Source organism: Chiloscyllium punctatum, chromosome 4 (assembly GCF_047496795.1).
Source record: "Chiloscyllium punctatum isolate Juve2018m chromosome 4, sChiPun1.3, whole genome shotgun sequence".
In the NCBI taxonomy this organism is placed as follows: Eukaryota; Metazoa; Chordata; class Chondrichthyes; order Orectolobiformes; family Hemiscylliidae; genus Chiloscyllium; species Chiloscyllium punctatum.
The window spans coordinates 120,953,399-121,025,487 of NC_092742.1; the positions used below are offsets into that span (position 1 = coordinate 120,953,399).

The following is a 72,089-nucleotide window of genomic DNA, read 5'->3' on the forward strand; positions in this document are numbered from 1 at the left end:
TGCTGGAACATGCAGGGCTGCAGACTAAAGTCTGCAGAATGGGATCATTGTGATTTATTTAACATTCTCCAGAATATTAAACTCAAGTCCAATTTGAGAATTTATGAACATCAACCGACCTGAATTCCAAATGTCAGAATAAATTTATCAGAAAGTTACAGCACAGATCGAGGCCACTTGGCCTATCCTGCAAGTGTTGGCTGTAATAGAATGACCCAGGCTTTACAGCGTTCTGTACTCACCAATGAGTGCAACAATTTCAGACTGCGTACTCTGCCCTCTCTGTTGTTATAATCTGCTTTTTCAATGTATTTCTTTGACAGCTGCTCACCTTGTTTCCTGGTTTCTTTCCCAGCCCTAACTCCATTCCCCATGGCCTTGAGGGACTACCATTTCTGCAATTTAATCACTCCCGTCTTCCCCCGTGTGACAGACTGTCTTTTTGTCCTTGTCTCCCTCCCACCTTGCTCACAACCTGTTACATTTCTGATGGTTCCCAGACCTCTGTGACTTCACTGCGCCCCCGGGTCAGGGGCACGAGTTTTGAATTCTCTTCCTCATGAGATAATCGGAAATCTTTCTGGCTGCAGTCTCGCCCAGATTTTATTTTGTAAATACAAGAGGGTTTGCGTCAGAGCCAAGTATTTCTGAGCCTTCATCCACAATCCTGATCACTTACACATAATATGTGACCCTCCCACAGATGTGCAGGTTTGATGGATTGGCCGTGCTAACATGGCCTGTAGTGTGCAGGTTAGGTAGGTTGGGTTAGCCATGCTAAATGTGGGGTTATGGAGGTAGGGTAGGACAGCAAGTCATTGCAGACTCGATGGACCAAATAGTCTCTTTGTGCGCCTAAGGGATTCTGTGATTCTAACTAGTTGTGATTGTTGTCACATTTTCCTAAGTCCAGGTTCATTCAACTCAGGTACACATGGTGCCTTTTGTGTTTTTGTGGGTGCCCACTCAATCCTTTCCTTCTGTCTTACATCAATTTCACCCTGTATGTGAGGGTGGGAATGAATGCGTAAATATAAATACTCCAACTGAAAGCCGTCACAAGTCAGGAACTGTTTCTTCTACTAGCATCACTCACAACAGGAAAATAAAGGTTCAGTCACAAATCTGACAGAAACACAGTGGTTATAATCACCAGTAAAGGCATAACAGCTTAAAACTCTTGTCTTAAGAAAACAGGAGGCTGAGAGACAACCTGGTACAAGTAGGAAGCTTTGTGTCTGAGTTTTCAGAGATTTGAGGTTGAAATCACTGCGTTTGAAGCATGTTTCATTGCTCCAGGTCATCAAAGGTACTACCTAAATGTGCATCTTTCCTTCTGCTTGTCTGTCTGTGTCAACAATCAGATGGAAGTGTAATTGTCTGAGTGTTTTCCCAAATTCCTGATTGAATCTGCCTCCCCCCACAATCTCAGGTGCCAGCTGCCTCTCGTCCACCCACATGGGCATGTTGAAGAGCATGACAGGAGAATGGATTGAAACCGAGAGTTCAATGCCAGAATGAAATAGGAAGAAGGAAATAAACAGGATGTTTGGATCCCAGCGGACACAGACTCCAGGATTAGTCCTTGTGGGCATTCCTGCAGTAACACAAGACAGCATCCCATGATGAGAGTTAAATCCGGGTGGCAGTAGAAGGAACCACTGAACATGAGCAGGTTTCGTTCAAACACAGGAGGTTTGTTCAGTCAGTAACAGTGTGTTAGACATGGATGTGAAGTGAGCACTGAGGGGAAATGTTACCACAAGCTGCAGATGGATCACTTTCATTGGAACAAGAGGAAGCCATTCAGCCCTTCAACCCTGCTCTGCCATTCTAGTGATCATGGCTGATTTGTGGCCTAAGTTGCAATTTGCAAAACCATCCAAACTCATCAATAAACTCCTCTGCACCAGACAAGATCAATATTCAAAAACAAAACATCTGCAAATGCTGGGAAATCAGGAACCAAAACAGAAATTGCTGGAAAAAATCAGATCTGGTAGCATCTGTGGAGAGTGGACCTTTGGGTCCAGCGACCGGTCAAGTGACCACCTGCAGCTGACCATTCTGCCTTTTCTGTAACACTGTCTGGAACAGGTTCTGGTGCGAGGGGAATGAGACTGTCAATAACAACTTAGAAAACAGGACGATGTGCTCAATCAGAATAAAACACATTTTGGTCTTTCACTTTTAATTCAACTGCAAACATTATTCATTATCATTTCAGAAATAAGATAATAGACCAGAAATCAACTCTTCATGTCACTGGGTCTGAGAAACTATTAATTCTGACCTGATCCAGCCTACATGTGAATCCATACACTGAATAATGGGGTTGACTCTGAACCATCTCTTGGGCAGTTAGAATGGATGACAAATGCTGACCCAGCAACTGATGCCGTGATCCCACGAACAAACAAAACAAATCCAATCGCTGTGGTTACTTGTGAACTCGCCGGTGTTATTGGAAGAGGATGAATGGGAAGGTTTATGGGGTAAAGGGAGAAGCATAGCATTCAGTGAGGTGATCCTTTGGAGAGCTGATGAGCCAATCAGCCTCCTTTTGCACATTAATAATACAGTGAATATTTCATTCTGAGCCCTCTAAGGAAATATCAGGGAAGGGTTTGTAAAGAGGTCAGATTGAATGAGTGTCTCGGTGAGCACAAGGGAGACACAGGTACAGAGAGGTTTTGTGACAGATTAAATTATATTTTATACATTTGCATAGTCATCAACATTACAGCAGTTAAAACCGGGAGTGTAATTAAAGCAGCAAGTAAATCTTAAACATTAATGCAGCTAAAGGGGATGCATGGTAAAGATACCGTAGTTAGTGTTTATTTTATTCCAGGCACACCAGCCTAGGAGCACATCCTTCCTGTTTCTATCCTCTCGAGCTCTTGAAGATTTTTGTTCCTTCGAAGTGTTTCATGTTTAGATACTCCAGAGAAGACAGCTTCAGGCTCCTCAATCTCTCCTGCCAGGGCAATGCTGCTGTTAGAATTCAATTCACTGGTGCATGTTACTGGCTGCTTTATGGACTGGAAATGACAACTGAGACTGAAAGGTTACTGTGTAAAATATCTTCAATGGTATTGCCAGACGTGAGTGGTTTTAGGAAAATGACCTTGGCTTACAGGCATTGAGTGTCAGAGCACTTCCTGTTGTGGGGCATCCTGTTAAGATTCAATTTATTGATAACTATTAGAACTGACTTGCACTGGCTCCGTCAAAGTGGTCAGAGCATTATGGCTGTCATCGAAGCTGGTAACAAACATCCCATGGGTTAAAAATCGTAAATGATAGAGTCAGTACGAGGTCTGATGGCACTGTTGGAGTATTGATGCTGTTGTTAATCACATTAACTCGGCAGGAGTTGACTGAATTTATCTTGTCTCTTTCTGAATTTCAGGATGTCTCTCTGGGCAATAAGTCTCCACAAACAGCAATGTGACAATGAGCAGGGATCATCTATTTTGATTTAAATTGTGACTGTAGCACTGCTGCTTCACAGCACCAGGTACAAGGTTGTAGTCCAGCCTTGGTCAACGGCCTGCGAGGAGTTCCCACATTTCCCTATGATTGTGTGGACCCCCTCCAGGTGCTCTGGTTTCCTCTCACAGTTCAAATATTTGTGTGTTAGGTGGATCAGTTGTGCGAAATTGTCCATAGTGTCCAGGATTATGCAGACTCGGTGGATCAGCCATGGGAAATGCAGTGTTACAAGGATGGAGTGCTCCAGGTGGGATGCTCTTTGGATGGTTGGTGGGGTTTCATGTGTCAATGTTCTCCTGCCACACTATTGGGATTCTATTCTATGATTGAGGATAAAGGCTACACAGCAGAGTGTCCTTGGAGAAGGCGCATGTGGTATGTATCAATGCTCTCGATGCCTTTCGATCGAGGTGGGCACGCAGGGTATATAGTGCTTTACCCCCACTGCTTCCCCCTCACCCCTAACTCTACTTTGATTTGGTCCCTTCCCACTCTGTCATTTGTAATGGTTCACTTTGCCCGTACTGGACTTTGTTTGTAAATATTCAATTGGTTACACGGGTGGTTTACTGCTGGTGATTATATATTTTAAAAACCCAAAATGGCGGAATGATGAACGTGGGAAGGCTGCTCAGCTGTGTGAGATAACACTGGAATCAACCAATGAGAAACAAAGAAGTATGTGACCCATTCACACAGCTGTATGATGGGCTGCATGGTGGCACAGTGGTTGGCACAGTGGTTAGCACTGCTGCCTCACAGTGCTAGAGACCTTGGTTCAATTCCCGCCTCAGGCGACTGATTGTGTGGAGTTTGTACGTTCTCCCAGTGTCTCCGTGGGTTTCCTCCGGGTACTCCGGTTTCCTCCCACAGTCCAAAGATGTGCAGGTCAGGTGAATTGGCCATGCTAAAATTTTCCGTAGTGTAAGGTAAGCGGTAAATGTAGGGGTCTGGGTGGGTATTGATTCGGTGGGTCAGTGTGGACTTGTTGGGCCGAAGGGCCTGTTTCCACACTGTCATATAATCTAATCTGTAATCTAAGATTACACTTCTGGTTAGCAGAAATGGGGGGGAAATAGAACACTTCACAGCTCACTGAAGGAGAACTCAAAAGCAGTTAAATCAAACCAATGGTTCAGAAAGGGAGGGAATATTTCCCTGGAGTTTGAGTAACTGGAAAGTGATGGTGTCCGGGAATAGACAGGATTTTGTTTTACAAGGCGTTTGAAATTTTTAAAAACTGATTATTCAGATTATATTATATTTCTTTTCTTTTAATTTTATTTATTGTGGAATAAACAGCTACAATATTTTAAAACCAAATTCACAAACTTTGTGTTAAAGACAAATGTTAAATAAAATTCATCAAACCGTCCCTCACTGAAAACTGATGTGGAAGTACAATCTCCTGGAGAATCGCTGCCCTGCTTACTTATTCCTACCCCGGCTCCATCGCTATATACATACCTGGGAGATAGCAGCAGGAGGCCATTCGGCCTTTCAATCCTGCTCCACGATTCAAGGGGAAACAGCTAACCATGCAGCTCAATCTCCTGTTCCTGCTGTGTTCTAATCCCCTTTCATGACTTTAGCTCAAAGAACAATATCTAAGTCCTCCTTTGGCTTCACTGCCTTTTGTTCCAGTGGTGTTGCTGTGTTATTGTGTGTGTGTAGGCGGGGGTAATGTGATGGTGCTCTTCCTGGAGGACACACTCAGCGTCCCTCATCATCCTGCAGTAACATCAATTGGGTTTCAGCAATGAGAGATAGAACCCATTTCCAGGATATTGGCATCACTGGCTCAGCCAGTATTTATTCCCCATCTCTCATTACCCTTGAGAAGATGGTAGTGAGCTGCTGTCTTGAACCAATCACAGTCCATTTGGCGCAGAGAGACCGACAATGCCGGGAGGAGAATGTTGCAGGGTTTTGGCCGAGTGATTCTCCATCTTTGGTTCTTCAAATTCTGGGTAACTTTATCATGATTGGCAAATGATGTTGAGATTTCAGTCTGCAAACCTTCACCATCTAGCAACCTGTATAAAGGAATATGTACAGATTAGAAATTCAGAACAGGCAATTCTAGTTTCTCTAGAATATCGTTTACCCTTTTCTTCCCCCAAAGCTGTAACCCTCCAGCCCATTTCCTCTCTCCCACCATTCTGACTCTACTACCCCTAATGTACGCTCTCTACATTCTCATGGTGTTAATGATAAACACGTCAATGACACCACTTCCCATCCCTGGTTATACTCTGCACCCTTTCTGGGTTCACTTCCTTTCCCTTCAGTTGCTGCAAGTCAATAATGTAACAGCAGAATGAAACAAAAGGAAACAGAAAGGGAGGTGGCAGATCCTGGACAGAAGAGGAACCTTCAGTCTGGGAGAATGGGTCACATCCTTCTTTGTTTCTCATTGGTCGATTCCAGTGTTATGACAAATTCGGAATGTAACTTGGTACCATGTCGGTGTGGTGACACTTTGACCCTCCGACAGATCATACTACAAGCAAATACGTTCCTCCTCCAGACAATCACAGTGTAAAATACTTTCCACTAGTTACCCCAAAGCACACGCTCCAAAACCCACCCACATTCTGTACGTGTGTAGTGCCAGGTTTCCCCACAGACGTGCGGTCCCTGCCTCAGAATTTGGGAGTTGCAGTCCTCATGCAGCCATTGGAGCCATGTCTCTGGAACGTGAATGAAAATTGTGGGATGGAGGATGTTGTGTATCGGATCCCCATTCAGACACACGGGACATGTGGGCTGTCACTGGGATTTACTGAGACATTAGCTTAGACAGCCTGATTTCTGACGTAAGGAACATAGATTCAGCGAATTGGGGGATAGGGAGGTTAATAAGGCAAAGGAGGTTTAAAGCAGAGGTGGCTTAGCACTGCTGCCTCACATTATCAGAGACCTTAGGCGACTGTGTGGAGTTTACACATTCTCCCCATGTTTGCATGGTTTCGTGCAGTTCTCCAGTTTCCTCACACAGTCCAAAGATGTGCAGGTTAGGTGGATTGCCCATGCTAAATTGCTGATAGTGTCCATGCATGTGCCAGTTAGATAATTAGCCATGGGAAATGCAAGTGGGTCTGAATGGGATGCTCATCACAGGTTGGTGTGGACTCGATGGATGAATACCCTGTTTCTGCACTGTAGGGACTCTATTCTATTCTCATGAGGAAGAATGTACTTGTCTGAATGTGTTGTGAATCTGTGGAATTCCCTATTCAAAATGCGGTGGATGCCAGGACAATGAGCCAATTTAATGAAGAGATACAGATGTTGAATTTGCAATGAGTTGAAGGGTGAGAAAGAGCAGGCAGGAAAATCCAGCTGAGACCGATATGAGCTCAATCATCACCGTATTATATGGTGGAGCTGGTTCAAAGGGCTGCATTGCCTCTCCTGTGCCCAGTGCTTATCTTCTTACAGTAATAACTGGAAAGCTCAATCCAAAAATCACCATCTTCACCAAAGGAGATTTTCGGAAAATGACAGATAGTCAGGTGGATTAGCGTTCCAAACTTAGATAGTGAGGAAGCGTGTAGGAGATAATGATTTTGCAATTTTAAACTGAAGGGAGACAGTGATTTATGGTTTTAGATTGCGTCGTACATTCACACCGTCCAGAGTACGCTGTTGTGAATATCTATCCTGTAGTTTATTACAAAGCCAATGTCACTGACAATGAAAACCAAAACTCCCAGGAAACATCGCCTCCCCTCGTAATCTGATAAAAGGCTTCTGATAAGTCTGGTTGAACTTAGAACACAGACGGAGAGCTGGAAGATTAGATCCACTCCCAAGATCCAGTGCTTAAACAAAAGGAGACTACAATAGGATGAGGCAGGAGTTGGCTAATGTCGACTGGGAACAAAGACTTTATGGTGGGAAGGTTGATGGACAGTGCAAGAATATCAAAGCAATTTTTTGAAGTGCTCAGCAATATTTATGGCAGGGAAAAGGAAGGACTGTAGGAAAATGAATAATCTGCCGTGGGTGGCTCAGGATATAAGAGAGTCTATCAAACTGAAATAGAATGCATACAGATTGGCAAAGACCAAGGAGAAACTAAGAGCTTAGAAAAACTTTAAAGATCAACAGAAAGCGAGATGGGATTGGGGGAGAAAAGTGATGAGGAGCTATCCCCAGGGACAGAATAGCAGTTTACACTGCGAGAGGGGAACCTATTGTGTGGAGAACTTATGGCCTCTATAATTGTTGAAGCACTTAACTGTTACCATAGAGATAAACCTGATCAAGTTAAAAATCACAGCACACCCCAAAAGCTTGTACTTCCAAATAATCGTGTTGGACGATAACCTGGTGTTGTGTGGTTTTTAACTTTGTCCACCCCACCATCGGCTCCTCCACATCAGAATCCTGATAGATACCCCACTGAAACTGAAACGCCTGTCAGATGCTGAGGGAGCCACAGGGGCGTGGGGGAGGGGTGTGTGGTTTAACCACACAGTGCTGAACTGAACTAGACTTTCTAACTGCCGTTGCCATGGAGATAATACTGAGAGACAGTCTCTATTCAAAGTCACAAACCACAAAGGTATAAGACTGGGAGCTGTACATGGGTCAAGTGGGGAGTTACCTGATGCTGCCTGAGGTTTTTTGCATGTACACTATCCAGGTAACTGCCATGTCTCATCAATAAAGACTCAAAGAAGACCTATCAGAGTTCTGTGCCTTGTTATTCCTATCCAGCAGTGTTCAGGAATATGAGTACACAGCAGTCAGTCTTCACAGTGGAGGATACGAAGAACATGGCAGTAATGGAGAAGGAGACTGAGGAGGGTGAGGACATAGATAATAACCATTATCGTGAAAGAGTTAGAACTGGATATGCTAATGGAGCTAAAGGTAGACAGGTCTCATTGCCCTGATGGAATACATCCCAGGATACCAACAGAGTTAGTGGGAGAAATAGCAAATGCACTTAGCAGTTGAAGAATCCTACAGCAGAGACAGGCCCTTTGGCCCAAACTGGCCCATGCTGATCAGAATGTCCATCCATGCTAACCCCATTTCCCTGCACTTGGCCCATTTGCTTCTGACCCTTTCCTATCCATGTATTTGTCCAAATGTCTTTTACCTGTTGTGAGTGTTCCTGCCTGAACCACTTCCACTGCCAGCTCATTCCTTATACATACCGCCCTCTGTGTAAAACAGTTGTCCCTTAGCTTCCCTTTTATTCTTTCTCCTCTAACCTTAAACTGATCCAATCAAGCCGTCCAATCCTTGAGTTCCTGGGAAAAAGACTGAGTGCATTCACCTTATCCATGGCCTCTCATGGTCTTATACACTTCTAGAAAAGAACCCCCTCAGTTTCATCTGCTCTAAACATAAAATCCTCGCTTGTCCAACCTCTCCCTATAACTCAGACCCCTGAGCCCTGGGAACATCCTTGTAAATTGTTCTGCACTTTTTACAGTTGAATAACTGAAACCTCCATTACATTCCTCATATTCCCAGTGTTTCCCCGCGGGGCTGGAACCGACGGGACAATGCCAATGGATTACAATCCATGATCGAGAATGAACTCCTTTTCAACAATCCCGTTTTCAGTGTTTCCCATGGTGCAGGTATCCTTGTGTCTTTCTGGTTGTAGGGTTAATTAAAGACTTGTCCTTCTACAAAGCAAAGCTGTGGCTTAATTGTTCCTGGGAAATGTGCCATGATTTTCCAGAATTTCAAAAACAAATGAAATCTCTCTCCACACTCACCACACTGACATGGACTTGGCTGTGTCTCAGTACTTTTGCAGTCACACTGAGATTTGAAATATTCGCCCACGGACAGAATGCACACCTTTCCTTCCAGATGAAAAGACCAATGATATTCAGATCGGCACGGATCAAGTAACTATCAGATCTGAACATGAAGTTCAATTTGTATTTCTCATCCGCAAATCCACCCTTTCAGTACCATACAACAGAGCACACAAGTTACCACTGTTAATACCGGATGGAAATTCAAAAGACAATTGTAGTATTAAACTGTAGTTTCCTTGTTCCCCCAAAGCTTTAAACCTCAGTCTCACAATTTCTCTCTTCTGTGAACTGAGATCCAAACCAATCCCCCCACTCCTTTCCTCCACACCCAGTTCTCACACACACTCTCTCTTCGAATTCAGTTTCCCAGCTCCTGATGAGAACCATCCTGCATACACTGCTTCCTGCACACTCTGGCCAAGACCCATCTGACTAAAATGAGCCAAATTAGAATTCTAACTGCAGGCCCATCCTTGTCCCTTTCCATAACAACCCTGAATCTTCACAAAAGAGTTCTGATAAGTTTCTGCAAAACGCTGCACCACTGATAGTCTGATCACATGTCAGGGTAGCAAGAAAGGGGCCATTCCCTTGAGTCCTGCTCCCAGAGGGATGAAGCTGCTAATGATAGATTAATCCCTCACACCCACAGCCTCCTTCCCAGGCACTGACCTATACTGCACATAGTCCCACAATTGGCCAGCACTGCGGCCGTGCACTGGTCTCCCCTATTACTGCACGTGCTCCCGATCATACAGGAGTCCGGGTGATTGACAGCAGCTGCTGCCCAATATATCAGAATCCCTACAGTATGGAAACAGGCCCTTCGGCCAAACAAATCCATACCAACCCTCCAAACAGTAACTTACACAGACCCATTCCCCCGAACTAATGTAACTAATACTATGGGCAATTTAGAATAGCCAATTCACCTGCCCTGCACATCTTTGGATTGTGGGAGGAAATCGGAGCACCCGGAGGAAACCCACTCAGACACGGGGCGAATGGGCAAACCCCACACAGTCGCCCGTGGCCGGAATCGAACCCGGGTACCTGGTGCTGTGAGGCAGCAGTGCCAACCACTGAGCTGTCTCTATCGACAGGAGGGGGCGGGGCTAGTGGACTGGGATAACGAGATTATAATCAATGAATGAATGTGGAGGACACTGGGGGATGGACAGGTCAGTGACAGACAGGATCAGTGCAGCAGCAGGAGGGGATCCTGGACAAACTGAGCAATAGGAGAGTCTGACAGGAGAGAAACTACAGGAAGGTTTTGTTTGGAGGCTCAGGCAGGGACAGCTGGGAGACAGTATGGCCTGGTGGCTTGGGCAGGTTTACTAATCAGCCTCTTCAAAGATGCTGTTTCTAAACTCTGAGCCTGATCCTCCTCGTCCAGAGGTAAGGACATTTACACTATTTCCTGGTGGGTAAGGGATACAGGGACTGCCTTTCAAAAGGAACTCACCTGTGTTGGTGACATTAACAAGACTCAATACAGAGTCCCTGACAAAATGCTGGTGTACTTGAACTTCACCCAGAATATTAACACCAATAACTGGGCAACGCAGGCCCCAATGTACAGAGTTAAATCCTGGATACTAATAACAGCTTTGTGCATGGGAAATCATATCGCATGAAATTGACTCAGTTTTTTTGAAGAAGCAACAAAGAGGATTGCTGAGGTCAGAGCATGGACATGATCTACATGGACTTCAGTAATGTGTTTGACAAGGTTCCTCATGGGAGACTGGTCAGCAAGGTTAGATCGCATGGAGTACAAAACTGGCTCGAAGGGAGAAGGCAGAGGGGGCTTTTCAGGCTGGAGGCCTGGTACCAGTGGAGTGTCACAAGGATCGGTGCAGGATCCACTACTTTTCGTCATTTATATCCATGATTTGGATGTGAACATAAGAGGTATTGTAAGTAAGTTTGCAGATGACAACAAAATTGGAGGTGTAGTAGACAGTGAAAAAGATTACCTCAGAGTACAAGAGGATCTGGATCAGATGGGTGAATGGGCTGAGGAGTTCAGTTTAGAAAAATGCGAGCTGCTGCATTTTGGAAAGGCAAACTTTAGCAGGACTTATACAGTTAATAGAAAGTTCCTGGGGAGTGCTGCTAAACAAAGAGTCCTTGGAGTGCAGGTTCATAGTTCCTTGACAGTAGAGTAGCAAGTCGATAGGATAGTGAAGGGGACAGTTGGTCTGCTTGTCTTTATTGGTCAGAGCATTGAGTATAGGGGTTGGGAGGTCATATTGCGGCTGTACAGGACATTGCAAAAGTTGCCGAATCAATATTCCATATAATTCTGTTCTCCTTCCTATCAGATGGATGTTCTTAAACTTTAAAGAGATCAGAAAATAATTATAGCATGTTGCCAGGGTTGGATAGGCTGTTTTCCCTGGAGCGGCAGAGGCTGAATGGTGATCAGAAAGAGATTTTTAAATCAGGCTGGGCATGGATACGGTAAATAGACAAGATATTTGCCCTGCAGTGGGGGAGTACAGAACTAGGGGATTGGGACGGAGGGTATTGCAGACAAGGGGTGGAACCGAAATGGGTGGGGAGTGAGGGACGGACAGAGAGGGGTGGCAGAGACGGGTGGGGACAGAAAGTGGGATTAGAGAGGAGGGGATCAGACAGGGGGAATGAAGAGGGGGCAGCCGGCTGACAGAAAGGGGGAACAGACAGGCGGGGAGGTGGGGGGGAGCTGACCAACAAAGGGGGGGAATAGACGGTGGGGGGTGGAAGAAGAGGGGTCAGGGGGAACAGGCCGACAGAGTGGGGGGGGGCACAGAGTGGGGGGAGACAGGGGGAACAGAGGGGGAAGATGGAGAGTTATGTTATAGATCTAAAACTCAACCCTGTTCCTGTTTTCTCCTCCTCACCTTAATTCCCTCTGAAGGGCTCAGAATAACTGTATAGTTCTTGGAAAGTAGAGTTTCAGGGAGATCACGTGCTGAACGTGGCATTTGGGACACTAACACTGAATGGAATGTGCTGATTCGATTCGATTCCACTGTCTGTGTGGTGTTTGCACATTCTCCCCGTGTGTCTGCGTGGGCTTCCTCTGGGTGCTCTTAATTTCCTCCCACAAATCCAAAGCCATGCAGGTTAGCTGGATGAGCTTTGGGTAATGGCAGGTTACAGAGTTAGGGTGGAATGCTGTTCCGATGGTTGGGATGGTCTCATGGGCTGAAAGGCCTGCTTCCACACTGTAGGGATTTTGTCACTGAGTATAGGGATTAGGAGGGCACGTTGTGGCTGAGAAGGGCATTGGTGAGGTCAGTTTTAGAATACTGCATTCAATTGTGGTCTCCCTGATTTCAGAAAGATGTTACCAGAATAGGACTCACCCTCTAAATGACAAGTTCCTGGGAAATGTTGACAGACAAACAGACCGTGCAGTGTGGGTTGTGAGTTCCTTGAAAGTGTGGTTGAAGGTAGACAGGTCAGTGAAGATGGTGTGCGGTATGCTAGCTGTTATTGGGTAGTGCATTGAGGATAGGAGTTGGGAGATCATGTTTCGGTTGTACAGTTTATTGGCTCGGCCACTTTTGGAATCCCCAGACTGCTTTCAATTCCAGTCTCCCTGCTATAGGAAAGATGTTGGGAAACTTGCAAGAGTTCAGAAAAGTTTTTCCAGGGTCTTTCCAGTATTGGAACATTTGAACCATAGGGAGAGGCTGAATAGGCTGAGGCTATTTCCCTGCAGCACTGGAGACTTTAGGTGGCTTTATCGAACTTTATAAAATGATGAGGAGCAATGATAGGGTGACTAGTCATGGTTTATTTTTTCCCCACAGTAGGGGAGACCAAACAAATGTGAATCTTTTTTCCAAGGTGGAAATGACACATTCTAGAAGAGAGATGGCAAGTTTAAAGGATATGAAAACCGAAACAACTGAAGATGCTGTAAACCAGGAAGAGAAACAGAAGTTTCTGGAAAAGCTCAGCAGGTCTAGTAGCATCTGTGAAAAGAAATTAGAGGTAACGTATCTGCGGAAGGGTGACCAGACCTGAAACTTGAACTGATTTTTCTTCACAGATGTTGCATGACCTGCTGAGCATTTCCAACATCTGTGCAAGTTTAAAGGGAGTTGTTTGGAGTATATACCTGAGAGTAACTTTATAAAGTGCGAGTCAGACCACATCTGGAGTAATGACAGAAGGTTTGGCCCCTTTATTTAAGGAAATACATCATTTCATCAGAGGCATTTCACAGACAATTGACTGGGATGAACCCTGGTTTGCAGGGATTATCTTTTAAGAAAAGGCTGAAGAAGTTGGGAATCTACTCACTGGATTTGGGAAGAATGAGAATTGATCTCATTGTAACATGTAGGATTCTTAAGGAGTTTGACAGGGTAAATACTGAGAGGATGTTTCCCATCATGAGGGAGTCTGGAACCAGATTCTGGGTCAGTCACAGAATCACGGATTCTGTTTTGGTTTCGTCAAGTTTAAGGCAACATCGACACGGGTAAGGGGTCTCAGTCGCAATGGAGCTGGGGTGAGGAGGAGACAAGCAACATTTAAAAGATTGGAATTCCTGCTGTTTGTGATTGTGTAGTGTCTGATCAGAAGGTCACCTTGGGGTCAGATATGACAGCAATATTGTGAAGAGTGTGGTTCTGCCTCAGACAGTTCCCAGGGAGAGGGAGGGGCTCAGCAGTAAGGGAACGTAATTTGTAATAGCAACTGAAGGCAATGGGTTTAACCATTGCAACGTTCCATTGCAGGAAATTGCAGCCAGTCGCATATTGGGAGTGTGATGAGCAGTTTGATAACTGAGTAATGGAGAGGGATGATGGGGAGGGAGAGCTGGGCATTGTCTGTGTACATGTGAAACCTAACACGGTGCTTTTGGACAATGTCACCTCCTGGCAGTATGTAGGTGAGAAACAGGAGGGACCAAGGAGAGATCCTTAAGGGACACCAAATACAAGGAATTCAGAAAGGAAAGGGAGAGTCGGGATGGAGTAGGTTTTTGCATAAACGACGTGGTGAGATATTAGTTTGTAGCAGAATGGGAGAGAAGGACATAACCAGAAAAGACAGACAGAACAAGGAACAATATCTGTGAATTGGGGAGGGGGGGTGATGAGGAGGAGGAGCAGCCCAACTCCAAAAGCACTATTCCTACATCAGTGACATCACCCAACTCCACCCTAGTCTCAGCTCATTTACTGAAACACTCGTCCATCCCTGTGTTATCTCCAGACTTCATTATCCAAACACACTCCTGGCCAGCCTCCCACATTCAAATTACATGCAATCTCAAGAGTATCTAAAATCCTACTGCCTAAATGCTCACTTGTACCAAAACTTGTTGATCCATCAAAAGGCTCCTATTAACAAGCAACAATTTAAAATTCTCACTCTTGATGTAGTTCCTGGCTGTGAACAGCCCTGTCTCCCTGCACCACACAACCTGTGAGACCCCGACAACTCATTTTCTTTCAGATTCCCAACGATGAGTTTATTCATTGCTTCACCTGCCTGGCTGTTTCTACTGTTGCCAAGGGAACACGGTCTGGAATTCCCACCCTCACCCTCTCAGACCTGCTTTCCTCCTTTAAGGTATTCCTGAAAACCTGCTTATTTGGCTATTATTTTGATCACCTGACCTAATATCCCCATCTGTGGCCTTATGTCAAAAGTTCTCAATAGTATTTCTGTGGAATTATAAACATGATAAAATAAAACAAACTGTTGTTGATTTGCACACATATTGTCATCTCTTCACTGTCGCTGAGTGAATAATCTATAACAGCTCTTACCCAAACACATTGTGGGAACACCTTCACCACACGAACTGCAGCTGTACAAGGAAGTCAAACATCACCTTCTCCACAGGCAATGGGGCTTTGGCACCGATCAATGGTATCTGTGGAGGGAGAAGCACACAGTTGATATTTCAGGGAGTGCAAAATGCATTATAGGGAGGGAAAATGGTGTAGAATTTGGGATTTTCAAATTTGCGTTTTACAATGTGCACTAAGTTCTGTAAAACCTCTCATCCCATACCATGAAAATTTCCTTCTCTTCCTGGTCAATATGTCTTTCCTTTCCCCTGCCCTTCACCTTCACGCATTTCCAATGCCTTGGCCACAACAACACTGTGCTGTCAGTGAAGTTTATCACGTGGTTGAGTATTGTCCCGCCCCTCATTCACTCCGATTTTTTGAAGGACCAACGAGCACCTCTAGCCCCCATTCCCCCACTCTTATTGGTCCTGCGCTGACATCAATAATCCGAGGCCCATTGTGGGCTGGAGCATGCTCAGTGCTTCCTGATTGTGCTGCTGTTCATCAGGTGTAAGAGAGAGAGATGGTCTCATCCCTGTTTCTCCTGATGTCAGACAATAACAACAACTACCTGCATTGTATGGAGTCTTTCACATTGACAAATCTCCTAAAATGCTACACGAATGATGGAAATGTTGATTAAAGGGAACGATTTTTAGATACATCTTTAAGGCGGAGAGAGGGAGTTCGGGAGGACATTTCAAAGGTTTGTGTCCTCGGCAGCTCCAATCGTGGAGTGATATAGGTTGGCAACAGCTAACAATGGAGGCAGTTAGTGGCTAACCATAAGTCAACAACCTCATGTCGTAGCCCCCTACCCCACACACCAGGCCTCGTTCTCACAGCCTGCCATTACACACTACCTATGGTTAGCCACTAACAGTCTCCATTAACAGCTAATCACCCTCCCTCAGCCAGATCGTTATCCACTCCTTTATCCAACCGTTCTTCTCACTCTATCCCCACCTATCCTTTACTCCTTTTATCCTACCCCCACACTAACTTCTGCACATAAACTGACTTTTTTTCTCAGTAACATCTGTCCTGAGGAAAGGACACTGGGTCTGAAACTTTAACTCTGATTTTTCATCACAGATATTGCCAGACCTGCTGAGCTTTTCCAGAACCTCCTGGTTGTTGTTTCTGATTTACATCTCCCGCAGTTCTTTTGGTTCTAATTTACCGGGAGTTTATAATTCAGGTCCAACAGCCTCTGTCCCAGTCTCTGCTGTCTCTCCCAACCTCAAACAGTGACACTGCACCTGTACAGCTCATGGACATGTGCCATCTTGCTGGCCACACCCCTCATTCAATCCCATTGGCTGCAGGAGCACACAGACTCTCCTCCCATTGTGCTGGAGCTGCCGTCAATCAGCCGGGCCCCATTATGATGAGAGTGGAGGGCTTATCCCGTTCTCTGCCCTGGGATGAGCTTCATCATTCACAGTGAATGGGGCAGCATCAAAGAGCAAAGGGCCTGGGGCCTATTCAGCCCATTGGGGCTGTACTCCCTCCCCCTGGAGATGCTGCAAATCTGTCCCAAGTCCCCTCCCATGTGCCCATAGCCCCCCAAATCTTTCCTGAAAAAGTAAAATTCCAAGTCTGTTTCAGAATACCTGCTGAATCTGTGTCGTTCAGACTGTTCCAGATGCTCAGAACTTACTGAGTAAAATAGTGTTCACATTTTCACCTTGTATTATTTGCCAATTACTTGAAAGTAGTTACTAAAAATTGAGACAGTGTTCACAATTCCTATATCTCTCTGCAAATTCAAGACCTTGGAACCCAATCTGCTTCAGATCGAAATCACTGCTTCACCTTCTCAGCTCCAAGGATAATTATCTGTGCTTCAGCTAGCTCTCCACGAAATAGAGGAATGCATCTTAATTTATTGAGATCAAAGAAACAAACTTCAGTCCAATTCGTCCATGCCAACAAGGAATCCTAAACTAATGGATTCCCATTTACCACCTATTGGCCTGTATCCATCAAAACCCTTCCTATTCATGTACCCAATTGGAAGCCTTTTAAATTTTGTGATTTTATCAGCCTCCACTACTTCATCTGGTAGCCCCTCCCATACACACACCACACTCAGCTTGAAAACGTTGCCATTTCGATCCTTTTAAAATGTTTGCCCTCTCAACTTAAACCCAGGTGCTCTAGTTTTGGACCCACCTAACCTGAGGAAATAGGACCCCGGCTGCCCACCTTATTCACACCCCTCGTGATTTTATAAATCTCCATGAAGTCACCTCTCCGTCTTTGACTCTCCAGAGAAAATAGCCCCAGCCTATTCAGCCTCTGTTGTGGTTCTGTTTGCCGAGCTGGGCATTTGTCTTGCAAATGTTTCGTCCCTTGTCTAGGTGACATGCTCAGTGCTTGGGAGCCTCCTGTGAAGCGATTCTGTGCTGTTTCTTCCGGTATTTATCGTGGCCTGTCTCTGCTGTTTCCGGTTGTCAGTTCGAGCTGTCCGCTGTAGTGGCCGGTATATTGGGTCCAGGTCGATGTGTTTGTTGATAGAGTCTTTGGATAAGTGCCATGCCTCTAGGAATTCCCTGGCTGTTCTCTGTTTGGCTTGCCCTATAATGGTAGTGTTGTCCCAGTCGAATTCATGTTGCTTGTCGTTTGTGTGTGTGTCTACTTAGGATAGGCAACTTAGGAAACTTAGGATTTCGTGGCTAAATGGTGTTCCTGTATACGGATCGTTAACTGTCTTCCTGTTTGTCCGATGTAGTGTTTTGTGCAGTTCTTGCATGGGATTTTGTACACTACATTAGTTTTTCTCATGTTGGGTATCGGGTCCTTTGCTCTGGTGAGTTGTTGTCTGAGCGTGGCTGTTGGTGTGTGTGCTGTTATGAGTCCTAGTGGTCGCAGTAGTCTGGCTGTCAGTTCAGAAATGCTCCTGATGTATGGTAGTGTGGCTAGTCCTTTGGGTTGCGGCATGTCCCTTAGGCATCTGTTGATGAAATTGCGAGGGTATCCGTTTTCGGCGAATACATTGTACAGGTGTTCCTCTTCCTCTTTTTGCAATTCTGGTGTGCTGCAGTGTGTTGTGGCCCTTTTGAATAGTGTCCTGATGCAACTTCGTTTGTGTGTTGGTGTGGTTGCTTTCATAGTTTAGGACTTGGTCTGTATGTGTGGCTTTCCTGTAAACCTTTGTGGTGAATTCTCCGTTCGGTGTTCTCTGTACCATCACGTCTAGGAATGGGAATTGGTTGTCCTTTTCTTCCTCTCTAGTGAATCGGATTCCTGTGAGTGTGGCGTTGATGATCTGATGTGTGTTCTCTATTTCTGTGTTTTTAATGATTACAAAGGTGTCATCCACATATCTGACCCAGAGTTTGGGTTGGATTTATGGTAAGACTGTTTGTATTACTGTATTTGTATTTATGGTAAGACATTTGCATTACTGCTTCTGCTATGAGTCCAGAGATGGGTGAGCCCATGGGTGTTCCGTTGATTTGTTCGTATATTTGGTTATTGAATGTGAAGTGTGTTGTGAGGCACAAGTCCAGTCGTTTAAGTATGCCATCTTTGTTGATAGGTTCTACGTCCTGTTGTTTGTTATGTCTGTCCAGCAGGTTGGCTATTGGCTAATGGTGGAAATTAGAAATAAGAATTGGTCATCACTTTGATATGACTGCACAACAGGCCCTCAATAGTCAGTGGGAAATTGAGCAGTAAATATTTCAGGCAATCTCAGATATCTGTAAGAAGGATAGGGTTGTAATGGTCGGGGATTTTAATTTTCCAAACCTAGACTGTGGCTGCCAGAGTGTTTGGAGGTTGGATGGGAGGGATTTGTTAGGCACGTTCAAGAAAATTGTCCCAGTCAGAATGGAAATGGTCAGACTGCAAGAAGGGGTAAAACCGGACCTCCCCTTGGGAAACAAGTAAGGGAAAGGGACAGAGGTGTTAGTGGGGGAACACTTTGCAAAAGCCACAACAATCGTCTTAGTTTGAAAATAGTGATGGAAAAGAACATGGCTGGTCCACAAGTCAATGATCAAAACTGGCCTTGCCTGAATCCAGAAGGTATGAGTCAAGAGCTTTTAACAATCGCTTGTGGAGGCTATTTTCAGGTAAAGGGACGTCAGGCAGGTGGAAAACGTTCAAAAGAGAGATAAAATGAGAGTTCAGTGCCAGCATATTCCTGTTCGTGTGAAGGATAATGCTGATGCAAGTAAGAAACACTGGATGATTGGTGATCAACAGGTTCTGGTCCAGAAAAAGGGGCCAGGTGTCATGTATAGCCAGCTGGATTAAGGGAATCCCTTCAAGAACACTACGGGTGAAGTAATACACTTAAGTGAGAGATCACGTGGGGCCAAAGAGGACCACAGAAAGCTCTGGCAGATCAAACTGAGGAAAATACAAGCATATTAACAACAGAACATTAAACACGGATTGAATATGGTTTAATGGGGCCAAGCAAGTGTGGAACCAGAAGAGATGGCTGAGATCCTAAACGAACATTTCACTTTTCAACTTACTGTGAGGAAAAACTGGGCAACTCAGGGAAATAAACAGCGATGTCTTCAAAAGAGTCCGCATAATAGAACAGGAGGTGCTGGAGGTTTTTAAATGCATACATGGCAGACAAATCCCTGGGAACTAATCAAGTATATCCCTGGATATTGTGGGAAACCCAGGAAGAAATTGTGGGGTCCCATAAAGAGATTTGTCGATCACTGACAGCCACAGGTGATGAGCTGGAAGCCTGGAGGGTGGCTAATGTTTTGCCAGTCCTCAGGAAAGGCTGTGAGGAAAAGCCAGGGACATCAACGCCAATTCGCTTGATGTCAGTGATGCATATGTTGTTGGAAGCGATTCCGCTGGACAGGAATTACATGCATTTGCAAAGGCAAGGATTGTTTAGGGATAGACAGCACAGCTTTGGAACGCTGCGTAGAATTCTGATGCTTGCGACTTAAGAAGCATTTACTGATACTGTAAATGGAGCAAATATTGACGAAGACGTTACTGATACTGGAGGGTTTGACAAAATCCGAGAGGCTGGATAAGCTGGAAAGCAACAGTGGACGGGGTGGTGTCGTTGGGGGGAGGGGGGGGGTAGTGAGGGTGAGATAGATTTGGCACATAAGTTTAAGGAGAATGCAAAAGAATTTTCTACAGCACACAAGGACAAAAAAGCAACTGGACAGACAAAAGGGTACCTGAAAGATCAGTGAGACCATCCAAATGTGGAACCACAGGAGATGGGCGAGACCCTAAATGAATATTTCATATCAAAACATACTGTGAACGAAGACTAGGAAAAAAAGGAAAAGAAATAGTGATGTCTTGTAAAAAGTTCCCATTACAGAAGAGCTCGTGCTGGAGGTCTTAAAACACAAAGGTAGAGAAAGCCCCAGGTCCTGAATAAGTGTATCCCAGAACATTGAGGCAAAGTAGTCTTGGGAACGTTAACAGAAATACATGTATCATCGTTCTTTGTATTTCCACTGGGCGTAGTTGGCTGAGAGGTGACCTCATAAAGGTTTATAAAACAATGATGGTTACAGGTAAGTTGATTAGCCAACACCTTTACCCCAGGGTAGTGGAGTCCATAACTAGAAGGGATCGAACTACAGAAGGAGGAGGTGTTAGCAATTCTGCAAAGTGTAAAGCTAGCTAACACCCCTGGGCTGGATAGGATTTATCCTCGTATTCTCTGGGAAGCCAGGGAGGCGACTGCTGCATCTTTGGGTTTGATCTTTATGTTGTTATTGTCTCCAGAGATAGTGCCAGAAGGCTGTAGGATAGCAAATATTGTCCCCTTGTCCAAGTAGGGAAATAGAGAAAACCCTAGTAATTAAGAGCTGTGAGCATTACTTTGATTCTGGGTAAAGTGTTGGAAAGGCTTATAACAGATAGGAATTATAACCATCTGGAGATGAATAAATTGATGAGGGATAGTCAACATGGTTTTCTGAAGGGTAGGTCGTGCATCGCAAACCTGAGTTCTTTGAGAAGGTGACCAAAGAAGTGGATGAGGGTAAAGCAGTTGATGTGGTGTTTTTGGATTTCTTAAGGTTCCCCATGGTAAGCTATTGCAGACAATACGGAGGACAATACCAACAAAAATTGTTGAAAATCACACAACACCAGGTTATAGTCCAACAGGTTTAACTGGAAGCACACTAGCTTTCGGAGCGACGCTCCTTCATCAGGTGATTGTGATTGGAACAATCAGCTGATGAAGGAGCGGCACTCCGAAAGCTAGTGTGCTTCCAATTAAACCTGTTGGACTATAACCTGGTGTTGTGTGATTTTTTTACTTTGTACACCCCAGTCCAACACCGGCATCTCCAAATCAGAACAAAATTGTTGGTAATTTTGCAGTTTGGATCAGAACGTGGCTCAATGAAAGAAGACAGAGAGTAGTGGTTGATGGGAAATATTCATCCTGGAATTCAGTTACTCGTGGGGTAACGCTACGATCTGTTTTGAATCCACTGTTGCTTGTCATTGGTATAAATGACCTGGATGAGGGCATTGAAGGATGGGTTAGTAAAGTTGCGGATGACACTAAGGTTGGTAGAGTTGCGAATTTGATGCAGGATGTTGTAGGTTAGAGAGAGGCATAGATAAGCTGCACAGCTGGACTGAAAGTTCACAAATGGAGTTTAATACAGAAAAGTGTGAGGTGATTCACTTTGGAAGGAATAACTGGAACACAGAGTACTGGGCTAATGGTGAGTTTCTTGGTAGTGTAGAAAAACAGAGAGATCTCTATGTCCACATACACTGAGCCCTGAAAATTGCCACTCAAGTTGAAAACTTCGTTCAGAAGGCATTTGCTGTGTTAGCTTTTATTAGGAGAGGGAGTGAGTTTCGGAACAACGAGATCATGCCACAGCTGTACAAAACTCGTGGGTGGCCACACCTGGGGTATTGTGTACAGTTCAGGTCACTACATTATAGGAAGGATATGTAAGCTTTGGAAAGGATTCAGAGGAGATTTACTAGGATGTTACCTGTTCTGGAGAGAAGATCTTACAAGGAAAGGCTGAGGGACTTGAAGCTATTTTCGTTCGAGAGAAAATGTTTGAGGCGAATTAATTGAGACATCTAAGATAATCTAAGATGGGTTGAGAGCCTTTTCCCTTGGAAGGCAATGCCTAGCATGAGGGGGGAATAGCTTTAAATGGAAGGGTGATAGATGGAGGACAGATGTCAGAGGTAACTCAGAGAGTAGTCGGGGTGTGGAATGCACAGCCTGCAACAGTAGTAGACTCACCAACTTTAAGAGCATTTAAATGGTCACTGGATAGGCATATGGATGAGACGGGAATAGTGTCGGTTAGTTAGGCTTCAGATTGGTTCCAGAGATTCACACAAAATTGAGGACCGAAGGGCCTGTAGTGCATTGTCATGTTCTATGTTCTAGAGGACATAAATATGAAATGAAAGAGAAAGACTTTAAAGAAATTGGAGGAGAACATGTTTCACACAGAGGATGGTGCAGGTATGGAATGAGCTTCCAGGGGAAGTGGTAGAGAAAAATACAATGAGAACATGTAAAAGACATTTGGGCAATTACATGGAGAGGAGAAGGTTTGAAGGGATATGGGTCAAATGCAAGGAAACACATCTCATTCAGGGACTCTGATCTGCATGGACTGGTTGGATCGAAGGAACCGTTTCTGTTGTGCAAGACTCTACCCAGTTAAAGAGGAGGAGATTACTGAGATAAGGCATGTTGTAGACACCGAGACACGGAGATGGTAGTCTGGAATGCGGTATGTTTCAAATATGTGGAGGGACCATCAGGAAGGGAGGAGGTTACAGGGACAGGAACTGTTATAGGAATTGCAAATTATTGAAGACACTGGACCACAAGACATGCCATAGATACAGTGGTGCAGAGTATTGAGTCTTATTACAATAGAACTTAAAGTAGGGGTGGTGATTGAGCATGTGTTGTGGCTGTACTGTGCCTCCACTCCAACACTATCTATGTCATGTCTTGTTAGCCAATGTTTGGAGCCCTCTCGTTGTTCTTTGTTCTGTGCACTGTAGGTGATATTACCTCACTACTGGATTTATTGAAGGTTCCAGATCTCCCTGCCCTTGGTCTCTCTGGCTGACCAAACATCATCAATGTGGTGATGGACGAGACACCCAGCAGTTGGGAAGTCTATTGTGTCAGGACCTTCCTGAGTACCAAGAGGAGACAGAAGAATAGACACAATTGGAAATTAGACTGATGTAGTGAGGGTTACACATAGAGAATGGTATTGAGCCCCACAGAGATCTTGAAAATGGAGCTAAATCAAGTAAGAGCCCAAGATTGCTGGAAGATGTCCGCATCACACAACTGAGTCGGAAGAATGGGTTTGGTTTCATGATGCCCTGTTATCATTGCTTGGGATGAGCAACCTGTGAGCAGGTGAAGTGATGCCCTAATGGTATTATTGCTAGAGAATGTATCCAAAACCTCAGCTAATGTTCAGGGGAGGCAGATTTGAATCCTAGCATCTGAAAAGGAGACATTTGAAATCAACAGCTTTAAAAATAATAATAATCCATAAATAAGTATAAAACCATTGCTGATGTACAAAATATCCAAACACATCCTCTTATGGTCTGCACGACATACTCACAGCAAAGTATTTGCCTCTCAATTCCCCTCTGAAATGTCTGAGCAAGCTACTCAGCTTAAGGTCAGCTCGGGTTGGGCAAGAAAGGTTGGTCAGCCAGAAACACCCACATCCCATACCTGATTTAATAAATAATCCATTAGGATGGTCCCACTGGAACAGTGCTGGGACCAGTGTCCTGGCCAATAATGTTGGTAGGTTTATGGACAGGGCTTTAAACTGACCCAGAGGATGCAGGGTTCAGGTGAAAGGAACTTTCCAAATCCAAAGAGAAAAGGTGACGCATCGGAACAGCATGGGGATGTGGCTGAAGGCAATCAGAAAGGGACAGGATGTGACAAAGTTTAACTCAAGTCGCACAACAGTGAATCGGTTTTTGACAGGAAGTTGTGGGAAAGAGCAATTTTTTTTTGGAATGGACAAAGTCTCATCAATAAGGGAGATGGATTTGTGACCCAAAGTTAAAAGAGATTTAGACACCAGGGAGACATGGTTTCCAGGCGAACAAAAGATGGAACATAAATATTCAATGATCCACAACCTTGCAGAAACTCAGGCGAAATGGGCAATACTAACAATAATGGATAACAACGGCATTACAGAGAAATCATTTGGCCTCCGATCATGAAGTAGAGTCAGCCAGTAGTCAAATTCTGGCCAGTACTTGCCAAGGACACAAGCAGCAGAACAGTTTTAGCCACAGAACAGCATTTCATTGCTCATCACTGCATTGCGCATGAATTCATTGGAATTTTTTAAACAAATGTATTGTGATAATTTTGGGAAAGTTCAATATTCGCATCATCTGGGACAATCACACAGATAAGTGTGATATTGGAAGGGGAGTAAAGAGATTTTTTCAGTGTTTCTTTGAATAACACACTGTGCAACTGGCTCGGGATGTAACTGTCTCAGATAAATAGTTGTGAGATGAAACTTCGTGAATGAGTCACATCACCTGGAGAGATCCTCTGGGAAATTGCGATAAAGTGGAATTTAAATTAAGTTAAAGCATTTCAGTGAATCACAGAAAGGCCAAGCTACAACTAGAAACAAAAATCGCCAATCTCATAAGTTTGACAGTAGAACTGACCAAGGTTAATAGGCTCAATGGAGTGAAATATGTGTCTGTAAACGAACAGTGGAAAACTTTTGAAAGAACAGTGTAAAACACTCAACAAAAGAACATTTCATTGAAACAGAGAAATCCTCAGCAAGAAATTCCCACTGGTCCGTCACTCAGAACAAAATGGATCATATTAGATTATGAGGTGGAGAAGGTCACCAAAAAGTACTTCAAATCCTAAAGTGAGAGTGTGTTTTAGGAGTAAGTTTTAAAGAGATTGCAAAGGGTCTGCTAGCAGGGGGAGGGCTGTGGGAAGGGGAATCATTGTCAGCGTTTAATGACACGACAGGATCAGGGAGAGACGAATGTGCTGAGAGTGTTTCAGAGAGTCATCAGGGCCTGAACAGTGTTACAAAGCCAGTACGGATTGCTGCAGCTGGAGGGGTTTGCAGCAATGTGGAGGGACATATGAGGGAAAGGATCAACCAGTTGCTAATCAAAAAAACAACACTTCAGTGACTACAGGATTAGTCAGACACGGTATTGACCATCCTCAGGCCACAGGATTATTCACGAACAGCATTGACCGTCCTCAGCCACTATAATATTCACACATAGTACTGACGAACCTCAGTTCCCAGGATTATTCACATACAGTATTGACCATCCTCAAAAGAGAATTATTCAAACACAGTATTGACCATCCTCAGGATATAGGATTATTCACACATATTATTTCCCATTCCCAGATCACTGGACTATTCACACACAGTATTGACTGTCCTCAGGCCACAGGAATATTCATATAGTATTTCCAATCCTCAGGCCACAGGATTATTCACAAACAGTGTTGAATATTCTCAGGCCAAAGAATTATTCACAAACATTTAGATTCGATTACATTACAGTGTGGAAACAGGCCCTTCAGTCCAACAAGTCCACACCAACCCGCCGAAGCGCAACCCACCCATACCCCTACACCTAACACCAATGGACAATTTAGCATGGCCAATTCACCTGACCTGCACATCTTTGGACTGTGAGAGGAAACCGGAGCAAACCCACGCAGACACAGGGAGAAAGTGAAAACTCCATACTGTCAGTCGCCTGAGGCGGGAATTGAACCCGGGTCTCTGGCGCTGTGAGGCAGTAGTGCTAACCACTGTGCCAACGTGCTGCTCACTAATAGTATTGATCATCCTCAGGCCACCGGATTATTAGCACACAGTATTTACCATCCTCAGGACACAGGTTTATTTACACACAGAATAGAATATTCTCAGGCCTCAGGATTATTCACGCACAGTATTGACTATCCTCAGGCCACAGGATTATTCACGAACAGCATTGACCGTCCTCAGCCACTATAATATTCACACATAGTACTGACGAACCTCAGTTCCCAGGATTATTCACATACAGTATTGACCATCCTCAAGAGAGAATTATTCAAAAACAGTATTGACCATCTTCACTCAGTAAGATTAATTCACACACAGTATTAAGTATCCTGAGCCTACAGGATTATTTACACAGAGTATTGAAGTTCTCAGGCCGCAGGATTTTTCACACTCTATATTGACCATTCTCAGACCATAGGATTATTTACAAACAGCATTGACCATCCTCAGGCCACAGTAATATTCACACACAGTTTTGTGCATTCTCAGTTCCCAGGATTATTCGCACACAGTATTGACCATCCTCAGGAAAGAATCATTCAAACACAATATTGGCCATTCTCAGGATACAGGATTATTTACACACAGTACTGAAATTCTCAGGCTGCAGGATTTTTCACAATCTATGTTCACAATCCTCAGGCCAAAGGATAACTAACACTCAGCATTGACTATCCTCAGGCCACAGGGGTATTCACACATTATTGACCATCCTCAGGCCACTAGATTGTTCACACATCATTGGGGCAATCACAGGCGACACAGTATTGATATTCTCAGGCCACGTGAGTATTCACACACTGTACTGACCATTCTCAGGTCCCAGGATTATTCACACACAGTCTTGACTATCCTCAGGTCTCAGGATTATTCACACACTGTATTGACTCTCCTCAGGTCTGCCAGCAACAGGAGTAGATCTGCTAACCTGAAAGGCATTTAAATGGTCATTGGATAGTCATATGGACGAGAATGGAATAGTGTCAGCTACTTGGGCTTCAAATTTGTTCCACAGCTTGGCGCAACATCGAGAGTCAAAGAGCCTGTACTGCACTGCCACATTCTATATTCTAGAGGGAATAAATATGAAAGGAGCGAAGAAAGACGTAAAAGGGATTGGAGGAGAACATTTTCCACACATAGGATGGTGCAGGTATGGAATGAGCTTCCAGAGGAAGTGGTCGAGCAAAGTCCAATAACAACATGCAAAAGACATTTGGGCAGGTACATGGAGATGAGAAGCTTTGAAGGGATTTGGGTCAAATGCAGGGAAACTCGAATCGTTCAGGGTCTCTGGTCATTATGGACTATTTGAATCAAAGGAACGGTTTCCGTGCTGTATGACTCTGTCTCCAGTGATTGGAGGAGGAGATTACTTAGATAAGGCATGTTGTACACACTGAAGCAAGTTACAGCGACAGGGATGGTAGTCTGGAATGCAGTACATTTCAAATATGTGGAGGGACGATTGGGATAGGAGGAGGTTACAGAGATAGGATCTGTTATAGGACTTACAAATTATTGAAGACACTGGTCCACAAGACATGCCGTAGATGCAGCGTTGGAGAGCAGCAAGTCTTAGTACAACAGAACCTAAAGCCAGGGTGGTGATTGTGCAGGAGGTGGGGATATTCTGTACTCCCCCTCCAGAACTGTATCGATGTCATGTCTTGTTAACAGAGGTTTGGAACCTTCTCATTGCTTTCTGCTCGGTTGTCGAGACTGGATGAAGTTAGCAATACTGAGGGTTGTAGAGTTAGCAAGGACTCTTCAGACTGGTCACGGTTACAAGCCTCTCGTGGGAGGCCTGCTTTCCCCTCTGTTGTCCAGATGCTCACCAAGGCAGCACAGGCCTGGATTGAAAACTGGGAACTCTCGATGCTGTCTCAGTGCAACAAAACATACAGTGGGGGTGGTGATTGAGCCTGAGGTGTGTCTGTACTGTGCTCTCCCTCCAGCACTGTATCTGTGTCATGTCTTGTTAGCCGATGTTTGGAGATATCTCATTGCTCTCTGCTCTGTGCACTGTGAGTGATCTTACCTCACTGCAGGATTTATTGAAGTCTCCAGATCGCCCTGCCCTTTGTCTCTCTGGCTGACCAACCATCTTCAATGAGGTGATGGATGAGACACACAGCAGTTGGGAAGACTATTGAGTCGGGAACTTCCGAAATACCTACAGGAGACAGAGAAATGGACAGTCTCTGAAATTAGGGTGATGGAAACACATGCAGAATGGTAATAATTGCCATACTGACCTGAAAAATCCCAATCTCCATCTCTGGTCTGTGCTGCTTCATCTCTCTGGAGAGATGGATTCTGTTGGCTCAGGATCTGGAGTAGCTGGAAGAGTGAGAGACACTGACAGAGGCAGCAATTAAACCCTCACAGTGAGGAATACCAAATGGAGAGATACTGAGTGATATCAGCAGAGCGCAGGAAGATTTCGTAACAAACCATTGTGTAGAAAGAAGGGGTTTTGATTCATTTTGCTTCTGGTGTCAGTGCTCAGGGATGGGAAACCTGTGAGAAGGTGAAGTGATGGCCTGGTGGTATTATCGCTGTGCTATTTATCCAGAAACTCAGCCATGTTCAAATTCCACTATTGTAAATAGGTGAATGCATGAGTGGTGTGAAGACTGGAGAGGGTTACAGTGATATCATGTGCTCTCCAGGCTGGAGGAAGGTGCACAGATGGGGAGGTTGGTAAGGACTCGAGAATGTTAGAGACAGGGTGGGCTGTAGGTGCTGGACAAGATGACAGAGATGAGGAGCTTTTTTGAGCACAGAGACCATAACTGTTAGCTTCAAAGACATTATGGAAAAAGATAAGGGTAATGCAGAAGCTAAGTATCTAAACTTGGGGAGGCCATTTATCATGAGATTATCACTGTCATTCAACGTTATCATTAGACTGGCAAGCCTCGACTGCAAGGAACTACACTTGTTGGAGTCTCTATTTGGAACACGGGAGATGTTCAATGTGATGCAGTGAGAATTCAGAGCAAATGTGTTTTGCGAGGAGTGAATGGCTCAAACAGCACATTTAGCAAATACTGATCAAGCGATATTCTGAGTTTGATAAAGAAAATACAGAACAATTAAAAACAGACGAAGCCATTCAAAAGTCTAGACTGTGTGGGGCAGGGGGGATGGGGTGGATGCTGGGGGTGGTGGTTGTAGTCCTTAAAAATGAACAGGCAAACAACGGTCACAAAATATCCTAAGCTAATAATGTTAAGGATAAGCCACAAGGTACTTAATAAGTACAGTTAGAGTAAGAGAATTCCCAACTAAGCAGTGGGGCCTGTTAGAAACCAAAGGGACAATCAGTGCATGGAGCCAGAGGAAGAAGGTGAGGTCTTCAATGAATCCTTCCCATCTGTATTCACACAGGAGAAAGACATTGAAGCCAGGGATGGTGAGGTTCAGGAACATGTTAGGATCAATGAGGAGGAGGCATTAAATATTTTCACAGGCAAAAAGGTGGAGAAATACCCAGTAACAATCAAATATATCCCAAGCTGCTATGGGAGGTAATGGGGCAGATTGCTGGGGCCCTGGCGGATATATTTAATACTTTGCTGGCCACAGGTGAAGTGCTGAATGACTGGAGGATCGCTAATGTGGTTCCTTTGTTCAAGAGCAGCAGGGATAGGCCAGGTAATTACAGAGCAGATAGTCTGCTAGGAGGGGGAGGGAAATTATTGGAAACAATTGTGAGGGACATGATGAATCATCATTCGAAAGGACAGGAATATATTAGGAATTGTCTGTATGGATTTGCTTGAGGACTGTCCTCTGATTTTGATGAGGGCAATGCAGATGATGTGGGTTACATGGAGTTCATTAAGGTCTTTGACAAGGTCCCACATGGAAGGCTGTTCCAAAAGGGAAGATCCCATGGGATCCAAGGCAAGTTGATAAATTGTATCCACAATTGGTAGAGGATTGTTTTTACGATTGGAAGCCTTTGTCCAGTGGATGTACAACAGGGATCTGTGCAGGAACCATTGCTGGTTATTATGTACATTAATATCTCGGATATGAAAGCAGAAGGAATCATTAGTAGGTTTACCGATGACATGAAAAGTGAGAGTGTTGTCCGCAATGAGGGGGATGGTCTCAGGCTGCAGTCTGATATCGATCAGATGATAAACTGAGCAGAGGAATGGCAGACAGAGTTTACTTCTGATCACTGTGAGGTAATGCACTGTGGGGAGTCTCATAAGCGAACAGTATACATCATGAATGGTAGGTCCTCCTGGAGAACTGAGGAACACAGGGACCTTGGTGGGCAAGTCCCTGGATGTCTGAAGGTGTCAGCACAGGTACACAGTCACTATGTAAATGGCCCAACTGGAGAATGGGGCTAAACCTGACCTCCCCTTGGGAAACAAGGTAGGGAACAGGACTGAGGTGTTAGTGGGGGAGCACTTTGGAAAGTCACCACAATTGCATTAATTTGAAAATAGCGATGGAAAAGGACAGGCCTGGTCCACAAGTTCAAGTTATACCATGGAGCAAGATAGTATTAGACATAAATTTTAAAAGTAGATCTGGGAGGCTATTTGCAGGTAAAGGGAAGTCTGGCAAATAGGAATATTTTAAAACCAAGATAAAAGGAGCGTTCAGCGCCAGCGTGTTCCTGTTAGTGTGCAGCTCAATGCTGACCGAATTAAGAAATACTGGCTGAGTTTCGAGGCTCTGGTCAAGAAAACAGGGGGGCACATAACTGGCTGACTCAAGTGAATCCCTTCAGTAACATCGGGGCTGTAGAAATACTCTTAGGATGGAAATCAGGAACGTAAAGAGGGAGCATAAGATAGCTTTGGCAGAGAAAGTTAAGGAGAATTGAAAGAGATTCTATAAGTGTATTAAGAGCAAAAGAAGAGTGAGGGACAAAACAGGTATCCATAATGATCAATGAAGCCAACAATGTGGTCAACTACAGGATCCGAAACAAATATTTCACTTTGGAACTTACTGTGGATAAAGACTGGGGCGCTCAGGGGACTAAACCATGTTTGTCCTGACTACTATTAGAATACCGTGTGCAATTCTGGTCTCAATGCCATCGGGAGGATGTTGTGGAACATGAAAGGTTCAGAAGAAATGAACAAGGATGCTGCCAGGGTTGAAGGGTTTGTTCTTCAGGGAAAAGCCTGAATAGGCTGGGGCTGTTTTCACTTGAACGTGGGAGGCTGAGTTACCTGATAAAGGTGTTTAAAATCATGATGGTCATCGATAGGGTCAATAGACAAGGTCTTTTTCCCAGGCTGGGGGATTCCAAACTGACAGGGCACAGCTTTAAAGTGGGAGGGAAACTTTTCGAAGGGACCTAAAGGAAAACTGGTTCCGGCAGAGTCTATGGAATAAACTGCCAGAGGAAATAGTGCAGGCTGATAGAAATACATTTTATATGATGGGTATATGAATAAAAAGGGTTTAGAGGGATATTGGCAAAATTCTGGCAAATGTGACTAGATACATCATGCAGGAGTTGGTCTGAAGGATCTGTTTCCGTGCTGTACATCTCTATAACTCAATGTCTTGAAATAAGTCCACATTATCGAAGAGGAGGTGCTGGAGGTTTTAAAGCACAAAGGTAGATAAATCCCCAGGCCCTGATTAAATGTATCTCAGGACATTGTGGGAAGCTGGTGAAGAAATGGTAGGGCCCCTAGCAGAGATATTTGTACCATGTGTGATAGGCAGGTAGACTGGAGGGTGGCATTGTGGACAGTGAAGAAGGTTTTCTGAGATTACAAAGGGATCCTGATGAAATGCGTGAATGGCTGAAAAACTGTAGATGGAGTTCAATCTGTATAATGCGAGGGAATGCATTTGGTACAACAAACACAGGCAGGGCCTATACAATTAATGGTAGGACTTTCAGTAGTGTTGTAGAACAGAGGGACCTCGAGGTATAGGTACATAATTCTTTGAAGTTTGCAACATGGAGACAGGATGGTTAAAAAGGGACTTGCCACACTTGATTTCATTACTTTGGATATAGGAGTTGTGAAGTCGCATTGAGATTATACAGGCCATTTGTGAGTCCTCTTCAGGAATACTGTGTTCAGTTCAGGTCGCCCAGTTATTGGAAGGATATTATTAAGCTCGAAAGGGTTCAGATGAGATTTACTGGAATGTGGCTGGGTATGGAAGTTTTCAGTTCTAAAGAGTGGCTGAATAGGTTGGCATTTTTTTCATTGAAACCTGAATGTTGACTGATGACCTCGTAGAAGTTTATAAAATAATGAGGGGAATAGATAGAGTTAATGGGAGCTGTTTTTTTTCCCAAGGACAGGGGAGTTTCAAGACTAGAAGCTACATTTTTAAGTGTAAGAGGAGAGACATTTTAAAAAAAAAGTCGTAAGGGTCACATTGTTACACAGAGGGTGGATTGTGTGTGGAATGAACTTCCCAAGGAAGGGGTGAACTTGGGGACAATTACAATGTTTAAAAGACATTAGGATTAGTACATGAATAGGAAAGGTTTGAAGGGATAGGATCAAGGTACAGGCAGGTGGGATAAGATCAGTTTTAGAGTATGGTTAGCATTGACCGAACAGTGCGGTCTGACTCTCTGACTATGATTATAATGTTGTGTCATTAATTAACAAAGGTTGCAAGAGGAAGCCAGGGAACAACAGACTGATGAGCCAGACATCAGAGTGCGTCAGTTGTTGGAGGTCATTCTGAAAGGTAGGTGGTATTTGGAACGACAAGGATTGATTACAGCAGCCAGTATGGCTTTGTGCGTGGGAAAACATGCCTCACAAATTTGACTTGAAGATAGATGAAGGCAGAGCAACAGACGTTGTTTCTGGCTTCAGCAACCCTTGGGCAGGTTGTAGCATGATACATTGGATAGTAAGGTTAGGTCACAAGGGATCAGGGAGAGCTAGCCAACTGGATACAAAATGGGATGACAGTGGGAGACAGAGGGTGGTGGGAGAGGGTTGTTGTTCAGACTGGGGCCTCTGACCAGCAGTGTGCTGTAAGGATTGGTGCTGGGACCATTGTTGTGCACCATTTACATAAAAAATCTGAGTGAAAAGGTAGCAGTTCCTGTTAGCATTTTTGCGGATACCAAGATTAGTGGAAGAGTGGGCAGGGAATATAGTTATCGAAGGGGACGTTAATCAACTGGGCCAGTGGGCTAAGGAATGAAAGATGGAATTTAATTCAGGTGTTCAATTTAGTTCAGACAAACCAGGGAGGACTAAAACAGTTAATGGTAGGGACCTGCGCAGTGTTGTCGAACAGAGGGAGATCAAGGGGTGCAGTTACATTGTTCCTTGGAAGTGGCATCACAGGGAGACAGGGAGGGGAAAGCAGCATTTGGCACACTTGTCATCAGTGGCCAGAACATTGAGTACATGAGTTGGAGATATTTGTAACATTGTCGTCAATATTTCTCCTGGGCAGAGGAGGCCACGGGTTGACCTTATAAAGGTGTATGAAACAATGTAGGGCTTAAGTAAGGTGAATTGCGAAGGGTAGGTGAGTCCAAATCTAGAGCCATAAACATGAGGTGAGAGAGCAAGGATTTAAAGAGGGAGCTGAGGGGCAACATTTTCCACAGAGGATGGTGCATAGATGGAACGGACTGCCAGAGGAAATGGTGAAATCAAGTACAATTACAACATGGAAATGACACTTGGTCAGGTACATGGAGAGGAGAAGATTTGAAGGGCTATGGGCCAAACACAGGCAAATGCAACTCATTCCATTTAGGAAACATCAAATAAAGAGTAATGCAGCACAGAAACAGACCCAATGTCTTCAGTTGTTGTTGGAGGAGACTATTGAGACAAGGCATGTTTGGAGAGACTGAAGCAAGTTACAGGTCGTCTGGACTGGAGGTTTCAAATATGTCAAGAAATTGGTGAGAGGGGAGGGGATGACTGAGATAGGAACTGTTATAGGAGTTAGAATGATTGAAGACACTGGTCCACAAGATGGCCCATAGATACAGTATTGGAGAGGGAATAGTTAACAGAAAGATCCCAGGCAGCATTTCCACTCTCTCATTGCAGGCCTGTTTTCCCCTCTGTTGTCCTGGTGCTCAACAAGACAGCACACGCCTGGATTGAAAACTGGGAACTCCCGATGCGATCTCAGTACAATAAAACTTAAAGTAGAAGTGGTGATTGAGCCTGAGGCGAGTCTGCTCCCCCTCCAGCACTATATCTATGTCATGGCCTGTTAGCTGATGTTTGGAGCCCTCTCATTGCTCTTTGCTCTGTGCACTGTGAGTAATCTAACCTGGCGGCAGGATTTATATAAGGCTCCCGACCTCCCTAACCTTTTTCTCTCTGGCTGACCAAACATCTTCCCAACCAGCAGTTGGCAGGTCTATTGAGTCAGTAACTCCTTCAGTACCTGTAGAAGACACAGAAATAGGAAGAATGGGAAATGAGACTGATGCTTGTGAGGGTTACACATGTAAAATGGCACTGAGCCCCACAGAGATCTGGAAAATCCCAGTCTCCATTCCTGGCCTGTACTGCCTCATCTCTCTGGAGTGGAGAATTCTGTTGGCTCAGGATCTGGAGTAGCTGCAAGAGTGAGAGACACTGACAGAGGCAACAATTAGATGCATACAGTGAGGGACCACACAAGGAGAGATACTGAGTGACATCACCAGAGTTCAGCATCAAATAATTGTGCACAAAGAAAGGGTTTTGATTCATGTTGTACTGGGATGCGCAATCTGTGAGCAGACGAAGTTATGGCCTAGGGGCATTATTATGAAGCAATTTATCCAGAAACTCAGCAAAAGTTCTCTGGTCACAGCTTTAAATCCCGCCATTGCAAATGATTGAATGTGAATTAAATGCTTCAAAAAAGATATAATTAAAAACCTGTAAGTGAGTATTAAACAATTGCTGATGTTAAGAAACATCCATCGAGTGCATCCCTGTCTTTAGTGAAGTAATCTAAGATGGGACTGGGATATCACAGATATTACAGAAACACATCTAGGGAGGGACAGGACAGGCAGCTCAATGTTCCAGGGGACAGATGCTGCAGGAAGGACAGAAGGGGAGCTGAGAGAGGAGGAGAGCTGCTGGTTCTGACTGGGTGAAACATCCCAGCAGGACTGAGAGAGGATATTCCTGCAGGATCGCCCAGTGAAGCTGTGTTCGTGGAATTAATCAATAACAATGGGGCTTCCTTTTCCTCTGATTGTTCGACAGACCCCGATAGCCCCGCCCTCCTGCTCCTTGACCTTCTCAAGATGGTGGACCTGACCATCCTCACTCTTCCCTCAAACAAATGGCGGCCGTGACGCTGGACCACTTCCCTGATCAGAGACCGCCACCTCTTTACCCGGGCCTGGAGGGACTTTTTCGATTTTTTTAAACCTTTATCCGGGACTTGTGAATTCTATCCGCTCCTTTCTCCCAGCGAGGCTCCCACACACCGGCTCTGAAGCCGATCGCAGCCGCTGCCGGAGAAAGCAGCTCCATCTCTCTCTGTCCTGGCCAACGTGAGACTGCGCATGCTCTGCATAGAAACCAAACTGCGCATGCGTCTAAGTTTATCAGTGAATTTAGAGAGAATATTCATAACTGCAAAGCCTGATGGGTAAAATATTATTCATTAACAATTGTTTTGTCGAGTTATAGTCATAGAGATGTCTAACAGTCAAATAGATTGTCCGGTCCAAATCAACCATAACGGCCAGGTATGTAAATTACCAGTCGTTCTGGGAGCTTGAAAAGAAGTTTCTTACTCGAGTTGTGTAAATCGATTGGAAATATGTACGTTATCAGATTTACGTTTCAACTACAATATTTCTTAAAGTCTCACATTGATTTATAAGAGAGGTTTAATGCTCCACTATGTCGTGAGAATGATCAATCCTACAAAATAGTTTGCTCTCTGACCAATCTTGAAGCGTTCACTCCCGGAGAATGCTTTGGCCCCTCTCCTCACTCACTCTGGTTAGAGGACCGGCCGCGACTTGGTCCTCCTGTTCCGCCCCTTCCTCCCAATTGCAGAGTTGATTCAGGTGTGACTTAGCAGGCAAGGGACAAAGGAATTTCGAGTCGATGTTTTGTGACGTGGTGAAAATATCCCGAATCTTTGACCGAGAGGCCTGGGTTCAATTCACAGCTTGTGCAGATGTGTGTAATAACAACTTTTAGCAGGTTCATTAAGAAAAACAAGGGAAGTCAGGAACAGAGAGAAAACAATAGAAAATGCATGCAATGTGGTGGGGCTCTCAATGCTCAGATGATTTGACTCTTTACCAAGCGTTTCAGGGTCCCAGTACAGACTGTTGCACGCCTCTTAGTGCACAGCCAGACACCACGATTGTGGGGGGCAAAATGTTGTGGTGGGATATAGAGGTGCTTTTCTGGAAGGCGCTCGGTTTTTGTGGTGAAAACTGTTGAGAAGGTGTCGGGTTTTGTATGGAGCTACCTGTCCCCCTCCTGTTGCAGCCTCTTATTATTGTCCTGACTCTACCTCGTACATGGAGAAAGTGAGGACTGCAGATGCTGGAGATCAGAGCTGAAAAATGTGTTGCTGGAAAAGCGCAGCAGGTCAGGCAGCATTCTCTACCTCTACATGTTTGGTAGAGATCAGTGACACTTCGTAAGCCCACAATACAAGATCCATCACTCTGTTTAAGACAGTAAAAATATCTTGTCGCACAATAGTCAGAGAACAATACAGCACAGAACAGGCCCTTCGGTCCTTGATGTTGCGCCAACCTATGAACTATTCTCAGCTCGTCCCCCTACACTATCCTGAAATCACCCATGTGCTTATCTAAAGGATTGTTTAAGTCTCACTAACGTGGCTGAGTTAACTACATTAGTAGGTAGTGGATTCCATGTCCTAACCACTCTGAGTAAAGAACCTGCCTCTGATATCTGTCTTCAATCTATTACCCCTCGATTTGGAGATATGCCCCCTTATACACACTGATGTCATAATCCTAGGAAAAAGACTTTCACTGTCTACCCTATCTAGGCCTCTGATCATCTTGTATGTCTCTATCAAATCCTCTCTTCGCCTTCGTTTTGCCAATGAGAACAAGTTCAAGTCTCTCAACCTTTCCTCATAAGACCTTCCCTCCGGACCACACAACATCCTGGTAAATATCCTCTGCGCCTGTTCCCATGCTTCCACATCCTTCCAGAAATATGGGCACCAGAACTGCACACAATATTCCAAATATGGCCGCACCAGTGTTTTGGATAGTTGCAGCATGATATTGCGGCTCCAGAAATCAATCCACCTACGAATGAAACCTAACACACTGAATGCCGCCTTAACAGTACTGTACACCTGGTGGCAACTTTCAGGCACCTATGTACATGGCCTCCAACATCCTTCTGCACATCTACACTACCAAGAATCTTTCCATTGACCCAGTACTCTGCCTTCCTGTTATTCTTCACAAAGTGCATCACCTTACATTTAGCTGCATTGAACTCCATTTGCCACATTCAGCCCAATTCTGCAGTTTATCCAAGTCGTCCTGCAACCTGTAACATTCTTCCACACTGTCCACTACTCCACTGACTTTGGTGTCATCTGCAAATTTACTAATCCATCCACCTATGCCTGCGTCTAAGACTTTTATAAAAATGACAAACAGCAGTGATCCCAAAACAGATCCTTGTGGCACACCACTAATAACTGCACTGGAGGCTGATTATTTTCCATCATCTACCACTCGCTGCCTTCTTTCAGAAAGCCAGTTTCTAATCCAAACTGCTAAATCACACTCAATTCCATGGCACTGCATTTTCTCGAACAGCCTACCATGTGGAACCTTATCAGAGGCTTTACTGAAGTCCATGTATACCACGTCAACTGCCCTACCCTCATCTATATGATTGGTCACCATCTCAAAAAACTCAATGAGATTTGTGAGACACGACCTGCCCTTGACGAAACCATATTGACGATCTGAACTCATATTGTTGTTTGCCAGATAGTTACAAATAGTGTCTCTTATAATCCTTTCCAAAAACTTTCCTACAATAGATGTAAGGGTCACTGATATATAATTACCTGGGTCATCTCTACTGCCCTTCTTGATCAAGGGCATAACATTTGCAATCATCCAGTCCTCTGGTACTAAACTTGTAGGCAATGACAGCTCAATATCAAAGCCAAAGTCTTTGCTATCTTCTCCCTAGCTTCCCAGACAATCTATGGATAAATCCCATCTAGCCCAGGGGACTTGTCTACTTTCAATACTTCTAGAATTGATAACACCTGTTCAAAACTAACCTCTATCATTTCTAGTCTAACATCTTCTACCTCATTATTATCTACAATATTCTAATTTTCCTGAGTGAAAACCAATAAGAAATATTCCTTTAGCACCTCTCCGATTTCCACAGTGTCCACACTCAACTTCCAACTTCTGTCTTTGATTGGCCCTATTCCTACCCTATCCTTTATTCGTCACATACCGATAGAAAGCTTTACGGTTCTCCTTTATTCTATCCGCTAAAGACTGCTTGTGTCCTCTCTTTGCTCTTCTTAACTCTCTTTAAATCCTTCCTAGCTGATGTGTAAGTCTCCATCGCCTGATCTGTACCATGTGCCTCATCAAAACATAAGCCTCCTACTTCTTCTTAACAAGAGATGCAATTTCTGTGGTAAACCACGGTTCCCTTACCTTATCACTTCCTCCCTGCCTGACAGGGACATACCTATCAAGGACACGCAATATCTGTTCCTTAAACCAGCTCCACATTTCCATTCTCTGCATTTCGCTCCTCCATCCTATGCATCCTAATTCTTGCTGAATCGCATTGTAATTGCCACTGCCCCATCGATAAGTCTTTACCTGTGACATGTACCTATCCCTTTTCATCGCCAAACTAAACATAACTGAATTATGATCACTCTCTCCAAAGTGCTCACCTACAACTAAATCAAACACCTAGTCCGGTTCATGACCAAGTACCAGATCCAATGTGGCCTCCCCTCTTGTCGGCCCTTTGACATACTGTGTCAGGAAACCCTCCTGTACACATTGGACAAAAACTAATCCATCCAACGTACTAGAATTATAGCATTTCAAGTCAATGTTGGAGAAATTAAAGTACCCCATAATGACGACCTACTTTCACTCCTACCCAGAATAATTTTGATAATCATCTCTTCCCCCTCCCTGGAACTCTGTGGTGGCCTATAAAAAATCTAAGCAGTGTGACCTCCCCTCTCCTGTTTCTAACCTCAGCCCACACTACTTCAGTAGACAAGTCCTCATCAAATGTTCTCTCAGCCACCGTTATACTATCCTTGACTAACATGACATGCATGGGCCCATTGCGGTTCTTCAAATTCCATGAGGCAGCCATACTGTCTATGACAGACAGACTCAGTCTGGAACCTCCTCTATCCTTAAGACCTTATGCAGTGCCTACGCTCCTCCATTTCCCCTTGGCACGTTCCCTTTTCAACCCACCCCACCTGCATCACTCCACAATTGGAGCTGTCAAGGGCAGAAGTCTGTGGAATACCCTCCCTAACCTTCTCTCTTCTCCGTTACGATGTATTTTAAAATCATTCTCCTTCATCAATGTTTTGATCATCCATGAAGCACCTTAGGTGATTTGCCATTGTGAAAGGTTCCATACAATGCAAGTAGTTGTTGTTATTGCTGTACATTAGGAGAAACAGGAATGATACTTTCAAAATTCTAACAAGAAAATCACTGATAGGTGTAGTGTACAGGCCACTAAATAATAACATCACAATGGGATGGGCAATAAACAAAGAAATAACTAATGCCTGTAAAAATGGTACCGCTATTATCATGGGTGTTTTTAATCTACATGTAGAGTGATCAAACCAGCTCAGTCAGGGTAAACATGAGGAGTTCATTAAGTGTATTCATGATAGATTTTTTGAACAGTATGAAATGGAACCGACAAGGAGCAAGCTATCCAAGATCTGGCCCCCGTGCAATGAGACAGGAATAATTAATGACCTCAGAGTTAGGGATCCTCTTGGAAGAAGTGATCAAAGTATGGTTGAAGTTAGAGTACATATGGAAATTGTGAAGATAAAATTTAATATCTTGGTCCTGTGCTTGAACACAGGGAACTAATATAGAATGAGGGAGAACCTGGATAAAGTAGACAGAAAACAAAGATTTTATGGTTGGACAGTTGATGAGCAGTGAAAGATTTTCAAAGACATTTTAGGAAGTGCTTAGCAAAGGCATATTCCAGTGTAAAGGAAGGACTGTAAGAAAAGGCGGTGGACAAAAGATAGGGAATTCTACACCAGTTAGTTTATTCTCTGTAGTTGGAAAGATGCGTTGGTCTATTGTCAGGGAAGAAATAGCAGGGAATCTCGATAGAAATTGTCCCATTGGGCAGACAGAGCATCGATTCATGCTTGACAAATCGTTTGGAATTCTAAGAAGACATTTCAAGCAAGGTAGACAACAGGGACCCAGTGGATGCGGTGTACCTTGATTTCCAAAAGGCCTTCAACAAGGTGCCACGCAAGTGGCTTGTTGCATTATATAAGGGTGCATGGAATACAGTATTAGCATGGATAGAAGATTGGTTGACTAACAGGAAGCAAAGAGTGGGGATAAATAAGCTTTATTCTGGCTGGCAATCAGTAACTAGTAGTGTGCCTCTAGGATCAGTGTTGGGACTGCAATTATTTAGAATTGATACAGATGATTTGGAGTTGTTTTGACATGTAGGGTGTCAAAGTTTGCATATGAGACTAAGATGAGTAGCAGGACAAAGTGTGCGGAGGACTGGGAAACTTTGTAGAGGAACATAGATACATTGAGTTAGTGGGCAATGGTTTGGCAAGTGGAATATTATGTTCATAAATGTAAAGTCATACTCTTTGGTTGGAGTAACATTAATAAAAAGATTATTACTTAAATTTTAAAAGAAGTTCCATTATTTGCTCTGCAGAGGCACCTGAATATTCTTCTGCAGGAGGGTTGGTCACCAGGTACAACAATCAATTCAGAAGGCGAATGGAATTTTGTCCTTCATTGCTGAATGGATTGTGTTTAAGAGCAGAGGTTATGTTCTCGCTAGAGTCGGTGCTGGTGAGGCCACACCTGGAGTACTGCATGCAGTTTTTACCACCTTATGTGCTCAAGGATGTACTGGCACTAGAGGGGGTACAGAGGAGATTAACTATGTTGATTCCGGAGGTGAGGGGTTTGGCTTAACAGAGACTGAGTAGATTGGGATTATATTCATTGGAATTCAGAAGAATGGGAAATATATAAAATAATGAATGGAATGAATAAAATAGAAGTAGAGAGGATGTTTCCACTGGCAGATGAAGCCAGGACAAGAGGGCATCACCACAAGGTTAGAGGCAGCAAATTTAGGAGTGAATTGAGAAGGAACGTCTTGACCTTGATGGAGTGCATTGCCCAGGGAAGTAGTTGATGCTCGTTCAATGAACGTTTTTAAAGCTAAGTTAGTTTTTTAAAAAAAAGAAATAACTAATTAAGGAATACGGTGAGAACGTGGGTAAATGGTTCTGCATCTACAAAATGATCAGCCATGATCTTATCGAATGGTAGAACATACTCAAAGGGCAGGACTGCCTTCTCCTTTTCCAAGATCTTTTGTTCTTATGTTATGCATTCCTCCCTCACTCGTGACTTGGAGGTGCTGGTGTTGGATTAGGATGGAAAAAATTAAAATTCACAGAACACCAGGTTATAGTCCAACAGGTTTATTTGGAAGCACTACTTTGCTGGTCCTTCATCAGATGGTTGTGTGATTTTAACTTTGTCCCTCACTCTTGTAATTGAGAAACAGCAACAAAAGCCACGAAGCAGTGCGCAAGCTCCAGCCAACAGTTGGTATTGTGGACAATGAAGAAGGTTATCTCAGAATACAGTGGGATATTGATCAGATGGGTTAGTGTTCTGAGGACAGGCAGATAGGATTTAAGTCAGATAGATGAGGTGAGTACATCTGGTTATCATCGACAGGTTGGACCGAAGAAGTGATTGATGTCAGCGGCGGACCAATGCATAGGCAGGGGAGGAGCTGGAGGACCTGGCGGGGCAGTTGGTCCTCCGGCCAATCAGTGAATGAGGGCGGGACTAGACTATACCACGTGATCATCCTCGCGGTCGGCGCTGATGTTGGGGATGTATGTGCGGAGAGCTGTCTGTAAGGAAAGAAATAAACAATAGGAAGCGTGAGGTAAATGGTGTTGGTATGGTCTGAGAGGTTTTACAATCGTTTGGTACACATCAGAAAATACAGATTTGAAACTTACAGTCCCGTTTTTGCAGCAAACGGGAATATGCCTCGTTGAGTAATCGGCCCGAGTGAGCGCCGCCATCTTTATTCGGGGCAATGATTCACTGGACACGTGGGCGGCCGCCAGCTTTGTTGGGGGCAAAGTTCAGAGGGATGTATGTGCAGCCTTCCCAGGTAAAAAGAGTCATAGGGCAGGATTTATACAGAGCACATTCAAACCCAGAGAAAGTGACTTTTTTTCTGGATTTGTTTCGTCATTCATTTAAATGATTTGGATGTGAATAGAGGCCGTATAGTTAGTAAGTTTGCAGGTGACACCAAACTTGGAGGAATTGTGGACAATGAAGAAGGTTATCTCAGAGTACAGCGGGATGTTGATCAGATGGGCCAATGGGCTGAGGAGTGGTGTGAGAGGCAGTTTCGGTTCAAACAATTAAGATGTGCCTGGACCACAGGCTGATCTATAATAAAAGACAAGACTTTTGCTTCTTTTCTAAAACATTTTGTATACTCAAAAGTAGGATAATTTAAATTGTGCAAATGCTGACACTTTGTGAGCAGAGTGATTTCTTTTCTAAAACATTTTGTATACTCAAAAGTAGGATAGTTTAAATTGTGCAAAATGCTGACATTTTGTGAGCAGAGTAAAATCAAACAGGTCCTTGATTGATGAAACCATTAACACAGACAGGGAAGAATGAGTCCTTGACTGATAAGACTGCAGGATAGAAAAACGACTCGAGAGACATCTGCTACAGATTGATACAGAGACATCTGCTACAGATTGATAAGACCGCTAGCACAGACAGAGAAGAGTAAGTCTTTGACTGATAAAACTGTGTTTCCGGAGGCCTGGGGACCTACGGGGTGCCTGTGGATTTTTCTCCAGAGACGTGGGACTCGGGTATCTAGAGGCCGGGGCTCGCCTGTGAGGGATTTTGCAGAGACCGTGTTTGAGGAGGAACGTGTACCTACGGGGTGCCTGTGATCTGTGTCACAGAGACGTAGGACACAGGAATCCAAAGACTGGGGGTGCCTGCAAAGGAACCTGGGCGATCACGGGACTGAAGGTCCGGGAATTGGCTAAATTGTGATTGATTATCACGGGATAATACGAGAAATACGAAGTCCTCGGCAATGGGAAATAAGGGATCCAAGGCGAATAAGGGAAGGGTAGGCTTGAACAGGGACAATGACACATACCCCGGGGTACCTGACGATAGTCCGTGAGGAAGAATGTTAAATAATTGGAATCAGGGTAGGAGAAAAGGAAAATCTAGAAGGAAGATGGTAAAATACTGTCAAAAGTGGTCCCAGAAACCTATTCAGGGCGACTCAGTGTGGTGGCCTAGATTCGGTACTGATGAAGACTGGGTCCGGCAAGCTCTCATTTTATATGTCAATTCGAAACCTAATGTTATTCTGGAAGAAAGTGATTATGCCCTTTGTTGGCTACCGGTTACGATATATTGCCAAATGCAGGTAACTAATGAAGACTCGAGAGGGCAGAAAGAATGGGAACCTTTAGATCACTTACCGCCGCCCTACGTGACCCCGTCTGCCCCACAAAATGTTCCTCCGGGTGATGACGATTCAGGGGAGGGGGAAGAAAACGGGGAGGAATCACAGGCTACCTCAGGGGTACAGACCAGATCTCAAGCTGGAAGGAGTCACAGACAAAACCCTGTCCCGATTGCAAGAATGAATCCACTCCGGGAAGTGCCCATGGGGGGCGAGGAAGGAGGGACGGGATATGTGAACGTCCCCTTGACGAGTACTGAAGTACGGAATTTCAGGAGGGAGATGAAGGGTATCCTAGAGGACCCCATGGGCCTGGCTGAACAATTAGATCAGTTCCTGGGTCCGAATACTTACAAGTGGGAAGAGATGTGTTCCATCATGAAAACATTGTTCTCTAGCCAGGAGCGACAGATGATACGACAAGCTGCACTCTTGGTCTGGGAGAGAGAAGGGAGAGAAGGAGGGGAGCAGAAGTTTCCCCTCACCGACCCCGAGTGGGATAAGAACACGGAGGAAGGACAGCGCAACATGAGAGACATGCGGGAATATCGGATAAAAGGAATAAGACAGGCAGCCCCGAAGGGGCACAATTTTACCAAGGCCTTTGGTAATCATCAAAACCCGGAGGAAACCCCTACGGACTTCCTAGACAGAATTAGGAAGAATTTGCAGCAGTTCGCTGGGGTGGACCCTGAGACGGACGTGGGGCAACAACTCATACGGGTAGAGTTTGTATCAAAAGCCTGGCCGGACATACGAAAGAAGTTAGAGAAAATGGATAATTGGGATAGTAAATCTCTGAGTGAACTACTACGGGAGGCGCAAAAGGTGTTTGTGAGAAGGGACGATGAGAAGCAAAAGAAGGCGACAAAGATAATGATGCAAACGGTGCAACAAGTGACAGCTGGAAGAAGGGAAAAGGGAGAGCCGTGGCAGAAACAGGAAGGGGGAGAGTCGTGGCAAGAGCAGAGGAAAAGAGGACCATGGCCGGAACAAAGGAAGAGTGGAGGAACGCGAGACCGCGACAGGGAAACGAAGAGGATACTCAGATGTTACTACTGTAATGAAGAAGGACATTTTAAACGGGAGTGCCCCCGCTACAAGCGGGAGGTGCGGTCGTACGCCCTGATGGAGGAAGATTAGGGAGGTCGGGGGTTCCTACCCTTGGGGCAAAAGGACTATCGACAGGAACCTCTGGTAAACTTGAAAGTAGGGCCCCAAGGATCGGAGATCACATTTATGGTGGACTCGGGAGCCGAAAGATCAAGTATAATTCAAATACCCCCCGGCGCCCGAGCAGGAGGAACAGTTATGGGGGTATCTGGGATTGGAGGACAGGAATTGCAAGTCCCAGTTGTGGAGGACGTGGAAATTGGGTATGAAAACAGAACTACTAAACGAGACCTCCTTCTACTGCCATCGGCGGGGTTTAATTTGTTAGGAAGAGACTTGCAGGTCAAACTAGGGATTGGAACGGTACCAAGTAACGGGGAAATGGTGGTAAGGTTGTTCACCCTCACCGAAGAAGATGATCAACAAATAGACCCGGACGTATGGTACCAAGAGGGGAACAGAGGGGGTCTAAACATCAACCTCTCCAAATCACCATGTTACCAGGAAAAGGCCCGGTAAGAAGGAAACAGTACCCGATTGCTATGGAAGGACGGGAAGGGTTACAACCTGTGATAGAAAGATTAATCACAGATGGACTACTGGAGGAATGTATGTCCCCTTTCAATACTCCAATACTTCCTGTGAGGAAGCCGGATGGGACGTATAGGTTGGTGCAAGACTTGCGGGGGTTGAATGAAGTAGTCCAGGCTAGATACCCGGTGGTACCTAATCCCTACACGTTAATGAGTAAAATTCCCCCCGAACATGAATGGTTCAGCGTAATAGATCTGAAGGATGCCTTCTGGAGTTGCCCCCTTGACAAAGAAAGTCGGAACCTTTTGGCATTTGAATGGGAGAATCCCTTCACAGGACGAAAGCGACAGTTAAGATGGACGGTCTTGCCGTAGGGATTCACGGAGTCACCCAACTTGTTTGAACAAATACTGGAGCAGATCTTAGGAGGATTTCAGTGTAACACGGGGAATCAATTGCTCCAATATGTCGATGATCTCCTACTCTCAGGACTAAGAGAGGAGGAAGTACGAGCAGACACCGTTGCCCTGCTGAACTTCCTGGGGAAACAGGGCCTACGTGTCTCCAGGACGAAACTCCAGTTTGTGGAGCAAGAGGTAAGATATCTGGGCCATCGAGTCAGTAAGGGGCATCGCCGTATCACGCCGGAACGAATATCGGGGATTACGGGTATGCCAATACCCAGGACGAAGAAGGAGATCAGACAATTCCTGGGGTTGGTAGGGTATTGCCGGATATGGATTGAAAGTTACACCACTCTATTAAAATTTTTGTACGACAAACTCGGGCAAGAAGGACAACAGGTGGACTGGTCAGATGAAGAGGAGCAGCGATTTAATATTATTAAAAATAAACTGATCCGAGCTCCGGTATTGGCTTTACCCACCCTGAAGGAACCGTTCCACTTATATGTCAATAGCGCCGGCGGAATTGCCCAGGGTGTGCTTGCCCAGCTGCGTGCAGGGAAACGTCAGCCGGTTGCATTTTTGTCAAAAATGTTAGACCCTGTGTCCTGTGGATGGCCGACCTGTATACAGGCAGTGGCAGCTACGGCAATGTTAGTAGAAGAGGCCCGGAAACTTACCTTTGGAGGAAGAATCATAGTATACTCCCCACATTCAGTTAGCACCATACTGGCTCAGAAGGCTCACCGCTGGTTAACAGACTCTCGTATCCTCAAGTATGAGACAATTTTGATGACCGGAGACGGTCTTACCTTTGCAAAAGATCTCAGTTGCAACCCTGCCCAGTTTCTGTACGGACGTCCTGCAGATGGAGGACAGGAGCATGATTGTGTGGAATTTGTAGACCTGCAGACCAAAAGCCGAGAGGACCTGCAAGAGGCCCCGCTGGGTGAGGGACAGGAACTGTACATCGACGGATCCTCCCGGTGCATCAGTGGGGTCCGGTACAGTGGCTATGCTGTCGTAGATGGCGCAACAAAATGGACGATTGAGTCCGGACGACTGCCCGGGAAGTGGTCAGCCCAATCCTGTGAGTTGTACGCCCTCCAGAGGGCCCTGAAGTTGTTGGAAGGGAAAGTGGGGACCATATATACTGACTCAAAGTATGCATACGGAATCGTTCATACTTTCGGAAAAATCTGGAAAGAGAGAGGATTGATAACTTCCCGGGGAAAAGAATTGGCTCACGAACAAATGATCAGCCTAACGTTGGAGGCCCTGGCGTTACCTACGGAACTCGCAGTAGTCCATGTACCCGGTCACCAGAAGGGGTCGACTCCGGAAGCGGTGGGAAACCGGCTGGCAGATGAGGAAGCCAAGCGGGCAGCGGTCGAAAAATCCGTCCAATTGTTAACATTAATACCGTTGAGGGAAGGACTCGCTAAACAACCCGTCTTCAACCAGGGGGAGATTGATAAAATGGATGAATTGGGTGGCCGGCTAGATACTAACGGGAGGTGGATGGTTCCTGATGGGAGACAAGTACTGAACAAACAGATCACCCGGGGTATTCTGCACCGATTACACCATCAGACCCACTGGTTGGTGCAAGCCATGTGTGACACGATCCTGAGAGACTATGTATGCAGGGGGATATACACATTATCCCAACAAGAGGTAGTCGGATGCCCCACTTGCCGGCGTATTAACCAGAAAGCCATGCGTTCTATGCCAGCCGGTGGTCAGCCCCTCGCAATTAGGCCATTCCAGAGGATCCAAGTCGACTTTACAGAATGACCCCCAGTGCAGAGATGGAAGTATCTGCTAGTAATAGTAGACCATTTCACTCACTGGGTAGAGGCTTTCCCAACTGCCAAAGACGATGCACCAACCGTGGCCCGACTGTTGTTAGAGAACATAATCCCGAGATATGGCATAATGGAATCTATCGACTCCGACTGCGGGACACATTTTATTTCTAAGCTACACCATTTGATCTGTACTGTCCTGGGTATCCAATGGAAATTCCATGCATCCTGGCATCCTCAGAGTTCGGGTCGGGTTGAGAGAATGAATGGCACACTCAAGACCCAATTGACTAAGCTGGTGTTAGAAACTAAGTTACCTTGGCCGAAGTGCCTGCCCATTGCCCTATTGAGGATACGTACGGCACCTCGCCGGGATGTCAGGGTTTCCCCCTATGAAATGCTGTTCGGATTACCATATTGGAGTAAGGTTGATGGATGTCCCACTCTACAAGGAGGAGATGTATTTGTCAGAAACTATTTACTGGCCTTATCCCATTCTTTTGCAGAACTCCGGAGGAAAGGTCTCCTGGCTCAGACTCCGCCCCTCGACTTCCTCCTGCATAAGGTGGAGCCCGGAGATTGGGTACTTGTTAAGACCTGGAAGGCCGAAAAGCTCCAGCCGCGGTGGGAAGGACCGTTCCTGGTTCTGTTAACAACTGAAGCAGCTGTTCGGACGAAAGAAAAAGGGTGGGTCCACGCATCAAGGATAAAGGGACCTGTTCCGTCTGAAGAAGAAAGCACTTGGACATGCGAGCAAGGGGACAAACCGTTGGTGGTAAAACTGAAAAGACAGCGATAATGAACTCTACTGGGACTGTATTGGTGGGGATATTGATCAGTTTACTCCTGTATGTGGGGGAGGGTGAGGGGAGATGTGACAAATGTCGGACTACAGTAAGGCTCGGGATTCGAATCTACTCGGGATCATTTGTGTCTCACTCCCATGTGGACGATTGGTGTTACGATGTGAGTGCACGACACGAATGTTGGGAGGCTGGAAGACCCTATTATCAGGTATATAATAAAGGATAAGGTGGCAAAATCCGTGGATGCCCTATGAATGACCGCTGGGTATGTATTAGCAAAACTGGGAGGTGGGGCCTATCCTCCGTGTTGCTCAGGGAGCAGGTTGACAGAGTCAAGGAGACCAAGATACAGAACACTGATCGGGGGTTGGGGAAAGAGCAAGACCGTCAGGGAACGGTCGTGCTCTCGAAAGTGCCATCTGTATACGAAGAGGTAGAAGAAAAGATTGAACTCCCTGATGTTACACAAAAACTGTTTATTGATCTCACCTCTAGAATAGCCACTGTTTTAAATGTTAGCAATTGCTAGGTTTGTGGGGGGCCGCATATGTCGGAACAATGGCCGTGAACTGGTCAAAGCTTAGACATAGGGGAATTGCTGCAAACCACTTGGACTCATGTCAACGAAAGGAAAAGCCAGGGGTGGAGACTGACGAACAGCCCTGAGGGCCAGTTCTGTATTGAAGGCAAGGGGACCGTGGAGGTAGGGATTAGTCCCTGTCAGAATGTATTGGATGCGACCACGCGAGTATGGTGGCCTGAGGATATTACTTGGTACATTGCAAACCGAGGTCATGGAAATTGCGTTCCATTACGTACTGATTCCTCCTCTGACGAGCTGGGGGCTGATTACTGGAATTGCAGTGGTCCTAGTCCTTATGAGGGCGTCCCTGGAGTAAAGGAGCTGTGGGATAACGTTGTGAGGCGGGGAGGGCCTGCTCCAGATGGCCTATTTTGGATATGCGGTAATCAGGCATACCCCAAACTGCCCATGGGATGGGCTGGGGTATGCTTCCTGGGTCTAATACGACCTGCGTTCTTCCTATTACCCCGGGAGGAAGGCGACGATTTGGGAATTAAAGTCTTTGACTCCCTCCGTAGGTCGCCAAGGGATATCCAAGTCGGTGACTGGGGGGATGAGTGGCCTCCGGCCCGGGTTATTGCATACTACGGGCCAGCTACATGGGCACAGGACGGATCATGGGGATACCGTACTCCTATCTATATGTTAAATCGAATTATCAGGCTCCAAGCCGTCGTAGAGGTTATTACTAACCGGACTGCCCTGGCCCTGGAGTTGCTGGCTAAGCAGCAGGATCAGATGAGGGCTGCTATATATCAAAACCGACTTGCCTTGGATTATCCATTGGCCTCGGAGGGGGTCGTGTGCGGGAAGTTTAACCTGACTAACTGCTGTCTAGAAATTGACAATAATGGTAAAGCGGTTTTGAAAATGTCCGATGAAATTCGGAAATTGGCCCATGTGCCAGTACAATCTTGGCGTGCTCTTCGTGGCATCGGATGATGGGATGGTCTCCTAGGTGGTAGTTGGTGGCGCACGGCGTTGCTGGTGGTTGGGGGGGGCGTGATGCTTCTCCTCATATTACCCTGCCTAACCCCCTGTATTCAGTTTTTAATTCAGAAAAATATTTCCCAACTCCAGGCAGTGGCGGTTCCACAACATGGGACGCAGGAACTTAAGGTTGGTTCAAACAATTAAGATGTGCCTGGACCACAGGCTGATCTATAATAAAAGACAAGACTTTTGCTTCTTTTCTAAAACATTTTGTATACTCAAAAGTAGGATAATTTAAATTGTGCAAATGCTGACACTTTGTGAGCAGAGTGATTTCTTTTCTAAAACATTTTGTATACTCAAAAGTAGGATAGTTTAAATTGTGCAAAATGCTGACATTTTGTGAGCAGAGTAAAAACAAACAGGTCCTTGATTGATGAAACCATTAACACAGACAGGGAAGAATGAGTCCTTGACTGATAAGACTGCAGGATAGAAAAACGACTCGAGAGACATCTGCTGCAGATTGATACAGAGACATCTGCTACAGATTGATAAGACCGCTAGCACAGACAGACAAGAATAAGTCTTTGACTGATAAGACTACAGGGTAAAAAAAAACAACAACTCTGGAGACATTTGTTGCAGACTTTGTGATAAGGGTGCAAATTGGAGAATAATGACGGTTTAAGAATGTGAACCTCATGGCCCGTTAGAGCCAAGGAGGGGAGGGACTTGTGCTATATATAATGAGAAACTTTGTAAGCCTCGGCGCGCCTTTTTCTCAGAAGGGTGCCCAACTCTGCAGACTTGTAAATAAACCTTTGTTTTCCTGAATTTGTCTAGAGCGATTATTACGAAGCGATTTTTGTTTCTGACAAGTGGCAAAAAGGATTTAATTTAAATCGATTAGGTTAGGATATCTGGTTGGCATAGGTTGGACTGAAGAAGTCTGTTTCTGTGCTAAATATCTTTGACTGTGGGATCATAAAAGTGAACTCTGCTCTGGTTCACCTCTGGGTTCTCCGATGTCCACTTGTTCAGTATCTAGCTTCCTCAGTCTCTCATGAGTATATGTTGGCTCTGTATAGTATTTTACTATTACTTTCACAGATGTTTTGTAAATGAATTGAAAAATGTAGAGCTGGAAAAACGCAGCAGGCCAGGCAGCATCCGAGGAGAAGGAGGATCAACGTTTCGGGCATAAGCCCTTCTTCAGGAATGTAAATGAATTGTCCACTGCTGCCCGGCTCCTGACCATATGCTGTTCCATTATCAGGTTATTTTTTCCACAATATCTTTGACAGTCAAGATTTTTTTTTCCAATGAGCGAATGCATTTTCCTTCAATTTCTGACAATCAAATTCTGCACCATTTTCATTCCCTGTAATTCATATTGCACTCCCTGAAACATCAACTGTGTATTTCTCCTTCCACAGAAACCAATGATCAATGCCAAAGTCTTGTTGCCTGTGGAGAGGGTGATGTTTGACTTCCATGTACTGCTGCAGTTTGTATGGTGAAGGTAGTTGGGAAAGCGACATTACAGATTATTCACTCAGCGATATTGAAGAGTAGAAGATATCTGTACAAATCATCATGGTTTTAATTTCACAAAAATATTATTGAGAAGTTTTGACATAAGGCTACAGATGGAGAATATTGTCTCCAGTGGCCACAACCATTGCCAAATAAGCAGTTGTTCAAGAATGCCTTGAAGGAAGAAAGTAGATCTTAGAGGGTTAGAGTGGGGATTCCAGACCATGTTCCCTTGGAGTCTATAGAAACAGTCACACAGGTGAACTCAAAAATAAACACATCATTGAGAGTCTGAACTAAAATGAGCTATTGAGATATGAAAGGGTGTGTGGTGCAGGGAGATAGGAATGATGACAGCCAGGAATTAATTCAAAGGTGCGAAAGTAAGTTGTTGTTGCTTATTGATCTTTTGGTTGATCAGCAAGTTTTGGTTCAAGTGAGCACTTCGGCAGTGGAGTTTTCAATATTCTTGAGATTATCGGGAAGGTGAATGTGGGATGCTGGCCAGGAGTGGGTTTAGACAATGAAATCTAGAGTTAACAAAAGGAATGAATGAGAGTTTCAGCAAATGAGCTGAGACTGTGGTGAGGTCAGGTGATATCACTGAAGTCCAAATAGTGGTCTTGGAGGGGGTCTGGCCTGTCATCCTCACCTCATTCAGCTGTTTGTCAATTTGTGAATCAAGTCTGTACCAAGCTCAGGAACTGAGTGGCCCTGGCAGAACCCAAACTGGGCATCGCTGAGCAGGTTTTTGCTGAGCAGGTGCATCAGCCTTCCATCACTTCACTGCTGAGTGAGTGTGGACTGATAGAGGGGAATTGGCTGAGTTGGGTCTGCCCTGTGTTTTTGTGTTGGAACATCCCTGAGCAATGTTCCACAAAGTCGGTAGGTGCCAGTGCTGGAGCAGTACTTGCCTTGGTGGGCAGCAAGTTCTGAAGCACAGCCATCAGTACTATTGCCAGAATATTGGCAGGGCCCCTAGCCTTTACACTACTTATCCATTTCTTGATCTGATTTGACATGAGTTTTAAACCAATTCGATTCATATCTGTGATGTCAGGGACCAATGGAGAAGGCTCATCCACTTGGCACTGCTGGCTGAAAATTGCTGCAAATGCTGTCCTCTTATCTGTGGAATGGATGTGGGAGACCCCTCCATCAGTAAGGCTGTGAATATCTGTGATGCTGTAATTGTCCATCACCATTCCTGACTTGGTGTGACAGAACTGCAGAACTCAGATCTAATCCATTGTTTATGGAATCACTTAGTTCTATTTGGTTTTGTTTGTGCTGCTTGTAGCTGCACCAGGTTGGCACCTCATTTTTGGTACTGCTGGCATGCCCTCCTGCACTCACTATTGAACCAGGATTGATTCCCCTGGCTTGATGTTAATGGTTGAGTGGGGGATATACCAGGCCATCAGATTTCAGATTGGGCTGGAGTAGAGTTCTACTGCTCTTGTTGGCCCAGAGTGAGGCAGAAGTTGCAGGGACAAGAGGGCTGATTTTGTGGTTGTATTTGCTGGTGCATTGGTAGATGTAATGTGGTCCATCCAGTTTCATTCCAATTAGATTAGATTAGATTAGATTACTTAGTGTGGAAATAGGCCCTTCAGCCCGACAAGTCCACACCGACCCGCCGAAGCGCAACCCATCCCCCTACATTTCCCCCTTCACCTAACACTGCGGGCAATTTAGCATGGCCAGTTCACCTAACCTGCACATTTTGGACTGTGGGAGGAAACTGGAGCACCCGGAAGAAACCCAGGCAGACACGGTGAGAATGTGCAAAATCCACACAGTCAGTCGCCTGAGGCAAGAATTGAACCCGGGTCTCTGGCACTGTGAGGCAGCAGTGCTAACGACTGTGCCACCATGCCGTCCTTTGTTGAGACTGTGCAGCGATTAATACAATGAGTGATTTGTTGGCCTACTGTCGGGTTTCATTCCCTTAAGGACATTGTCAATGGCAGAAAAAACATCCCTAATGGTTCCATGGCAAACAGTAGATTCTTCATTCCAGTTTCTTTATTTTTCTTGACTTCAGAGCAACCCTCTACCAATTTGGGATTCAAGCCTGAACTTCAGTTTTATATTTTAATATTCTTGATAAATGATAAATACGACAGGTTTGTTCACTTATTTTTAGAATCACTATCACAGGTTTTGTTTTTTATTATTTCGAAAACAATGTCCATTATCCTGTCTCCTCCATCCTCCCCTCCTACAACAAGAGTGAGGAGCACATGGGGTTTCTCTGTCAATAACATTGAGATATTCCGATCAGCTGCCTCGGTTTCTTCCCTCCCTCTCCACTAGCCCACCAAGCCATTCTGCCTCACAAGGATGCTCCTCATTTTAGTCCTAAACTTGCATTTCCTAGAGTCCCTTGTCAAGCCTTATTAGAGGTCATCTTGACCATTTACCCTAGAGTAGCTAAATCATGAACATTCCAAATCTCTCTCTCATCCTCCTGCTTGTCACTGCAACCCCCCCTCCCCTTGCAATTCACAGATATTGTTCCATGATCTGTCTGTCTTTTCTGGTTATGTCCTTCTCTCCCATTCTGCTAAAAACTGATATTTGACCTCACCGTCATTGGAAAATCCTGCTCCATCTCCACTCTCCCTTTCCTTTCTGAATTCCTTGTATTTGGTGTCCCTCCAGGATTTTCCCTTGGTCCGTCCTGTTTCTCCCCTACATACTGCCAGGAGATAACGTCGCCCAAAAGCACTGTGTTAGGTTTCACATGCACACTGACAATGTCCAGCTCTCCCTCCCCATCATCCGTCTCCATTACTCCACTGTTACTCAGTTATCAAACTGCTTACCACGCTTCGATTAGCTGCCATTCATTCCAATGAAACACTGCAATTGTTAAACCCATTGCCCCCCAGTTGTTATTCCAAATACATTTTCCTTACTGCTGTGTCCTTCCCTCTCACTGGAAAGTGTCTGAGGCAGAACTACATTCTTCACAATATTGCTTTCATATCTGACCCCAAGGTGACCTCCTGATCAGACATCTACACAATCACAAACACCAGGAATTCCAATCTCTAAAACGTTGCTTATCTCCTTCTCACCCCAGCTCCATTGCTACTGAAACCTTAACCTGTGTCGGTGTTGCCTTTAACTTGACAAATCTGAAACAGAACACTTGATTCCGCGACTGACCCAGAATCTGGTTCAAGACTCACCCGTGATGGGACACATCCTCTCCATATTTATCCTGTCAAACCTTGACAGAATCCTGTATGTTTCAAAGAGATCTCCTCTCATTCTTTTAAAGTCCAGTGAGTAGATTCCCAACTTGTTCAGCCTTTGCTTACAGGATAATCCCTATAAAACAGGGATCATCCCAAAGGATCTTCTCTGAAATGCCTCCAATCAACTGCTCTATTTCGCTAACTAAAGTGACCAAATCTGTTCACGTTCCTCCAGATGTGGTCTCACTCACCATTTGTTTAGTTGCCCTAAGGTATACATTCCAAACTCTTATGTTGCAAATTCCTTGAAATAAGGGACAACATTCCATACCGCTTCCTGATTCCATGTTGTAACTGTGTGCTAGCTTTGTGTTTCCTGCTCATTTTCCCCCAGTCCCTTTCTGGTGCAGCTTTCTACAGTTTATCCCAAGTTTTACTCCATTTGCCAACTTGTTGCCCACTTTTCCTGTGATTATCTCTCTGTAAACTGTTTATAATTCTCTTGGAACATTCCTGTTATGCCTTGTCTTGATTTTCCCCCCTCATTATTCGAAATATTTACTGGGAGCACTGGGCAGTGGGAAGCATGCTGATTTGCTATCTTTTCAGGGATACTCTGTTTAATGACTGGGAGGAGCTTGCTGCCCCTTGGTGAGCATGGAGACAACTTGCCCATCGAGATGCATGAGCCTTTCACACCCCATGTCTTATTGAGGAGGCACAGCGGCAGCACGGAAGAACAAAAAGGAAGGAAATCCTGCTCTCCATATCTGACTGAATCTTGGAACATTCTGTCCCATGTTCAGTTACATGAAGTCCCAAGGTGGAAACTCATAGAAACCCACACAGATTTGCCCCTGAATTGCCTGCTGACCTCCACCAGGGGTAATGTGTACAGTCATCCTGGGCCGGGAGGAGGGGATTGTATGAGTTTCAAACTTGAACTGACAGTGACGGATTTTATCAACTTGTATTACAGGCAGATGTTCAGATGGTAATCTCAGTCATTGTAACGCCAAACTGACAGAATTACTCAATACATCAGGACCTGGATATTCATATTGTGTGAGAGTATTGTGTTCCAGATCAATACCATTTGCTGCATAAAAGTTCTTCTTTGAAACAAACCATCCTATCAATAGATCTTCCCAAATCTTCAACATGTGTCCTGGGATCCTTGTATAATGAGCTGACGGGTGTAAGGTTTATTATTATAATGTGTAGCTTTTGTAAACCGCTCTGTCACAGCTCCGCACAATTTCCTTTGCAACAAGGAGAATACACTCAATTTTTCCAAACCCCTGATTCCCCAATGTCTGTTTGCTCTCTATAAGTTACACATCAGGGTTGTGTTGGAACATTCTCCACTTGCCTGCATCAGTCCACCCCCACCCCCTCACCCAACAATATTAAAGAAAGTGAACATCCTCCAGGGTAAAGCACGGTACCTGAGTGGTTTCCCATCCACCAACTTCAGCATTCCCTCTCCCCACCCCCGAGGGACAGTGGCATCACTGTGTGAAAGATCACGTCAGCATTGTCCTCACAGACCATAGGACTGCTCTCTCATTAGAGAGAGATGTCTGGTGGTGGTTAACCTGAAGGTTACCACAGCACAGGCAAGGGGCGAGGTTGAAAAAGACAGTCTATTAATTGTGGATGGTTATTCTTGATGTGTATTAGCAACACACATGTCACATGAGTAATTAATATTAAAAAATCCCCACAAATTCTGCAACTAAAATCCCTCATTCCTTGAACCATCCTGGTAACTCTCCTGTGTCCCCTCTCAGGGACCCTGCCATCCTTCCCAATGTGTGGGCGATCTCTGGTATGCACAGACCCAGCTGCTCTGTGTTCCTGTGGGTGATATCATAGAGCAACAGTTGCACTAAACCTCACTGTCTGGAAGAGAGAGAGAGACAGAAATCCCGATGGCATTTCAGATATATTTAGGAACACACTTGCAATGCCAAGGCTGTCAGGTCTCTGGGCTCAGTGCTGGAAAATGGGATAAAAATAGTTAGCTGGGAGATTTCTTCACAGCAAAAACCCAATGGACCACAACACCTTTTTCTGTCATGTAGACCACAGATGGATAATATAGGAATATGACAAGCCACAATAGAAACCAGGTCAGAGAAGGTGATATTAGAATAGATGATGCGTGATTGATTAATGTTTTTTGCAGGAAAATATCACAGATGTTCAGTGGGACATTGTGGAGCTCTGGGTGCAGGAATCTGAAATAAAATTTGGTTATCCTGAAGGTTGGATTAAAGAAAGGCATATTACAGAGATTTGTGAGGGTGGACAAGATTAGAGATAGGGAGCGTGTTGAGACTGGAGGAGATTAGAGATTGGAGGATGTTGCATTGATTGAGATGTTTTTGATGCAGAGATAGTGATAGTTCTGAGGCTAGAGAGGAATTATAGAGATTAGGATGAGTTGTTCCCTTTCCCAACCCGACCTCTTTACTGATAATGATTGTTTCTCTGTCCTCATCTGCCATTGCCTCCATAGGCCTGTGACAATGAGAGTACACAGACAGTATGTTCCCGTTAAAGCCAAGGCTGGGAGGCGTCGAGAATGCTGCATGACCTGAGAAATTGAGGCTCTGATCAAGAAAATGAAGAAATGATACGGCAGGTACATACCACTGGGTTTGAGTGAGTCCCTAGAGGACTATTAAGGGCAGTAGGAGTATACTCGCGGGAAACAAGGAGGCAGAAAAGGGGACATGAGATAGCTTTGGGAAATAGACTTAAGGAGAAACCAAAGAGAATCTACAAATACACTGAAGACAAAAGAATAACTAGGCAGAGAATAGCGACCCTCAAAGATCAACAAGACTGTCTATGGAACAGCAGGAGGTGGGAGAGATTATGAAAGTATTTCATGTCAGTTTTTACTGAAAGGGGATATCGAAGTTAGAGATGTTGGAGAAATACATAGTGATAACTTGGCAAGTGTATATATTACAGAGTAGGAGGTACTGGATGTCTTAAAATGCATAAAGGTGGATAAATCCCTGGAATTTAATCAGGTATATCCCAGAACTTTGTGGGTAACTAGGGAAGCTTTTGCTGGGCCCCTCGCTGTGATATTTGTATCATCGATCACCATAGGTGAGGTGCTGGAAGGTGGGTGCCATTATTTGAGAAAGGTGGTAAGGAAAAGCCAGGGAACTACAGACCGGTGAGCCTGAAGTCAGTGGCAGAGAAGTTGTTGGAAGGGATTCTCCGGGACAGGATTTACAAGTCATTGGAAAGGCAAGAAATGATTCGGGAGAGTCAGCATGGCTTTGTGCATTGAAATCAGTCACTTGGACTTGAGAAAGACACAAGGTTTCACATAACACACTGGTTAGCAGGTTCAATACCATACAATTCTGGTTGAACTCGCTGTTTGGATATGGAATTGGCTGGAAGGTCAAAGAGTCATAGATGGACAGCACAGAAACAGAGACCTGTCAGTCCAACCAGTACGTGCTGATCAGATATCCCAATGCAATCTAGTCCCACCTGTCAGCACCCGGCCCATATCCTTCCTATTCATATACACATGAAGATGCCTTTTAAATGTTGCAATCGTAATGGCCTCCACCACTTTCTCTGACAGCTCATTCCATACACGTACCCCCTCTGTGTGAAAACGTTGTTTCTCAAGTCTCTTTAAAGTCTTTCCCCTCATACCATAAACCCATGCACTCTAGTGCTGGGATCCCCCACGCCAGGGAAAAGACGTTGTCTATTTATCCTATCCATCCACCTCATGTTTTGATATGCATTGATAATATCACCTCTCAGCCTCCGACGCTGCAGGGAAAACTGCCCCAATCTATTCAACCTCTATTCAACCCCCCAGCCTAGCTCAATTCCTCCAACCCTGGCAACGTTCTTGCAAATCTTTCTGAACCCTTTCAAGTTTCACAACATCCTTCCAATAAGAGGGAGACCATGCTTGTACGCAACATTCCAAAAGTGGCCTAACCAATGTCCTGTACAGCCACAACATGACCTCACAACTCCTGTACTCAATACTTTGTCCAATAAAGGAAAGCATACCAAATGTCGCCTTCACTATCCTATCTACCTGCACTCCAAGGTCTTCTTTGTTCAGTAACACTCCTCAGGACCTTACCATTAAGTGTATATGTCCTGCTAAGATTTGCTTTCCCAAAATGCCACTCCTCAGCCCATTCACCCATCTGATCAAGATACCATTGTACTCTGAGGTAACCTTTTTCACTGTCCACTACACCTCCAGTTTTGGTGTCATCTCACTAACTATACCTCCTATGTTCACATCTAAGTCATTGATATAAATGATGAAAGGTAGTGGATCCAGCAGTGAACCTTGTAACACTCCACTCGTCACAGGCCTCCAGTTTGAAAAGCAACCCTCCATCACCACCCTCTGTCTTCTGTCTTTGAGCCAGTTCTGTATCCAAATGGTTAGATCTCCCTGTATTCCATGAGCTCTAACCTTGCTGAGAAGTCAGTGTCATAGTGGAGGGTGCTTTTTGGACTGGAAGCCTGTGATGAGCAATATGCTGTCAGATTGGGTGCTGGGTCCACTGCTTTTTGCCATTTATCTAAATGATTTCTATGTGAATATAGAAGCTATGGTTAGTAGGTTTACAATAGACACCAACATTGGAGGTGCAGTGGACAGCAAAGTTACCCGAGAGTACAATGAGACTCCAATCAAATGGGCTGAGGAGTGGTAGATGCAGTTTAATTTAGATAAATGTGAGGTTCTGCATTTTGGAAAAGCAAATCAGGGCAGGACTTCTACACTTAATGGGAAGGTCCTGGGAGTGTTGCTGAACAAAGAGATCTTGGAGTGCAGGTTCATAATTCCTTGAAAGTGGAATCATAGATAGGCAGGGTAGTGAAGTAAATGTTTGGTGTAATTGCCTTTACTGGTCAGTGCATTGAGTACAGTTTGTTGATGTCATTTTGCGGCTGTACAGGACATTCATTCAGCCACTTCTGGAATTCTGCTTTCAGTCCTGGTCTCCCCGCTATTGGAATGATATTGTGAAACTTGAAAAGATTCAGAAAAGCTGCAAAGATGTTGCCAGGGTTGAGGGATTGAGCTATAGGGAGAGGCTGAATAGACTGAGGCTGTTTTCACTGGAGAATCGGATGCTGAGAGGTGACCATAGAGGTTGATAAAATCGTGAGGGACAAGGATAGGGTAAACAGCCAGGGTCTTATTCCTGTTTAGGTGAGTCCAAAACTAGAAAGCACAGGCGTGAGGGAAAAGATTGAAAAGGGATATTAATGGCAAAGTTTCAAGCTGAACGTGGCACGTGTATGGAATGAGCTGCCAGAGAAAGTGTGGAGGCTGGTACAGTTACAACATTTAAAATGCATCTCATTGGATATGTGATTGGGAAAGGTTTAGAAGGCTATGGGCCAAGGGCTGGCATATGGGACGAGATTAATTTAGGATATCTGGTCAGCATGGACAAGTTGGACTGAAGGGTCTGTTTCTGTGCTGTACATCTCTATGACACTAATAAATTAAAATTAAGATAGGTTTCTCTTTTATGGAGAGTTAGCAGAAGGTCAGACAATTCTCCTTGGAGCTGAGAAGGTTAAGCAGTGATTTCGACCAGGAGTTGATTTGTTTCCAGGGTATTTCATTTACAGAGAGACAGAGTGAGAAATTTTTAACGTCACAATTTTTAGTAACTATTTTCAGGTAACTGGCAAATAATGCAGGTTAAAAATGTGAAGATTATTTTACTCACTAAGTTCTTAGCATCTGGAACAGTTTGGCCAACAGCTGGATGCAGATACAGTAGTTATTGTCAAAACAAATTTGAAATGTAACTTTTTTAAGGAAGGATTTGGAGGGCTCTGTCCAAATGGGAGGTGAGTTGGGACTGACTGGCACCATCTCCAGAGGGAGAGAGTACAGCCCCAATGGGCAGAATAGCCTCCAGTCCCTGTGCTCTGTGATACTGACCCATTCACTGTGAATGATGAAGCTCATAACAGGGCAGAGCCGTAGAGATGTACAGCATGAAAATGAACCCTTTGGTTAAACTGGTTCATGCTGACCAGATATCCCAACCTAATATAGTCCCATTTGCCAACACTTGGCACATATCACTCTACACCCTTCCTATTCATATACCCATCCAGATGCCAAATGGTTTAATTGTGCCAACATCCTCCACTTCCTGACAGAAGATTCCATACACGCACCAACCTCAGTGGGAAAAAAATTGCCCCTCAGATCCATATTAAATTCTTCCCCTCTCATCTTAAACCTCTGCCCTCTTATTCTGGACTCCCCCAAACCAGGGAAATGACCTTGTCTATTTATCCTACCCACGCCCTCATGGTTTTATAAACCTCTATGAGGTCACCCCTCAGCCTCTGATGTACCTGGGAGGATCCCACCACTCAGGTCACAATGGGGCCTGGCTGATTGACACAGCTTGAGACCAATAGGAGAGTTGGCATGATCCTCCAGCCAATGGGAGTGAATGAGGGGTGGGTCCAGCAGGCCAACACATGACCATCAGCTTTGCAGGCGCAGTGTCACTGTGAGGGGGGACTGAATGTGAAGGAGTGGGAGAGACAGCAGATACTGGGAGAGAGATGGAGTTAGTGTGGACTGGGAAGGTTGATAAACACTGTTTCAGTCTGCTGGACCTGAATTAGATACTCCGGGTAAATTAGAACCAAAAGAACTTCGGATGCTGTAAATCACACACAACAACCAGAAGGTACTGGAAAAGCTCAGCCGATCAGGCAGCATCTGTGAAAAGAAATCAGTTCGCATTTTCGATCCAGTGACGCTTCCTCAGGAACTGATGTTACTGAGAAAAAAAAGTCTGTTTTTATGCAGAAGGTAGGGGTTAAGGAGTAAATGATAGGTGGTGATAGATTCCAAAGAGAGAGATAGGAGCAGTTGGACAAAGGAGTGGATAACGATCGGACGGGGGGAGGGTGAATAGCTGTTTATGGGGACTGTTCGTGGCTAACCATAGGTAGTGTGTAATGGCAGGCTACGTAATAACAAGGCCTGGTATGTGGGGTAGGGGGCAAAGACACTAGGACGTGGGAGAGTTCAGGACCTAAAATTATTGAATTTGATGTTGAAGCCAGAGGGTTGCAGGGTCCCCGAGTGGGAGATGAGGTGTATGTTCTTCCAGCTTGTGTTAAAGTGTGGTGCTGGAAAAGCACAGCAGGTCAGGCAGCATCCAAGGAGCAGGAGAATTGATGTATTGGGCATGTCAGCACTTCATCAGAAATGTGGGTGGTGGAATACGGCTGAGAGATAAATAGGGAGGGGTGTTTGGGGTTGGGGGGGGAAGGGAGCTAGGGTGGCAATAAGTGTTTGTAGATGGAGGGTCGTGGTGAGAGGGTGGAATGGACAATTGGAAAGGAAAATGGACAGGTGGGACTGTTCAAGAGGCCAGTGCCGAGTTGGAGGGTTGAATCTGAGATAAGTTGGGGGAGAGGAGATGAGGAAACCTTGATGCCGTGTGGTTGAAAGTTCCCAAGGTGGAAGATGAGATGTTCTTCTTCCAGGTGTCGGGTGGCTCGGATTTGGGATGGAGGGCTTGCATGTCCTTGGCAGTGTGGTGGCGGTTAGGGTGGGGGGTAGCTGAAGTGGTCGGCCACAGGGCGGTGGGGTTGGTTGGTGCATGTGTCCCAGAAATGTTCCATGAAATATTCCACAATTTGGTGTCCTGAGAGCAAGGGACACAATAGGTGAGGTGTTTGAGTGGGCAGGGAATTCTCTGCTGGATGTGGGAGGATCAAGTGGTGCCTTGGATGGAGGTGAGGGGAAGGTGTGGGCAAAGATTTTCCGCCTCTTGCAGTGGCAAGCGAAGGTGCTTAGAGTGGAGAGTGGGTTGGTGGGGACCGTGGATCAAACGTGGAAGTCACAGAAGTTATGATCTCTGTGGAATGGTGAAAGGGGTGGGGAGGGAAATATATCTCAGGGGGTTGGATCTGATGGTGGAAAGAGCAGAGGATGATGCGCTGTATCTGGGTGGAAGGTGAGGATGGGGGGATTCCATCTTTGTTGCATTTGGAGGGGTGGGGTTCAAGGACAGTGGTGTGGGAAGTGGAGGAGATACACTGGAGGGCATTGTAGACCACATGTGAGGGGAGATTGCAGTCCTTGAAATAGGAAGCCATTTGGTATGTTCTGAAGTGTTCTTCCAGCTTGCATCAAGCTTCACTGGAACACTGCAGTCCACATGAGACAGAGATGTTGGACAGGGAACAGTCTTGTGTGTTAAAGAGCAGGCAACTGGAAGCTCAGGGTCTTTTTTGCAGGCACAATGTAGATCATCAGCCACCATTTCCACCACCGCCACCGAGATGCAAAAAGGTTCCTGTCTCCTCCATTAACAGCTTTCCAACTTCCCACTCCTTTATCTTTCCAAATGTTCCTGTGTCTCTTTGGGCTCTGTCCCCACCTATTATTTACTGTTTAACCCCTATCTCCTGTAGCCCAAAGATCTGTAGGTTCGGTGAATTGGCCCAGCTAAGGTTCCCGTAGTGTTCAGGGATGTGCATTAGTTCGGGGGAAATGGAGAGTAATAGAATAGGAGAATGGGTCTGGGTGGGATAAACTTCGGAGGGTGGGTGTGGAATTGTTGGGCCAAAGGGCCTGTTTCCTGAAGGGATTCTAATTTTCCCAGCTGTCATCGGTTCTGAGGAAGGGTCACTGGACCCGCGATAACCCATGGTGTGTGTAGGAGACGGAAAGGGGAGAGTGGCAGCAGAAACCGGATGAAATGTATCAGTGTAGACTGGGAGGGTTTAGTTACACTCTGGGCAGGTCGTTAGTCTGAATTAGAAACTCTTGGTCCCACGTTTGCAGCAAAGGGGAAGATGGCTTGGGCCTCAGGCAGTGAGAGGTCCTGGGTTATGGCCACCATCTTTATTTGGGGCAAAGTACAGCAAGGAGCATGAACGTGTCCTCTTCCTGGGTGTGGGCGGGGTGATTTGAAGAGGAGCATTTACACATCAAACACATACCAAGAGAAGTGTTTGTCTTCATTATTCATCTTGCACTGACTGTGAGCTTTGTTTTGTGAATTCAGTTAATAGGATATTAATTGAGAATAATTGAGACTGGGATCTCAAAGCAAAAACAAGCTTCTACAGTCAGATGAGTCCTCAGGATCTGAATATCATTGGGATTTAACTGTGGAACGAGAAAGGTTTGTCTGTTCTGTCTGTGGGAAAATATCTTCAATATTTTTGTCAAGCCAAAAGCAGAAAGATGTTCAAATTCATGGTTGGATCACCCTTGGGGTATGTGTTCAATTCTTGGCCCTGTAGCTGATGAAGGAGGTATTGGCCTGAGAGAGAGCACAGATTTATCCAAATTACACCTCGTCTTTTTGCAGGAACTGTCAGATTTAGTCTCAATTATCCACTTTATGATGTTAATCTGTATACTCCCTACTTCCAATTCTCTGCAAATTTCTCATTGAAATTCCTTGTGGACTCAAATTCCAGCACCATTTCAGGTGGAACGTTCCAGAGTCTGACAACTGTCTGTTCATTCAGAAACTGCTGAGGTCCATTTTGACTCTGGGGTTACAAAGGGTTGAATTGAAAGATGAGGTGCTGTCCGTGAGCTCCCATTGAGGAGCATTGGAACAGTACAGTGTAGATGTGAGCAGACAATGAAAATGACAGGGCTGCACTGTGAGGGCTGCTTGGCTCAATGAGAGTGTTTTGGAGTTGGGTGTAAATAGTGAGGTGAGACAGGGAGAAGGTGAAGCTGAAACTCCGTTTTAGTTCAGGCCTTTCAGAAATTCACAGTCCCAATGGGAATAGCCAATTTGTCAGTGATACCTGTGGAGTATTTAAGTTTTTAAAGTATGACATATCAGCTTTTTTTGTTATTATAATGGACATGTTTGAAGTGAAGGAAGGTTACTCACTCATTTAAATTCTCTTAATGGGAGTAACTAGATGAATGTAGAGAGACGTTGTGACAGGAGCCCTCAGATCCGTGGTGTGCTCCTCTTGCACAATGTGGGAAATAAGGGCCGCTTCCACTGTCCCTGACGGGTATTTGTGCAGCAAGTGTTCCCATCTGCAGCTACTGGGAAACTGCTTTTCTGACCTGGAGCTGGGAGTGGACTCACTGTGGAGCATCTGCAATACTGAGAATGTTATGGACAGCACGTTTAGTGAGTTAGTCAAACTGCAGGTGAGGGTTACACAGGCAGAAAGGGAATGGGTGAACATCAGATCTAGTAAAAGGCTCAGGAAGGGAGTACAGGAGTCCCCCGTTGTTATCCCCTTCTCATACAGATACTGTATACCACTTGGGATTCTGTAAGGGCAGGAATGGGTGGGGTAGCTTCTCGGGAAATCAACAACAGCCTGGTTCATGACACCACAGAGAGCTCTGCTGATCAGAACAAGAGGAATGAGAGTGGCAGGGCGATAGTGACAGGGGATTCAATAATCAGGGGTACAGCCAGGCAGTTCTGTGCCCACAGACATGAATCGAGGATGGTATGTAATCTCCCTGGTGCCAAGATCCATGATATCATGGAGTGGCTGCAGGACATTCTGTAGCTGGAGGGTAAACAGGCCGTTGTCGTGCAACACACAGATACCAACAATATCGCTAAACAGAGGGATGAGGGCCTGAAAGCTGGATATAGGGAGAACAGAGATACATTAAAATGTAGCTCCTGCAATGTAATAATGTCAGACTTACTCCCAGTGCCATGTGCGAATGAGAGCAGGAATGAGAAGGTCGATCAGCTGGATGTGTGGCTGGGGAAATGGTGTACCACAGAAGGGTTTTGATTCTTCAGGCACTGGGACTGTTTCGGGGTGGGACATGTACCAGCCTGACCGGTTACCCCGGGCAGAGCTGAGACAAATCTGGTGAGGGCTTTTGCCAGTTCTGTTGGTGAATTTGTAACTAGTCTAGCAGGGGGATGGGACTGAAAGTGTAGGCTTAGATGGGTCAGATTCAGGACAGGGAATGGGAGGTAGAATATTAGTGATGTAGTTAGCGGCTCAGAAAGCCAAAGGAAAGGAGGATTAAACGAAGATTGAGTCCCTCTTCAGCCATCAGTCCTGACATCCCGGTAATGTGAGTCAACAAAATATGGAGCTGTATACATGTCAATGACTCTGTGCTTCAGCAAAATGGTGGAAATCTGCAATAAAAAACAAAAAGCGCTGGAGATCCTCAGCAAGTCTGTCAGCATCTGAAATGCTGACAGATGCAGGAAACATTGCAGCCTTGAAGAAGTGTTTAGATGATCACACCAGGTACTACAATATCGGTTACACGCTGAGTGCCAGAACGTGGGACGAGCATAAATAGGTGCTTGATGACCAGCATGAATACGATGGGGCTGGAAAGGTGACGTTTCGGGTCAGGGCTATTTATCAAGACTGACAAAGGGTCCCAACCCAAAACATCAATCTTCCTGCTCCTCTGATGCTGCCTGACCTGCTGCACCTCCCCAAGTCCACATTGTACAGACTCTGACTTCCAGCATCTGCAGTCCTTAACTATCTTCACACCCCAGGACTCATCTGGTGATCCTCCTTTACACACTCTCAATAACCAGGAGAGCCTTCCTTGGAAAAGGGGAACAAAGGTGTATACAATACTCCAGGTGTGGTCTCACCAAGGCCCTTCCAGAAAGGGATCCCTGTCCCCATCTTATCCATAATGGTCATCACGCACACTTGCCTGGTGTGATCATCTAAACACTTCTTCAAGGCTGCAATGTTTCCTGCATCTGTCACCATTTCAGATGCTGACAGACCTGCTGAGGATCTCCAGCACTTTCTGTTTTCTCTGTTATAGAGTATTGAAAGGGGGGATTTGCAGTTGAGAAATTCAATTTGAACTTCATGTTACTGGATCCGTGCCGATCTGAATATCATTGGCCTTTTCATCTGGATGGAAAGGTGGTGCATTCTGTCCGTGGGCGAATATTTCAAATGTCTGTGTGACTGGAAAAAAGTACTGAGACAGTGAAGTCCATGTTAGTGTGGGGACTCTGGAGAGAGATTTCATTAGTTTTTGAAAGTCTAAACAATCATGGCACATCTCCCTGGAACAGGTAAGCTACAGATTGGTTTTGTATGAGGACAATTAACCATGAAACCAGAAAGACAAAAGGATTCCTGCATCATGGAAAAAGCTATGAAAATGGGATTGTTGCAATGGAGTGAATTATCGATCATTGATTGTAATCCATTGGCATTGTCACATCGGTTCCAGTGCCGTAGGGAAACACGGGAAATGTGATGAGTGCAGTGTAGGTTTCAGTTATTCAACTGGAAAGGTGAAGAAGAAATTTACAAGGATGATGCCAGGTCTCAGGGGTCTGAGTTACAGGGAGAGGTTGGACAAGTGAGGACTTTTTTGTTTAGTGCAGAGGAAACTGCGGGGGAATATTTTATACAAGTGTATAAGACCATGAGAGACGTGGGTAAGGTGAATGAACTCGGTCTTTTTCCCAGGGTCTCAAGGATTGGAGGGCATCAGGTTAAAGTTAGAGGAGAAAGAATACATGGGGACCTGAGGGGCAACTGTTCTACACAAAGATGGTATGTATATGGAATGAGCTGCCAGTGGAAGTGGTTGAGGTGGGTATATTAACAACATGTAAAAGACATTTGGACAAATACATGGATAGGAAAGTTTCATCAGCAGATGGGCCAAGTGCAGGGAAATGGGGTTAGCGTGGATGGACATTCTGATTGGTTTGGGCCAAAGGACCTGTCTCTGCTGCAGGACTCTATAACTCTAAGTGCATTTGCTATTTCTCCCCCTAACTCTGTTGGTATCATGGGATGTATTCCATCAGGGCAAGGAGACTTGTTTATCTTTAGCTCCATTAACTTGCCCTGCTGTAACGCTTTCGTGATAATGTCTAGATCCTCCCTTTCCTCAGTCTCCTTATCAATTACTGGCATGTTCTTCGTATCCTCGACTGTGAAGTCTGACTGCTGTGTACTCATATTCCTAAACCCTGCTGGATAGGAATAACTGGGCACAGAACTCTGAGAGGTCTTCTTTGAGTCTTTATTGATGAGACACGGCAACTCCCTGGATAGTGTACATGCAAAACGCCTTCAGGCAGCATCAGGTAACTCCCCGCCTGTCTGATGTATGGCTCCCCTTCTTATATCTTTTGTGGTTTGTGACTTTGAATACAGACTGTCTCTCAGTATTATCTCCATGGCAATGGCAGTTCAAAAGTCTAGTTCAGGTCAGCACTTTGTGATTAAACCACACACCCCTCCCACACGCCCCTGTGGCTCCCTCAAGTACCTGACAGGCACTTCAGTTTCAGTGGGCTGTCTGACAGGATTCTGATGTGGAGGAGCCGGGGTTGGGGTGGGGTAGACAAAGTTAAAAACCATACAACACCAGGTTATAGTCCGACAGGTTTATTTGGAAGTATAACCTTTTTGGGGTGTGCTGTGATTTTTAACTTGATCAGGATTATCTCTCTGGTAACAGTTACGTGCTTCAACAATTACAGAGGCCGTATGTTCCCCAAACAATAGGTTTCCCTCTAACAGGGTAAACTGCTATTCTGTCCCTGGGGAGAGCTACTCATCACTTTTTATCCCCAATTCCATCATGCTTTCTGTTGAGCTTGGAAGTTTTTTCAATCTCTGAATTTATCCTTGGTCTTTGCCAATTTGTATGCCTTCTACTTCAATTTCATAGACTCCCTTATTTCCTTAGACATGGCTATTTATTCCATTTCCTACAGTCCTTCCTTTTCACTGATATATACTTTTGCTGAGAAATTTGAAAAATTACTTTGATATTCCTCCACTGTCTGAGAACTCTCCCACAGTAAAGTCTTTGCTTCCATTCTGCATTAGCCAATTCATGCCTCACCCTGTTGTAGTCTCTTTTGTTTAAGCACAGTATCTTGGGATTGGATTTAATCTTCCCGCTTTCCATCTGTGTTCTAAAGTCAACCAGATTAATGACAAGTCTTTTTATCAGATTACGAGGGGAGGCGATGTTTCCTGGGTGTTTTGGTTTCATTGTCAGTGGCCTTGGCTTGGTAATAAAGTACAGGATAGATATTCACAACAGAGTATTCTGGACAGTGTGAATGTACCACACAATCACTATCTCCCCTCAGTTTAAAATTGCAAAACCATTATCTTCTCCACGCTTCCTCACGACCTAAATTTGGAACGCTAATCCACCTGACTATCCTGCTGTTTCTGAAAATCTCCATTGGTGAAGGTGGTGAGTTTTGGATTCATCATTCTGGTTATTACCGTAAGAAGATAAGCACTGGGCACAGGAGAGGCAATGCAGCCCTTCGAAGCCAGCTCCACCATTTAATACGGTGATGATTGAGCTCACCTCGGTCTCAGCTGGATTTTCCCACCTGCTCTCTCTCACACTTCAACTCATTGCAAATTCAACATCTGTATCTCTTCATTAAATTGGCTCATTGTCCTGGCATCCACCGCATTTTGAATAGGAAATTCCACAGATTCACAACACATTGAGATAGGTACGTTCTTCTTCATGAGAATAGAATAGAGTCCCTATAGTGCAGAAACAGGGTATTCATCCATTGATTCCACACCAACCTATGATGAGCATCCCATTCAGACCCACCCATTCCCTGTAACCCTGCATTTCCTGTGGCTAATTGCCTAACCAGCACACACATGGACCCTGTGAGCAGTTTGGCATGACCAATCCACCTAACCTGCACATCTTTGGACTGTGGGAGGAAACTGGAACACCGAACAACACCATGCAGACATGGGGAGAATGTGTAAACTCCACACAGTTGCTGAACGCTGGAATCAAACCCGGGTCCCTGACGCTGTGAGGCAGCAGTGCTAGCCACTGAGCCACCTCTGCTTAAAATCTGCTGCCCATTATTAACCTCCCCACCCCACAATTGGCTGAATGTATATTCCTTACGTCAGAAACCGAGCTGTCTAAGCGGATGTCTCAGTAAATCCCAGTGACAGCCCACATGTCCTGTGTGTCTGAATGGGTATCCTATACACAACACCCTCCAGCCCACACTTTCTCTCTTTCCAGGGACAGGTCTCCAGAGGCTTCATGGGGACTACAACTCCCACAGTCCCTGAGGCAGGGACCACATGTGTGTGGGGAAACCCAGCACTGTACATGGACAGAATGTGGGCGGGTTTTGGAGCATGTTCTTTGGGGTAACTAGCGGAAAGCATTTCACACTGTGATTGGCAGGAGGAGGGACACATCTGCCTATAGTATTGATCAGTTAGGGGGGGCTGGGGGGTCAAAGTGTCACTACGCCCAGATGGGACCAAGTTCCATCCCCAACTTGTCATAACACTGGGAATTGACCAACGGGAAACAAGGAAGAATCTGACCCATTTTCCCAGACTGAAGGTTCCTCTTCTGTCCAGGATCTGCCACCTCCCTTTCTGTTTCCTTTTGTTTCATTCTGCTGTTACATTATTGACTTGCAGCAACTGAAGGGAAAGGCAGTGAACCCAGAAAGGGTGCAGAGTCTAACCAGGCACGGGAAGTGGTGGCATGGATCTGTTTATCAGTAATGCTATGAGAATGGGGATGGTGTACATCAAGGGGTAGCAGAGTCAGAATGATGGGAGTAAGTGGGCTGGAGGATTACAGCTTTGGGGGAAGAAAGGGGAAAAAGATATTCCAGAGAAACTAGAATTGTCTGTTCTGAATTTCTAATATGTACATATTCCTTTATACAGGGTGCTAGATAGTGAAGATTTTCAGACTGAAATCTCAAAATCACGTGCAGATTGTGATTAAGTTAAACAACATTTGATGAACCAATGATGGAGAATAACTTGGCGAAAATCCTGCAACACTCTCCCTCCCAGCATTGTCGGTCTATCTGTGCCAAATGGACTGTGAATGGTTCAAGACAGCAGCTCACGACCATCTTCTCAAGGGTAACGAGAGATGGGGTATAAATGCGGCTGAGACCGTCATGCCCATATCCTGGAAATGGGATCTATCTCTCGTTGCTGATACCCAGTTGATGTTACTGCAGGATGATGAGGGACGCTGAGTGTGTCCTCCAGGAGGCAGCACCATCATATTACCCCTGCCTACACCCACACAGTAATACAGCAACGTCACTGGAATAAAAGGCAGTGAAGCTAAATGAGGGCTTAGACATAGTTCTTTGAGGTAAATTCATGAAAAGGGATTGGACCACAACAGGAACAGGAGACTGAGCTGGATGGTCAGCTGTTTCCCAGTGAATCGTGGAGCAGGATTGAAAGGCTGAATGACCTCCTCCTGCTGCTATCTCCCAGGTATGTATATAGTCATGGAGCCCGGGTAGGAAGGAGTAGGCAGGGATTCTCCAGGAGATTGCACTTCCTCAACAGTTTTCAGTGAGGGATGGTTTGATGGATTTTATTTAATGTTTACCTTTAACACAAGGTTTGTAAATTTTGGCTTTAAAATGTTGTAAGAGCTTTTTGCACCACAAGTAAAATTAAAGAAAATAAATTGAACTGTCTGAATATAACAGTTTTAAAGCTTTCAACCTCCTGTAAAACAAAATACTGTCTATTCCCAGACACCATCACTTTCCAGCTACTCAAACTCCAGGGAAATATTCCCTCCCTGTCTGAACCTTTGGTTTGATTTAACTGCTTTTCAGTTGTCATTCTGTGAGCTGTGAAGTGTTCTTTTTCCCCATTTCTCTGACCCAGAAATGTGATCACAGCAACCTTCGCACCATCAAAATCATCATTACACCATTTTGCTTTTGGTTAACCTATAATCTCCAGCAGTGCAAAAGTGAGGACCGCAGATTCTGGAAACCAGAGCCTAGATTAGAGTGGTGCTGGAAAAGGCCTTTTGCCAAAACGTTAATTTTCCAGCTCCTCGGATCCTGTCTGTCCTGCTATGCATTTCCAGTACCACTCTAATCTAGACATATAGTCACCAGCAGTAAACCATTTGTGTAACCAATTGAATATTTCCAAACAAAGCCCATTTTGGGTCAAGCAAACAATTACAAGTGACAGAGTGAGAAGGGACTAAATCAAAGGAGAGTTGTGGGGAGGGGGCAGCGGTGGAGATAAAGTACTGTATCCCCTGCGGTGCTCACCTCTATCTAAAGGCATCGAGAGCATTGATCCACATTACATGCTCCTTCTCCAAGGACACCCTTCTGTGCAGCCTTTATCCTCAATCATAGAATAAAATCCCTACAGTGTGGAAGGAGAGCATTGGCCCATCAGACCCCACCGACCATCCGAAGAACATCACTCCCAGAGCACTCTATCACTGTAACCCTGCATTTCCCACGGCTGATCCACCTAGTCTGCACATTCCTGGATACTGTGGACAATTTAGCACGACTGATCCACCTGACCTGCACATGTTTGGAC

At 45.0% G+C, this 72,089-nt stretch overlaps 1 long non-coding RNA gene across 1 annotated transcript; it reads right to left on the bottom strand.

The window, feature by feature from the left end:
- Positions 1-26,595: 26,595 nt before the first annotated feature.
- LOC140475962 (uncharacterized) lies at positions 26,596-34,266 on the bottom strand. The gene is made up of 3 exons (XR_011960378.1): positions 34,240-34,266; positions 28,221-28,305; positions 26,596-26,890 (listed from the first exon to the last, which is right to left on the bottom strand). It is a non-coding gene; the product is annotated as an uncharacterized lncRNA (long non-coding RNA).
- Between the last annotated feature and the right edge of the window lie 37,823 nt (positions 34,267-72,089).